Source organism: Lytechinus pictus, unplaced genomic scaffold (genome assembly GCF_037042905.1).
Source record: "Lytechinus pictus isolate F3 Inbred unplaced genomic scaffold, Lp3.0 scaffold_19, whole genome shotgun sequence".
Classification (NCBI taxonomy): Eukaryota; Metazoa; Echinodermata; class Echinoidea; order Temnopleuroida; family Toxopneustidae; genus Lytechinus; species Lytechinus pictus.
Window position 1 is genome coordinate 4631649 of NW_026974140.1, and position 72089 is coordinate 4703737.

The 72089-nt window shown below is 37.7% G+C and overlaps 4 protein-coding genes across 4 annotated transcripts in view; 3 read left to right on the plus strand and 1 right to left on the minus strand.

Moving 5' to 3' along the window:
• Positions 1-760: 760 nt before the first annotated feature.
• On the minus strand, positions 761-15332 carry LOC129260026 (MAM and LDL-receptor class A domain-containing protein 1-like). The gene is made up of 5 exons (XM_054898123.2): positions 14430-15332; positions 8102-8260; positions 7392-7654; positions 6802-6892; positions 761-3676 (listed from the first exon to the last, which is right to left on the minus strand). Exons 1-5 carry the CDS (start codon positions 14521-14523, stop codon positions 3060-3062), a joined length of 1224 nt encoding a protein of 407 aa, XP_054754098.2. The 5' UTR covers positions 14524-15332; the 3' UTR covers positions 761-3059.
• A 3809-nt stretch (positions 15333-19141) lies between these two features.
• On the plus strand, positions 19142-33430 carry LOC129261182 (long-chain fatty acid transport protein 6-like). Its single transcript, XM_064114221.1, has 9 exons — positions 19142-19972; positions 20717-20926; positions 21928-22086; positions 23447-23571; positions 25130-25330; positions 27253-27346; positions 29420-29618; positions 30753-30850; positions 32124-33430. The coding sequence occupies exons 1-9, from the start codon at positions 19474-19476 to the stop codon at positions 32429-32431; spliced, it is 1893 nt and encodes a 630-aa protein (XP_063970291.1). The 5' UTR covers positions 19142-19473; the 3' UTR covers positions 32432-33430.
• A 13138-nt stretch (positions 33431-46568) lies between these two features.
• LOC129260025 (long-chain fatty acid transport protein 2-like) lies at positions 46569-56640 on the plus strand. Its single transcript, XM_054898122.2, has 9 exons — positions 46569-47466; positions 47855-48067; positions 48719-48880; positions 49485-49609; positions 50125-50322; positions 51795-51888; positions 52249-52447; positions 53322-53419; positions 54117-56640. The coding sequence occupies exons 1-9, from the start codon at positions 46974-46976 to the stop codon at positions 54419-54421; spliced, it is 1887 nt and encodes a 628-aa protein (XP_054754097.2). The 5' UTR covers positions 46569-46973; the 3' UTR covers positions 54422-56640.
• A 4313-nt stretch (positions 56641-60953) lies between these two features.
• Positions 60954-72089, plus strand: part of LOC129260024 (long-chain fatty acid transport protein 2-like) — a 14322-nt gene continuing 3186 nt past the window's right edge. Inside the window, exons 1-6 of the mRNA XM_054898121.2 lie at positions 60954-61678; positions 66499-66711; positions 68476-68637; positions 69267-69391; positions 70105-70302; positions 71332-71425. Coding sequence (XP_054754096.2) covers positions 61186-61678; positions 66499-66711; positions 68476-68637; positions 69267-69391; positions 70105-70302; positions 71332-71425 — 1285 coding nt within the window. The 5' untranslated portion in view covers positions 60954-61185. The remainder of the gene's footprint in view (positions 61679-66498; positions 66712-68475; positions 68638-69266; positions 69392-70104; positions 70303-71331; positions 71426-72089) is intronic.

The following is a 72089-nucleotide window of genomic DNA, read 5'->3' on the forward strand; positions in this document are numbered from 1 at the left end:
ATAATCATGACTACTGTCGGATTTTTCTTTGGCGAATAAATAGTCGATTTGATTATTTAGACGCCTTATGTACTATTAAAATAATATTTATTGATATTGTGACTTAGTCGGTTTTCTCGTTTGAATTTTCCTCAAAACGAAAACGTTATTCAGAATATATAAATGTTTGCACTGATGCACTAAAAACTCATCTTTACTTGCTCTTGCTTTGTAATAAAAAAAAAAAATGTAATTACAAAATTCGATTGTGATTTTTTCGGAGAAAGATTAAGTTGCTTTTTGAACAATCGCTCACACTCGCTATTCCTAGATTAAAGGATTTCACAATTATTTTGTGGTAAAGAAAATGATCACCGTGTTTGCATTTCATTTTGTTCATTCCATGTGTTCCTTATTGGGAAATGACAATGTGAAGAACTTTAGTCATCAAGTTAGAAGTCTGTTGAAAGACTAAAAGAAAATCATGAAGAAATAAACTGCATACTTATATGTTCTCACATATTGAACGAAGCTTCAACTTCGTCTTTACGTCTAATCTGCTTGCTTTTTGTAAAACAAATTGTTTTGCAAAATAGGATTTCCAAACTATAAAGATTTGGCATTGCCATTTTCATTCATTGAAACCTGGACATACTTTAAAATGATGTGTTCTATTTGTCCAATGTGCATAATATTATCAAAATATATCTGCGCAGTTTTGAGTCAATATCTGTATTCAAGACACGTAAATACGGCAAATAAATAATAAAACAAACCATTTGCAGTTTTTCTGTAAATCACAATTTTAATAAATCAGTACAATCAAATTTGTATAAAAGGCAATTTCGATCAAAATTGATCAAAACATAAATGCAGTTTATGTCTGGTGCACGCACTTTCCTTTAAGCTGCATTTTGAAAAAGATATTTCCCCTCACATATTAATTGCACATTTATATAACATAATCAGTATTGATAAATGGCTGTAATTGATCAACATGGCAAGGTTCTTAAACTTGATGTCTTAATAAAGAGCAGAACGCTGGGATTTAACTTTTTTGCCCTAAAAAATAGTAATAGTGTTAACATTTTGTTTGAATAATAATTGGATAAAACATCTTCTAACGACGAAGAAAAATCAATAATAACATGACATGATCATAGTTTCACTGCTTGTCTATTGACCACAGATAATGAATGTTCGATGAAAGTATTGGGGGGGGGGGGGGTCAGAAAGGAGAAACTTGATACTAAAACTATCTAAAACAAAGATTTACCAAATATCGGGTTGAAAAGGGAACATGCATGTTTGTTGGGTAAAATAATGGATAATTATGTGCAAATTACATGCAATGTTGTGTGAAAATTACCCATTACACGATTTTTTTTTATTAAATACCCTACAAGCATGCATGTTCCCTTTCAACCCAACATTGGATAATTTTTTAATCATTTTTATTTATTGATAGAACACTATTTTCAACCCAGACGTGGGAACCTTCGTTATTATTTTGGAGGAACCTGGCAAGGTAGTTACATTCATTTATTTTGAGAGAATGAAAGAATATATGACCTTCAATTTGATTTACCTGTTTTCATAAACGAGCATGTTATTCTTTCTTAGCCATTTTCACATCGTCCAAATAAACGACCCTTTGTGTTCTTAAAATCGGGAAATCGAGCGAGAAATAGTTTGTTCTGGAATAAAGCCGATGGGGAAGTCTGTCTTAGAATTTGTTTTTTCGGATTTACCTGTTCTATGTTATTCAACCAAAATAATTTAGACCCCCAAAATATATATATTTCGGAGATAGATACCAGTATGTTTAATATTCGTTTGTACTTCCAAATTATTCCCAACCACCCATAGATAATGGTAGGAGAAAATTGTTTAATCTTTTTTTTTCTTTGATAGGATAAAGGACAACAGCCTCTCAATTTTCTAAAAAGAAGCTTCTCAAGAATGCATACAATTGATGAGAAAAATTCATGTAAGGCATACTAAAGCTATGTTTAACTGATAGACCAGTAAAACATGACTTACAAGAATTCTGATTAAAACCACCTTATCCCTCATTCTGTGCTGCAAAACATAATGTAAACCTCACTAAAATGATTACTCAACATGCCAATATACGCACACGATACTCGAGAAAACTCCTCTCCATTAATTATTCAAGCATTGTCAGATCGGCAATCATGAAAAATATTTGTAGCAATTTTAGATCATTTTCTCGAATAAATCATTTCACTTTCATCATCTTTTCGTCTAATGGTTTTCAAAAAGGATCATGACTTTTGCATTTTTTTAGTGCACACTATTATCATGAGTGGTGTGGTTGACGATGATAAGTGGAGGGAGGGGGGGGGGGGGGCATTCCTACTCCCGTTTCCTTTCGAATCAACAAGCAAAAAGGGGGTTTGGTTGGTTTTCTTGTTTTTGTTGCTCCTTGTTTTAAAAACGTGAAAGAAGGTCCATTCAGCTAAACAATACGTCATGTCCAACACTGAAACAACATAGCCATGGCCGGACGCAGCGGGGGCAGTTTGAAAACTTTAATTTTTTGATGTAAATTTTTGCACAAAATTCATCGAAAGTGTGCACAAATCCTTCAATGTCACTCTTTAGAAAATGCAAAAGTGCCCCCATGAAAAGCTCTGCCGCCTCACTCCCTCGCTTTCGAGTAATAACTTCTGCATACGGCCATGAATGTATCAAATCTAAAAGCATAAACGCAGTATCCACTATCCATCATCATGATCATGTACGTCGTATACACTCTCTGGAACGGTCGTATCAAAATCCTCTTCTTGCATGTCCTGTTAATATAAATGATATACTTAGTTGGTGGGTCACCCTTGTCACGGCGGGAGACACTGCAATCAATACTCTCTGGTGATAAACATGATAACGAAATCCATGTGACGATGAAGTACTTCTATAATCATATCAATAAATATTATGTCAGTTATAAATCTCTGAAAGCATTTCCTTGAATTCAATTCTCAAATCGCGATATTTACATCAACAGTACGATAAACGATTATGAATGTTCTTTCTTGGTGATTTTGTTGCCGTGGTTACGCTGGGACTTCCGTTAAATCGACCGTACTAAGCGGCTGATACTCAGTATTTCCGTTATTATTCAAACTGTCAAGCTGTAAACTCATGTACCCACACGGCGACGGCCCACGGGGCGGTTTGGGCGTGGTGATGAAGGGAACACTGTACCTCTCCGAATCCAATGAACTCTCATCCGAACAAAATGCCTCCGATCTATCTTTTAACTTCACGATATCGCCATCCCCGCCGTCCACCGACTCGACGTGCTCTCGCTCCTGTTCGTCGATCTCCACGTACGTCGCCATGTTCGCGCTCTGCTTTTCGGGATGCGGCGAGTCCATTGTGACGTCATATTGCATCCCGCGCGGCCTCCCGCCATTTTGTCTTTTGTCGCAGTAACAGAAGATGATGAAGATGATGATGAAGACGACACTCCAGAACGTGAGACCGACGGCGAGGATGATGGTGATGAATCGCTCATCGTACTTGTACTCTATGATCTGGTAATCAAGTGTTGAATGCGGGGAGGGGTGCGTGCTAGTTTCCATGGATGGGTGTAAGGTGGAGGTTTCTTTCGACTCTTTGGTAGATGTGCCCGTGGTCGTCATAGAAGGACGGAGGGTTGACGGGTCTTCTGCAAAATCACAAAGAAAATAGGGAATTATAAAGTTATTAAACATGCAGGTCAAAAGGCAGTAAATATAGGTTTGTACGTGTCACCTCTCCAAACAGCTTCCAACACTTTTAAGAAGAAAGGTGCAAATTGGAACCCTTTGTCCCGTATTAGGATACCTGGAGAAAATGGGCTTTCAAGTGCTCAAAAAACTTTAATGGTTTTGTAAGGAATCTAAAAAGGGTTCTAAAGTGGCTTTTTGAAGTAATTTAGAACAATTTAGGGACATTTAAATGTTTGAAATACGGGACAAGCATAGAACCCTAGAGCCATTTCATTCAAGTCTGACAGCGCACGCAAAATATTATAATCATAAGTCAACCTTCCCACTTCAGGCTCTATAGATTAAAAAGAAAAAAATAGCAACAACAGCAACATTATTAAGAAACTCGAAGTTTGCTTTGTAACAAAAATTATAGAAATAATTTATAGGAAGCATCTGAGACGCACACTGTCCGTCCCTCCCATACATGACTATCGCTCATTGCGGAAAAAAGTGTGTCAGGGTTTTTTGCCGCCTTTTTGTCAGGGTCGGGTTTTTTGCCGCCTTTTTAAGGCGGCAAAAAACCCGACCCATTTATCATCCCTATTTCCCCCTCCCCTACCCCCCTCTCTGCCTTCCCCCTCTCACTCCCTCTCCTCTCCCTCTTATTTGGGGGGGGGGGGGGTAATTCAATTCTCTTTAGAAAAGAGCAGTCTGCTCCATGCACCCCCTGATAGGATGGCCAATGTAGCCCTATATACAGATATAGTTAGTAGACGTATACCATTAATTTATTTCGCATGTCCCGTACACTAATTTAAACAGCGAAAGAGAAAGAACTGAAACCCTGCATCCTGTACATGATGACTGATGACACAATGAAAGTGAAAGATTTCTACACGGGAGATCGATTTGTCATTAATAAACATGCCACGTGTTTACGAAGCACTCCATATCTGATCAATCTTTCAAGTGTTAATGGGTCATTAGACAAACCGAGAGACATCTTTACGAGGGATCTCAAACCCTACCATCATTCATGACAGTGACAGATCCAGGTAGGGGCACATTCGGCCCATGCCCCCCCCCCCCTTTGGAGCACTTAAAGTACTTGTTATTGGAAATGTCGAGCATACGCAAGTGAAGACACCTTTTTTGCCTGTTAAAACTTTTCAGGACAAATCTGCCCCGGCCCTTTTGGGAAATCTGGAATCCGCCCCCTGATTCATGTTTTTAGGGCAAATTTCATCACATAAACTGGCAGTATTATCACGAAATAAATATTGTGATCATCATTGAAATGTCTCAAAGAAAAATAAAACATTGAAGATGGCAAGATTGGTAAAGCAGTTTTCAGCCATTCTGGATTAGTTGTCAACATCCATTTTGTTATTAGTATCAAACACAACATACCCATATTAACCACGTTAACTGTATATTATCAGGTTGAATCAAATTCGAAACCGCATAATAATATTGTTTTTGCTTCTCTCTTTCTGTCAATGTACTCATATAATTTTGTTTATTGCGTTTAATCATGTCAATTTTATGAATAGAACTTGAAATGATGAATGATGCAATTCCGTACTTGAAGTTGAAAATATTGCAAACTCGTTATAGATGGTAAAACAGATTGATTTGCTCTATTCTTATTTTTTATCAAAAAGGGAGGGTTCTGGGCTCTTACTCTTATCTTGACGTCATTGATGGAGGGGCGTTGGATAGGGTGTCGTTGCAGTCTTTCAGGAATATAGTAACAAAGATCTTAAAATATATTTGAAAGCTGGAGGTGAAATTGGCATGCGATTTTCCCTCGACCATGCCTCTAACTTGCCATCGGCCACATGCCATGTTTCATATCAAAACAAAAACAAATGGAATTAAATTAGTCTGCCTGCATCTTTTAGGAGTGAGCACGTCATATCAGGCGGACGTATAGGTCACATCGGACGGCATAGATCGGGGTCAAGACTCGACGTGAGACCGACTCTAATTACGAATGGCGTGGTGGGCAGGAGGGCTAACGCCCATTGGAATGAGAGGTGGTGTGGGACCAGAAAAGTGTTCCTCCCAGATGGAAAACTTCACTGGTTCCTTTTAATATAAGCCATCAAATCAAAGTGATCTGATGGAACAGTTTAAATTATATATATATATATATATATATATACATATATATATATATATATATATACATATATATATATATATATATATATATATATATATATATATATATTAATATGTATAGACAGCACTCTTGACGCAAGTTTGCTATTTTGGGGATACATATTGAAGAGAGAGAGAGAGAGAGAGAAGAGGGGGGGGGGGTGCAATGAGCACCCTCTATCTCCTCAGTTTCGTAAGGCGACTCCTTCTCTCAGTGTGGGTCCATCAAGAATTTGGTGACGTCAAATACCAAAAGGGGTTTAATTACGTAGTGTATATTCTCGGCGTGCATGCGGTTAGGTATATCGGTCAATTTTAATAACTTCCAGCAAAAAATAATAATTTATGAAAATAACAAAATGTGTTTAGATATGGTGAACATGTGAAAAACAAAAATGACATCTATCATGATTGCCATGTCATTTTTAATAAAATTATGTTTAGAATATGATCGATTTCTCGGATCGGGACCAGTAACAGTTCCTTTTACAAATTTACTCATGAAATATAACAGTGTTTGATAATCAGTTACGTTTAGTTATAATTCTACAATAACAAGCATATCAGTTTCATTAGTACTCTGAGTGAGAAAGAACGATCTCAGTAAATTAGATGGAAGGAAATAGAATCTTCGTTCCAAAGTTATTATACCAAATATCTGGAGAGAAATTGAAAAGCAGTTGGTAAAGACGCAGATGAAGAACATTCGATATAGAAGAAGAACAAGAAGGAGGAGGGGGGAAGAAGTGACAAGGAAAGAGGTGACGGTGGTGGTGGTGAAGGAGGAGGAGGAAGAGGAGGAGGAGGAAGAGGAGGGGAAGAGGAGGAGGAGAACAAAGAGGAAGAAGAAAAATAATAAGAACACAATTATTACTATCAAGAATAAGAAAAGGAGAAGCATTAAAGAGAAAAATGTGTGAAGACAATTTCATACCTATAGGGAAGCAGCTTCCATTGACGACTGTGATGTCATCTACAGCTGTATCAGACCAATAACCATTACCAGGCTTAGCTTCGAAAGAAAGCTGGAAATGAAACGATATATAAAAATATAAAATCGTTTTCCTCATCCTCGATAATCACATTACGAATGTTTGTGATATTGACAGTGATAATTTTAAGTTGTGGAAAATGGGGAGAAAAATTAGAAAAGAGAAAATGACAGATTAAAAAGAGAGGTCTTGGCGGTGTAACTCTATTATCCATATTATTCAATAGAGAACTTTAAAAAGTCGCCCCGGCCCCCTCCCCCCAAATTTGAAACATCTTAATTGTATTCACATCATAAGTTTAAATAAAGTTGCAGCTATTTATTTTTTCCTTTCCGTGTAAAATTATTAATGTCTTTGGTTGTTTGAAGATACATCATTAAAAAGGAAATAATTTATTTCCAATAAAAGAAATCATCGATTGATTAGAAACCGGTTAAGAATCGGTATTGGTGTGACTTTAGCATTAGGATATACAGAAACTTCGGTTTCGTGAAACCGACCCGATATATTTTCATCCAATCCTATATCATACCTTGCATCCCCGGTCACACGGTACATCAACGCTGACATTGAACCACTGATTTCCTTGCTCCCATAACATGGTCCACAGCTCTTCGGAAAGTTTCTCCGGTTGGGAATCGTCGAGGACCCGGAGGCTCAGCTCCCCCGTATCGTCACCGTACATGTGGTAGAAAAAGGTCACGCAGTAGGTGGGGAGGGGAGCAAGGGAGGGGCTGATGAGGTGGGCCGCATTCCAGGCGTGAACACCTGTTCCTTCTATGAAGGCGTAGTGACCTGTGGGTGAGATGTGGAAAGGGGGTATTTACATCTACCGAAGATAAACGCATTGACTGGCTGACAGAAATACTTCTAAGAGAATGACGAATGTTCTAATTTTGCATTTTACAAATAAACAAACTTTCATAAATAGATGTATTCATTCTCGTAACGACGTTTAAGGCTTGATTAAAAATGCCCCGATATCTACCCGGTCTTTATTGTGATTGTGTCACATATGGTTAGACTTTTACAGGCACAACCGCTCTGGTGAAAGGACAAGGGGTTCTTATATTGATTATTAACAGAATGGGTGTAAATTATACTTATTTCATTCAGTGATAACAAATTAGATTCTTCAGAAATATAACAATACACATGTACATAAAGTGATTTGAAACTAATAACCAGCCATTTTCTATGTTCTTTGTTTTTAAAGGATTTATCTAACTTCTCTAAACATACCAGTGCCATTTTCTCCAAGAGTGTGGTCGTAATCTGGTCCTGTACCCCTTGATGGGGTTGGTCCCGTTCTCCTCTTCCAGTTAAAATCATCCCGATCCCCCTGGACGTACCCACAGAGATCATCCGTCTCGAAGTCACAAGAACCAGCAAACTTCACCTCTGTTGAGAATGAGAAAATAATCAAATGATTGTAACAAGTAGAACAAATATTTGAAATGATATTCATTAAAAAAAAATGTGCGAAGTATTTCATTGTCTAGATAAGAAGTGAAATGAGCCAAAAATTTAGAGGGGCCAGACATGACGTATGGGCAAGATTTCTTCAAAGCTAACTTTTTAGCTCTCGAATGCAATCATCGAATTTTGGAATACGAATTGCCATAATATCCAGAATAAAGACATCACATATCGACCCCTTCCCCTCTCCTTTTCCTTCTTTTTTTCTCCGTTTTCTCTTGGTTGAGCCCCCGTCTGTCGACCTGCGCCAGTGGCCTAGATCATTCATTATATCACACTTCACATGTATCAAACGTAAAAGGAACAATGGAGGTGACGTGGTTCAGTCGCTTGACTCTTAAACCAAGGGTCGAGTGTTCGAATCCCACGTGGCGCTAAAGTCTTTTGGCAAGACACTTATCCACGTTTGCCACTCTCCACTCAGGTGTTAAATTGGTACCCGGTATAGGATGTGAAAGCCAATGTGATTAGATTGGCACGTGTGCACCGATAAACGGTTGTCTGGCCAGGATACTCCCCAGAGAGTGGAGATGGTGCACTTTAAGTGTGGAACAGTGATGGCTCCTGTGACCTGGGTAATAATAATTACAATATGAAGCGCTTAAAAGCACAACGTATGAAGCGCTATATAAATGTTACCACTAATTAACTGGTTATATTTCAATTTTAAATCAATTTTGACATAAAAATTACGTTCTCCACAACTCCGGTCCGGATTAATCTAATAATACATCGTCCAGAGAATAATACGCACAATACAAGGAAAACGGAAATCGGAAATACTGATTTCCGCCATTAACCATATAACGGGCTATTACTTAAGCAAAGATCAACAGAGTATAAGTTTACATCTAAAGCATGAATGACTTAGAAAAGCGAAACAAAAGGTCAGAAATCCCATGGCCGGTAAAAGATCTAGAAAAAAAAATACCCGATTGCATATGTTTTAATCGTTTTCAGAACCGATTATCTTATACCGTATTCGTTTTCATAAAAAATATCATTATGAATTACAAAAGAGATTGTACTCTGAAAAAGTTTGAATACGACACAGGGTTGGTCTAAGGGTATTTTTGAAGGGGTAATCAAAACAATAAAAGATCATAAGATGACGTCAATCTTTTTCTCAATTACACGTTGATCCTCACAATTACATTTTGATTCTTTCTTCTTTATCTTTTCTTTATCTCTTTTCCTCCTCATTTTTTTCTAACTACTTGAAAATTAATTGGCGCGGTCGCCCCCAGTCCCATGCTGCGTCATCCTATATACTAACAGAATATTTTGAAAAAGGGAATAAGTGCAATTTTCTTGACGAAAACAGACTTACAGGCCCTAATTTTTTTTTTTTTTTTGGGGGGGGGAATTGGAACACAACTTTATAAATCATACCAAACAAACATGTTCACTCTTTATCCCATATTGTGCTAAATTTGAGACATTTATCACTTTACACATTTTTTTTATATGAGTTATTCATATTGAAAGAATAAAGCTCCTACCCCAACATGTTTCAATTGCCGATATCAGAAATGATTTTTCATATAGTTTCACTTCTCCGATAATTTTATTGGGGAAACTCGAAAATTGCTGCTCACATCGCAAACTTTACGATTCCTTTAGTGCGGCCCTTGCATTATGAATACAACACGCATTACAAACCCAATGGATTTTCACTGTTATATGTAGAAGGGCACGCACCAGCAATAATTTTAACGACCCCCCCCCCCCTTCGTCTTCAAGCGTTCATTATAGGTGTATGAAGATGAGGGAACCCGTTGTGTTTTTATCCGTATGGAGCCCGATCATGACGTCATCATCAATCACACGCCTGATGGGATATGATATTAACATTCAACCAGGCATGCAATGGAGCATCTAAACCAATAAGCAATATATGCGTTACTAAAATGGTTTAAGGTCCCCTGAAAATGTAAAAAAAAAAAAAAAACGGGGTATACAACAACAAATCTCATTTCACCCCTGTGCTAAATTTGCAACGTTATGTATAGTTCAACAAATGATATTGGAATATTGATTGCGTTATAGAGCACTGCAATAACAGCGGCCGCGGATCGGTTTTCAAAGTGGGGGGGGGGGGGGGCTGAGCCAAAAGTGGGGGGGGGGGCTGACCATGCTAAAAATCACAATCATATGGATATTTGTACGTTTTTGTACACGGTTTTGGAAAAAAGTGGGGGGCTGAAGCCCCCCCAGCCCCCCCCCCCCCCGGTTCCGCGGCCCCTGAATAATACTGATCGATATCATTTCCGTAACCAATGCCAATTATATTATTATGTCAATCACAAGCTGTGAGGGATACCATTGCACTGTATTTGTAAATATCCCATTGTTCTATCTTCCAAACAAAGATATAGATTACATTCCAATAATGAACTAAGCAGACAGCCTTTGTCATTTGAGATACTGCTCGCTGGTCGCGACCGCACTCATAACCACAACTACTACGTTTTAAACATCATATTGCAATTTTGTTAGAAACCACATGGTTTGGTGGTCAGTAAATGCCAATATTAAAAGCTCTCATTTTTGCAATGATTTATAATCATAATACTAATGCTTATGAAAAACCTTTCTCATCTGAGCGAGTTTACAGATGTGCACATAGGGCATGTAGTAATTATTTATTCCTGTACATTGTTTATGGCTGTACTATAAACCGATTTCAGCGATACGCCTGAGTTTGAACTTGAAAATAGAGCAGGTTCGGGTCAACCCTGTCATCACCCGATGATTGTTATACAGCAGAGGTCAAAGGTCAAACCAAACAAACTTGACGCCTTTTCCATGATTGGCAAATTTTTGAACTTCGGAGGAAGATCACTTTTTTTCAATAAAACACGGCATGCAGCCACGATTATAGGTAAGGTTAAAAATAACAAAACCCCATAATATTTGATTTATTTGTTCTTGTCACAAGATAATTTTCCTTCATAAAATCGCCGCATATTTACAGACTTGTGCATATTTGACTACATTCCTATATAGGGGGAAAGTTCATCCAGATAATTTCAAGATAAGAATATTGATAATGCATAAAATCATCCATGGACAGCTATAAATATATTTTCCTCCAAAAATCGAATTGGTCCTACATAGGCAGGTGTATTTGGAAGGTCGCAGATTGTGTTCCTACTTTCACTGTTAAACCTTTCCAATTTTTATGTATTATATGGAGATGAGAATTAAAACTACATCCTTCTGAAAATAAAAGAGGGGAGGCGGGAGGGGCTCCTGTTTTATGAGTGTTGGGTTGGTGGGTAGGAGTATACAGCGCCCTAGACCACAGACGGTTTATTTCCAATCTGTCTAATGCCAATTCGTCCAATTGCCAACTCGTCTACTATCATTAGGTCTACCATCAGTTTGTCCACTCACCACATGGTCTACTTTCATTTAGTCTAATGCCATTCCGTCTAATAACCAGTTGGTCCAATAGCTATTTAGTCCATATACCATGTGGTCTAATTGAATTAAAGTGTTAATTGTGCAAAATGAATGAAAATAAAATGGGTATTAGACCAACTGGTTATTAGACGAAACGGTAATAGACGAACTGGTGATTAGACGAAGTGATGATTAGATTAAATGGTTATTGGACCAAATGGATGTTAGACGAAATGTCGATGGACTAAATGAAGGTAGACCATGTGGTGAGTGGACGAGTTGGCAGTGGACGAATTGGCAATTTACCCCCACAGACTATACAGCCATGATTATACGAAGTCTATTCATTATTAAAGGTTACGTTCAATATGTTGCATGCAGATATGACTTAACTGTCAAAGATGGCTGCCAATGTAGAATTGGCACCATAATTTTGACATTTTACTTGTACAAAATATTGGAAACCAAACCGGTTGGAAGGGTATAGCATGCAGACATTGAATTACAAAGGGTAATAGAGCGTCAAGGGCTTTTGGCAGCATGGTAATCACAGAGGATTGATGGTCCAAATCATGACAATGATGACTGGCAAGAATTCGATGATGATAGAGATGGCAACTTCATTGCTTCCAATCCACTGCGTCCCCAGGGTTCAATAGACAAGCGTTTGGAGACCGTCCAAACATTTCCTTTTCTCCTTCCAATTGGTTTCCTTTTCCTAATTCTACTTTCACCTTTAAGTTGGGCCTACACCCTATCTCATCCAGCATGCCTCTGCCACAACCGAAAACTCCCCCCTTCTTTACCCATCCCTCTCCCGCCCATCTTTCCTTTCCCTCTTTCATTATAACCACTGTCTTCTCTTTACTTCTTTCACCTGATAACCCCACATGAATCATTATTCCTATTAAGCAATCTTCTCAACTAAAAGAAAAACAGCCAATACGACGAAGATAACTGTTTTGACGTTTATAAACACAGGAATTCCCCACTTCGAGTTCATCTTCAAGTAGCTACTTCCGGGAATAACAAAATCTTCCTGATTATTAAAAGCATATAAATAAGGGAAGCATTTATACCTATAAAAAAAAAAACAACAACAACAAACTTAAATTTTCCGATTGAATGTAGTTGGTTTAAATCATTGGGGGGGGGGGGGCATCTTCGCATAAACGGTTATTCTTCGATCATCTTCTAAGAAAACCGAACTGGCTACTTTCAGGCATAATGAGGACTCTTCTGCACTAACATCGCACAAGAATAATGCAAATACCCGCCTAATATAATTTCCATCGGCTCGTTTGATGGTAATCATAATTGGGGTCTAAGTGCTCTCTTTCATTTTCTAATGCGTTTGTAATATAATAAACAAATCATATAATTTACGCAATGTATAAAATGTTATGGATCAAAGGGAGGTATATAGGCCCAAAGAAAAAGGATGTGTTTTAATTTCCAAATAAGATCCTCTGCCAAAATCTGAATATTATTCCTTAAAAATGACACCTATAATTGCACCAAGGATTCTGTTGTCATAATATGCAGCTGCATTTGAGACAGCCTTGGCATCTTGGAAACACCTATATCCTTTCTAATCCCATATTCCCCAATCAGTCAAAATTCAGGTTTTACTTCATTCGTCAGTCCATATTATAATGCCACACCCACACCACGTGTAGCTTCTCATAATCCCAGAAGAGTCGGTTACGTAATCCCGAACAGTTATAGCCCATGATAAGGATGATAATGGATTAAATCGGGAAATGCTAATTGATTATCGTCGATATATCATCGCCATGCATGCAAGCCGTGTGTACTAAATATTTATAGCACTGAATTAGGTTTTATGTCTACATACGATTGATGTCTGACTAACAATAATTCAGAAAACGCACACACACAAAAAAAAACTTTGATTGGGTCGGCAGGTCAGTTTTGATACCATGAAATGATGGCACATTTTAAGCCCAAATGAGACTTTTGACTGAAACTGATGATTATCATAAATTTGGTATAATTCATTGAGAAAACATTTAGATAAAAATGTATACAATGTTAAAACTGAGTTTGAAATTTTGGCAGTCTAGGGCAATTAACATTGTACATGTATATTTTGGAAATGAATATATTTTAAAGAAAAATTGTTGACTGACTGTTGATTGCGTTCGGATAATGATATTTTCATATTTTCACAAAACTTGCAAACGCTATCTCTTAGGCCTATACCCATGTAAATAAATTTTATAGATTCGTATAGGTATAATATATTTTTTCTTGTCTTTTATCATAGAATCATCACCAAGTATTGAACTTAAACTATATGTATACAATTTGCATTAATACCATGTATTTCTCCATGTTTGTTTGTTGAAAAGTGGAATAAACTGAACTGACCTGAACAGAACTGACTTATATATTGATGTATATGGAAAGGTATTCAAAAATAGAATAGTTGTCGGTTCATTTTTTACTCTTTCGTATACATCACTTTGTATAACTTTTGTTTTGTATTGCTAATTCAATAAAATAACCCATTTATTGGATATACCACACAATTAGAGCATGCATTCTTTTTTTTTTAATTACAGCTTATATTGAATACTAGATATTTTACACATATATAAGATTAAGATTGGTTGGATAAAATATATGCAAAGTCGGGTTCAAGAAGCCGATGACTCACCTATATTGGCCAAGCATTCTCCAGTCTGTTTGAGCAGCAGAACAAACACGGACATTAGCAAACAGCTGACTTGTTTGCTCAGCATCTCCGCCATGATTCTCCGATCTTGAAGTCACTTTAATACCTCTTGGTTAAAGAATAACAATTCTTCTAACGCAGCAATAGAATATAAGAATCAATGATGATGGTGATCTGTTTTTTAGTGAGTGAAGATCTGAAATAAACTGAACCAAGCGAATGCCGGGGATGCTTCCACTTTGCGGATGACCGGAGTTGATGGTGGCTTTACATGAACATAAAGATCCTGAAGTTTTGACGAGTAGGCCTCAAGACTGTACTTGGCAGGTTGTTGTAGTCCAATGTAAAGTGAAATATCCAACTAAATCCAAATCGATATGATGGGTTTTTAGCTCATTTCCCCTGATTTTTTTTTCTGGAACTGAGCCGAATAAGGGTTATCGCCCTGTTGATATTCCAGACTACCGACTTCCTCTGAACATCAGTCTTCAAGGTTTGCTAAAGGAACACGTCCGATCTACACAGGGATTCTTCTGCGCGCGCTTCCAATTTTCAGCAGAATCCTGAATCCGCGGGGAAACACAATCGTCTGCAGGAGAATACGACACGGTTTTATTATGACCTGCACGAACCCCCGCAGCGAGCGATATGATATTCATGCTCAGGCTAAAGTCCATCGCAGTGTCAATTTTGTTTAATCGCTTTCGATTCATTTGTCTACCTACCGCCACCCACGCAAATACGTCTACACCTTTTCAATCCCATTAATAATATTTTGAAAGCAGGAAATATATGAAGCTTTTGTCTCCTGACCGATTTTTTCCCACATCCATTGACGTTGTTGCAAGAAAACATCCGGTCCGTCATTACTATACATGTAGAAGTAACTTGATATCGGTTGAAGATCATCAGATCTGCAGCGGTTAATATATTTATTTCATAATTACAAAAATCAATTTATGAAAGGGTGAAACTTAAGATTCGTGGTATTGTCATTGGGTTCTTCCAGTCATGATTTCAATTTTAATCTCTTCTGATATAAGGAAAAATTTGAGATCCATCGGCATTGCCCGAGAACACCCTCACGATATTGTCTTTCTTTCTTTTCGCCTTCAATCGTCATGACTTTTCAAATTGTCGCTCGCTCTGAAAAAAATTGTGAGTTCAATATTATCTGATTAATTTTCCGCTGCAGTTATAAGCATGGGCAGTAGCGCGTAATGACTTGAGGAATTGGGGCAGAATATGGTGTACGGGGAGGGGGGGGGGGTGGTTATATTTCAAAATAGTAAGAGAGCGAAGCGAGTTATATAAAAAAAATTATTAACTAAAAATGGAAGTCTATTAATGACAAATTTTAACACAGATTACCAAAAAATGTACTAATATTTTACAGATTTCGCTTTCACTTCCACCTTTTCCTTATTTTTTTGTTTATAAATTGAACTATTCTTGGAACAAACGAAGATTGTTTGTAAAAGTCTTTTTAACATGTCCAAATAAGTTCTGTCATCGGAAGGGGGAGGTAGTGTGTGTGTAGGGGGAGGGGGGCTCCTTCTCGTTTTAACCGTTCCCCTTTGTTTTAAGAAAGTGTTGATTCTAGCATAACAGCTCTCTGTTTTGTCTTCATTTTGATATACTCAATGATGAATAAATAGAATAGTCCTTATTATTCAGGGGTTTTAAAATTTGCTTTGAATTAGCAGCTCTTTGAATAATCTTATTTTCTTAGCAATTTCGATAAATATGCCTATTGCTTTACGGTTGTTTTAATTATTTCTTTAAATTGCATTAAATTAAATTCAATTCTTTATTCCATTTCCATTCAAAACATAATACAAAGTAAAATAAAGTAATATAAATCAAGTACAATTTTACAGACGAGCATTATTACTTCGTAAAAAAAAAAAAAAGTACAATATTGAGCATAAATGGAAATGAGAGGGGTCCACTAAAAGCAAAGCTTGTACAGTGTGGATCCCCCTTGGAAATGAAGAAAATATTGTCGATTTATTCATATATGCGTATTATACAGGAAAGAAAAAAGAGAAGGAACAAAAAGGTCGAAATCATATTGATGTAAACATAATTACTGACCAAATGCAAAGCTACTCACACAAAGATAATGCGAAAGTGTTTTCCAAGAAATCTATGCGTCTTGTTATATTAGCTGGCTAGTATAAACCTCGATGTGCTCTTTACAGGGGCCGTGGTCATTTCGGATTATTTTCGCATGGTAAGCCCCTCCCCATATACTTTCAAAACCGTTCCGCGCTCCCTTTATAGTGATATCATTCAAACAAAAGTATTGATGATACATACTGGTATTGAGTGTTAGTAGTCAACGAATATAGCAAAAAATTACGATACTGTCCAATCTTGCAATTTATTATCTCGTCAGAAAATAAACACCCGCCACCAAGGATTTTGTCTGATTTAACAAGTGCATAATTTTGGTGTCAGAATGTTTCAGAACTTCCTTTTTACTCTACATTTATCATTTGTTTATGATAAGTTTCAACAGACTTACCTCCATCAGACGATGATTGCCATAGCAACCAACTTATAAGGAAGGCTTGGAGACTGTTAATTTTTTCCTGTTTGTGAATGGTTTTGTAAAAACTTTTTTCCTGTGTGTGACGTTGATAAAAATAGGTCTTATAAGTTAGTATATCGAAGGTCATGGAAGACTGGAAATGCAAAGAAAAGGTGAATTTCTTCCCCTGTCTGAACAGTACAACCTTTTGTCGTTAGAGCTTTGATCAAATTAGCAGGTATAATTTATACGCATCGAAAAATGTCTATACAGGGACGACTCTCATGGAACGTTGATAGGCATCTCCACTGGAATATCTTCATCCATTTTCATGGTAATTGGAAATTAACAAGTGGATTTTAATCATAGTGATCTCCTTTTTATTTCGATGTATAGAAATAATCTTGTTTTGATAACTTAACATATCAATTCATTTATTAAAAAAAAGAAATTATTTTGAAGAAGAATGGTTTATTCATTTCATTTCAGAGTACAATATTACATCGATTTCTTTTCCATAATGTAATGAAAAAAAAAAATCAAACACGGATACAAAATGTGAGCATTCGTGTTGGTTTTAAAAGAGAATGAAACACTTGGAACAGATTAGCAGGTATGAAATGAAAGACAAAAATCAAAGAGACAAATCAGTGAAAGTTTTAGAAAGAGTGAAGAGATCATTATGAAAGTTATGAGTAGTTGAATGTTGACACCATTAACGATGTTTGAGTCCTTTTGGTACGGTGCCCAACATGACTAACATAATTGTGATATATTCACTCCCTCAATTACTTCTCTACAAGTCATAATTTCACTTAAATAGCGAATTTTTAGTATATCAGGGGCCCATCTTTTATACAAAGAGTTACAAATGATCTGATCAATTTTGTTTTTTGAAATTTGCTCAATGCCCTTGGAAAACCAGAGAAGCATACTGAATTGTCAAGAAAACAGTAAATGTACGAATACGTCATTTTTAGATAAATATTTTGAACAAACATGTATTTTAGATGTGGACGTTTTTGGCTTTCCATAGTTGCGATTGATTGGATCTCAATCACAACTCTTTGAAAGACGGGGCCAAGATGGCTTTTTCTCAGGCTCACGAGAGGACAATGTATAGGGGTTCCATAATTATATAAAATATATCATGGGGGTATATTTTCAGTGTACAAAGGGGAGAGTTGTACGTCTGTGACATCACAAATCTTGGTCGCACTGTCAATGGGAGGATCTAAATACCAGTAGTGATTTTTATATTCAAATGCTCATAACTTTCTTATTTTTTGTACAATTGTTCTCAAAAGTTCTGTTTTCACACAAGGTAGGCCTAACTTGATCCATTTAGTAAGGGTAAAAAAAAATGGTAGATGGCGCTATCGATTTTTAGGGAATAAAAATCATAGAGCGACATGGTAAAAATGGTCAGCGGCAAGAAAGTCGAGTTAAAATGGAATCCGTAGAAATACGCATTTAGCGCGGAATTCGTCTGAGGAAACTTGACATTTAAAGTGCATTTATGTATTTAAATAGACTAAACAGTATCATACTAGCTAGTAACAGAGCAAGCAAGTAAACTAAATTGTTTTCGAAGTTGTGAGAATTTCATGAATTATGTGAAGGCGGGATGGTGGGGGCGGGGGATGGATATATCTTTCAAGTTTGACAAAAATTTGTTGAGCAAGCAAAACGAAAAAAGAGAAAGAGTCCACTTTTGATTAAGGAAATATATAGGCCTAACCTAGTAACCTCGGGGGGGGGGGGGGTGCATTTATATTTGCAGTTTCATTAAAAAAAGAATCAGTTTCTAATTGGAGGAGGATTTCGTTTCTTGTCTTCATAGATTTAAACAGAGGAAAAACGATGTATGAAAAATCAGTGCCATATGGTATTTCAAATAAATGCTAGAAGTGTATATTCTAATTAGGCGTCCGACCGAAAGATAAAGACTGGAGTACCATGTGCCAAAGTATTCGCCTGCAGTTTGTATTCCGAAGTTCTAAGAAATTCATGAAATTTCCGAAAAAAACATATAGATTTATTAATCACAATCACGGCAATGTATTTATATCGTGTCATATATTTCAGTAACTTGTTTTTTTTTTTGCATAGATATACGCCGTGCGGTAAAAATAATTGGGAGGCTATTTGGCTTGCCATAACTGTTCGCGCTGTACGTATATCATCACTAGTGCACTGCATGCACTGAACTAGAAATACGTCTAGTTAATTCAGTGCATGCTGTTGATTCACACTCGGGTCACACCATAGTGTCACACCCCCTTACCTCTCCGTCGTGCTTTAAATTTAACTTTTCGAGCTCAAGTCAAGAACTCAAGTTAGTGCAATTTAAGCTTGACTTTGAGGCATCTTTTCATTATCAACACTTTCTAATCATTACAGCAGATCAGACTACACTGATTTGATCTTCAGATCAAGGAATCAATTTACATGCAGCAGCGGTAAAAGTGAAATCGAGAGCGGTACCACATGGCAAAAGCACGGGGGATTGGGCCGCCAGCGGCACTCGCTGCAGCCGTAGGAGCGATTCCTGCTGGCTATCTTTGGCTCCGTTCCAGATACCCAACATTTTGGAAAGATGTCCAATTCCTGAAGACATTTGGGCGTTTAAATTCGGAGCTACAGACATTGATTAGTGCTGGAAATACGATCATAGATATTTTCGAGCAAAGGGCTCTAGAAAATCCTGACCATCCCTGTATTTTGTTCGAGAAGGAAGCGTATACATACGGAGAAGTTCGGGGGAATTCTGCTCGCGTCGCCCGCTGGGTTACCGCGGCTGATCCGACACTGAAGAAAGGCGATACCATTTGTATGCTGCTCCAGAACAGTCCTGTTTTTATCTGGACATGGCTTGGGTTCATCAAGAAAGGAGTTATAACAAGTCTTCTGAACTTTAACTTGAAGCCATCTGCTATCTTGGAATGCATACGAGTCAGTGAGGCCAAGAAACTTGTGTTTGGAATAGGTATACAGTTGAAACTGATTTAAACAGCATCATGTTTATTTTTCTACTCATGATTTAAGAAACATATTTTTAAAATACAAATTGACACCCCCGCCCCTTTAGATCTCAAATGCAAAAGGTGCAGGCCTGATGATTGTTGACAAATTTTACAGTCTTTGGTGTTCAGACTCTTGTAATAACCACTATTTTTTATGTCAGAAAATAAAACAAAACCTTTAGTACTACTACTACTACTAAAGGTTGTGTTTTATTTTCTGACATAAAAAAAATAGTGATTATATATTTCTGCTTTTGTGAAGATTCTCTCAAATTATTTTGATGCCAAATCTATTTGCTAATTTTTAGTGGACAGCATAATTTCCAACATTTTTTCACCATAGAGTGTAGGACTTCAATTAATTATTTTATGGATGTTGCTTTTTTCAAATATTTATGAATAAATGTGTCCAATAAAAAACGATTTTGATCAATATTACTTAAAAAAGTTAGATTGGAATGGTTTAGGATGTGAAGTTAGCTATTGTTTTGTGGCATTAGGAATACTTGTGCTAGAAAGAGTTATGAATCATTACAACAAGACATCTGGAAATATGAATAAATTGTTGGTAGTGTATTGTACATGTACATGTAGGTGCTGATTTAGGTTCGCAGTACGATAACCTTTTGTTTGTATTCAATATCATCCTTGATGGCTAGGTGGCTACATATCTATAACAATCCCATTTTTCAAAATATTTTATGTAGAGTTCTTGGGTATCATTGAACAACTGATGCCAGACCTGCGGGCCCTCAACGTTGAATTATGGATGGTAAACGATTCAGGGATGTCTGGCGTGGAGTATCCAGTAGAGGTCGTACCCATGGATGTTGGCATGATGTCGGGTGACCCTCTCCCAAACGTGCCAATGCGGATGGAAGAGATCTCAGCATATATCTTCACGTCTGGAACCACAGGTACAGTACATTTTATTGAACAAATTAAGATTTTTTTTATTGACAACTGTTATAAGCTAAAAAAAAATTTGCCTCTTATTGGCTCAAAACAGATGAGTCAGTGGAAATCATTTGCTTCATGAAACTCTACTCAATAACTTTATCAAGATCCCAAGTTCACATTCTACATTTTTTTTACATTCTTTACCACATAAAGTACAAGCTACTACTGTTTTTTATAAGCTACTGAAATTTTGCCTCTAATTGACTCAAAATAGATAAGCCAGGAAAAATCATTTGCTTCATGAACTCACTACTCGATGACTTTATCAAGATTCCAAGTTCACATTCTGCAGATTTTTTATTTTTATTTAATGTATTGTCATCAATGGTAAGAATGAGAACTCATATTTTCTTGGTTGGTAAAAGATTGGTGATTTCTGTACATTTGTATTTTATGTAGGAATACATGTAGCCTGAATGCTCCATGTTCTGCCAAGTGAGCGAGTTCGCTAAATTGGTAAAGCATCTGCCTTTTGAGAGGTATAAAGATTGACCAATGTTGTATGCTAATATGTCCCTACCATGTTTTATTGATGTAGGCTATGCTACAGTGGAAAACACTTTGTCTCTCCGATAGGATGTTAAATCAAAGTCCCATGTAGAGAGGAATTAACCTTTGCATGTTAGGAACCCACTTCATGGTGTAGTGGAAGTGAGAGCAGCGACTTTAGATACATATCTTGCCAAAAATATAAGTGCTGTAGCTATACGTAGGAGATTCAAATCCAGGACCTTGCAGTTCAAAATCCTTGGGCTTATCTACTGGTCCACATCACCACTATACCTCTGATCTATCCTCATCAATTAACTATTTTACATTTGCATGTATACTTATATTGCTTCTGTATAGACTAGACCCACATAGTGCACTAGTGTACTAGATCCAATAATCTTACAGCATTCATTGTCTATATTATAGCTTGCTACAAATAAAACATATCTCATTTCATGTTCGACAGGTCTACCGAAGCCAGCAACAATTCCTCACCGGAAGATCCTCCGTGGAATGTTTCTCCATTACTTCTCAAACCTGACACCGGATGATGTGTACTATGTGGTGCTACCTCTCTATCATTCGGCTGCTCTCTTTATAGCTGTTTGTACCACTTTCTTCTATGGTAAATAATCTGGATGTACTTGAAACAAAGTTATCAGTCATCCCTTTTAAGGATGATAATATATTTAATAAAAAATGACACTAACTTTACTTAATGTAGCATGAGCCTCATACACTGTATTAAAACACAAATATCATGCGATATTTTACTTTTTTGGTTGCTCTGAATATCAATTTTGCCATGACTGGTATTAATGGATAAGATTTCTGTTCAGGACAAAAATAAACTCTGACAGTTGGAAAGGTGTTCTTCTTTTTCTGATGGAAGTGCGCTATTCATATTCCCAGGAGGATATGTAGTAACAACCATCACAATAGGTGGTTTCAAACCGTCTCGATCACAAGAATCCCTGTTAAATTACGAGAACTTTTTTAGGCTGAAAAATACCCATTAATTATTCCTGCATTCACACCGCCCTGAAACAGACCCTTCGGGATAAGTTCCTGAAGTTACGAGCATGTGCGCTGTATGGTTTGATAAGCAGGCAAGGCGTGAGATTCAAAATCACTAGCCCAGCAGCCACCCACGGCGCCGCATCCAACGACACGCTGGGCTAAAAGTTCCCGTAATTTGCTTTCACATCGCCAAAATACCTGCGACCTTGGAAAAATCCCCGCGAAAGTTCTCGTAATTTCGCCAAGTACCTACTATTTAGCGGGTATTTTCTTTCGGGGAAATTACGCGTAGTTTGCTTTCACATTACCAAAATACCTGGTATTTTCTGATCGGGGTAAATTTCCCGATCAGAGAATACCTGGAACTGACGAACTTCGAGGTGGTCTGAAACCACCTATTTTCTCAATTGTGAGTTTGGTTGGTAATTCAAAGCAGTGCATTTTAATCTTTATCATAATTGGGTAATGATAAGATAATAATGATGACGCTCCTTGATGGCCATGGATTAATTTTAGCCCTAAAATGATACCAATTATGCTTAGTGATGACATTGATAGTAATGTAGTAATAATATTGGTGTGATGGTAATACAGTAATTCAGGATAATAATACTGATAATGAATTATAATGGCATGTTTAAAATAACTTGAAAAACAAAAAGTTTTTACTTGTACATAGATGTTTACAACATCAACAGAAATACACGGGGTCGGATGTAGGCCTAAATATTGTATGGAATTGCCCAGAATTAACATTTGCCCAAAGTCAGTGTTTTATTTGATGTGCAAGGGTCATGAAGTGTGAGCGTATGTGAGGGTGTGGGTGAATACACAATTTTGAACTTGAAGATGATTCAAATTAAAATGAAGCATTCTACATGTACATCCTACCTTAGAAAATTAAGATTACTTTTAGATTAGAAATGTACTTTCACTTACAACACAAGATGTCTGATCTTATTCAGGAGGGACCGTTGCACTGGCCAAGAAGTTTTCTGCCAGTCACTTTTGGGATGATGTTCGTAGACACAATGTTACTGGGTTTCAGTACATAGGAGAGCTCTGCAGATATCTTATAGCACAGCCAAAGGTAAGATTTTTTTTTTTTTTTAATGAATGCTTGAAACTTCAGGGGATGGGGGCCGGGGTTAAAGTAATTTCAAATAGAGAATCCAGGCAAATTAGACTTTCTAAATGATCATGTATTATTATTTTTGTTGTCGTGGAGTGTTATCAATATTTTGGGAACTGCGCTTGAACAAGGCCTCTTGGCTTTATTTATGCAGTTCCCCATTTCATTTTCATTTTTACTCTTGCTTGATAATAGTTTCTCATATCTTGTATTATGTATATTTTTAATCGAGAATGAAAATGAGTGCAAATTGAATTGAATTGATTTATAACAAGAGGAAATTTTATTCATCATTCCGCACATAAACCTGGGAATGATTATTAGATATTATAAAAGTAGGAACTGTAACTTATTTTATATAAAGCCCATTAAGCATTCAATAATGAAAATCTTTGAGAAACCAATGTTCATTATACCTAGATTTAATGTTTAATGTTCCTGAAATTGTTTTACAAAAAGGAGAGTGTGGTGGCTTTGTCATACTTTAAGTTGATATATACATGTGAGTAAGGAATTCATTCATTTCACGTATATTCTATACAAGACCCTCATCTTACACAGTTCAGTGGGATGAATTTCAATTTTTATGCAATATGTATTGTTTATACAATTCAAGTCAACTGTTTTAACATACATTCTTAGGCTATTTTCTTGAATTAGAGCTTCTATAGTCTGATACTGCGTGTATGCTATTATAAAGCAACAATGGACCTATTGATAATGTTATCTTTGGGCATCAGTGTAGTATAATCAATGCTGTACTTTGGACTTCCAACTTTTGGTCTAATAAGTCCTATTGTTAACAAGGCATTCCATCCCTGTGTTTCTAACTGTAAACCAGTCGTTAAAATTGATTTGATTTGAATGAGTTCATTTAATTCAAATCCATTTAAAGGGGGATTAATTATGATTTATTGAAGAGAAAAAAAAAACATGCTCGTTGAAATGACATGAGAAATTACCTTACAATAGTAACTCTAGCCAGATATATCCAGAATTTGAATAATGTTTACAAGAAGTTTAAATCTTTGTCTGTTTTCTTTGCAAGATTTTTTTAATTTATTTGTTATTGTTAAGTATATACATTTGCCCTTTCTTTCAATTATCTCCTTAATCTGATCACTACCTTGTTTGCTTTTGGTTATTACAGTAGATCAATTGATTTCAATAATTCAAGACAGTGTCGTGTTTGTGGACAGCAGTTGTGAATGCTATATATTAGCAGACTTCAGAGTGCATCAGTTGGTGGGAGTGGGGGGGGGGGGGGGTTGAGTGTTATGGATAAACAAAATTGTTTCCCCCAATACTTGAGTTGTGGAACTTTCTTTGAGGGGTTAGCATGAGTTATTTAAAGTGCTAAAATAATGAATAACAGATGGAATATTTATATAATGTTACCAGATATAACTACAAATACATGAATAAATATTATAAATGGTCTTGGGATTAAAAGGAAAGACAAGTGCACACCTATGTACGGTAGTAGATTTCACTTTTTTCATTTTATGCTATATAGCGAATGGATGATGGCAAGTATCCAAGAAAGATGAAAATTGCATTAGGAAATGGTCTTCGTCCTGAAATCTGGCAGGAGTTCCAAAATCGCTTCAACATCGAGAAAATAGTGGAGATTTACGCTGCAACGGAAGGAAATGCTGGTTTTATCAACTTTGACGGAAAGGTTGGGAGCATTGGACGGTACCCATGGATATTGAAGGTATTCTTATTGTTATTCATTGTTATGGATTGACATTGGAATAATGTAAGCCATTGACACATTGCATACATCAGTTTCTCAAACAGATGGCCTTTATTCATCTATTTATTAATCTTTAAGCCGGGTGGCCCCATCAGTCTTAAAACATATTGGTTTTCTTTTGGACCCTGTATATACTGCAAACCAATTATGTAATTATACAATCAGTAATACGGAATGGTGAATATATTAATAGGCCTTTTAGAAATTTTAATCTACATGCAGTTATTGTAGATGGTATAGTTTCCCTAACACCTTGTTATGTTAGGGTGCGTTTATCCGCCACTTTTTTACCCTAGAATCATGATCTGAATCATGATTCAAATCATGATTCTGCAGAATCACGATTGCGTTTAGTCGAAATTGAATATAATCATGATTAGAATCACAAACATGAAACACGAAAAAAGGGGCGTTTGGAAAGACGTTTCTGCAGAATCACGTACGAAAATGTTCGAATAAACGATATCGTGATTTGAATCATGATTCTATGACCTCACTGTTGTGTCGGGCTACTTTCGGTTTGACTCTTGCCTAGCTCAATGCGCTGTATGTACATGAATATGTACTACGCATGCATTTCTTGTCATGTTCAAGCTCTGTGTTGGTCATTGCATCGTCCACTACTTTTCATTTATTGGTCATGTCTTCAACTTCAAGTTCTATAGTAAATGAATTAACTGGACAGACAATGATCTCAGTTGTTGAGTATACAGTATCAATACTAAATTGGATCTACGCTGAAATTCACTTCCGAACACCATTTTGGATAAACTAACAAGATGAATAGAAGCATATGGACCCTATATGATAGAAGTAAACAAAATGAGGTATAGACTGAATTCTGGAAGCAAAAGATTTTTCGAGAGCCGAAACACGTGCGAAAAACTTCCTCTGTCAAACTGCGCACTAGTGATGCGCACTGGATTGGCCCGAATCTGAGGAGAAACAGCATTGGAATGAAGGTCGTCTAAACGCTGATTCTGTGATATTGTGATTCATGTTTGTGTTTTGAATCATGATTCAAATCATGATTCAAATCATGATTCTGGCTTGAGGTCGCATAAACGCAGCCTTAATCTCTGAACACCAGCTCATTATTTTTAGGGGGGGGGGGGCATTGTTCTCATTTGGTTTAACTGATTGACTTTTAAAAGAGTTATTTAAGTGTTTCAAGTCCTTGAAGCTTTGCAGTGTACGTTCAGTTCTGCTGCTCCAGAACTTTGGAATAAACCTCCCATGAGAGGCTTCATCCTTGTTGGAGACATATACATGTGACCAGGCCAGCCACCCCAAAACCAACAAGAAGTTTCTGGTGAAGGTTCTCTGCAAATAGGAAAAAACAGCCATTTTGCTCTTTTAAAAGTAAAAATGAGAAAATTAGTTTATCTGAAACAATTATTCTTCTTCATAATTTCAATTTTTGAAGATGTATAGTTAAATAAAACACAAGACAGTCTGACTGATTTGAAGTTCATTGAGATTGCATGGTGTGCACATCTCATGCTTGACCAAACTTAGTCTACTCCTTTATCCTTTGTAGTTCTCATTGAATGTCTTCTCCAATCAAGAATTTGTATGGGTTATTGTTGATCAATTTTGGCAGGTTATAGATCATATCAATGCTGAGGATGTGCTTTTTCAATCTAAAAAACCCCCTCAAAATTCATATTTTTGTGTGTGACTTCTTGTTGGATTTGGGGTGGGGATCACATGTGTATTTGATTGTTATCTTATTTGTTTCTTTACTGTAGAACTATGAAATGCATATCAAAGCAACGTTGAGTATTACATACTGTATAGTGACTTCCATGTATGAATTTCTATCATTATAGCAATTAAAAAAAAATCTTATCTCTCTTTGCTTCTAAATATCTTGATAGAAACTGATTGGGGGTGTTGAGCTTGTGGAGTATGACTTTGCAACAGGAGAGCCGAAGAGAGGGAAAGATGGCTTCTGCAAAATGGTTCCTGTTGGTATGTTTAACACATTTTTTTCAATGTAAGGTATTGTTAGCTGGTTTATTTTTCATTTCTTGAGTTGTGAATTTTAATGCATGTGCATTTTTGTGATGTATTCATGGTGCCATAACTAATTGAATTCATGGTGTATGTAACCAAAGTATTGTGAATTCAGATCATGAACCCCCACGATTGAATGTAATAAATTGGTTGTTTTGTATAAATATTGTGTAAATTTACAGTGTACTGGTACCATGTACGTACATGAATAATTAATTGGAACCCTAATAGTAGTACATTGGTTGGCTCGAAATACACATAAAATATGTTACTTAATGCCAGCACAGGGTGGAATTTCATGTATTAACTTAAATAATTTTCCAAGCGTAATAGAGATTGGCATTGCATTCCTTTTAGAAAAAAAAATCATATCTACTAATTCTGCTGAAGGTAAAATTGGCATGCCTTTTGAGACAAGCTGATAATAATAATAATAATAATAATAATAGCCAATTTTTATAGAGCGCTTTTCCCAGAATGGCTCAAAGCGCGTTACAGCATATTATTACCCCGGTCATTGGATTCATTTCAATCCCGCACGAAAAGTGCACAATTTCCACTCCCTGGGGAGCATTCCTTGCATTCATCGCAGCCTCATTATGGCGCTGGCAAAATCAAACATACAATATCTTTCGCATCCTACCGGGTACCCATTTAGCACCTGGGTCGAGAGTGGCAAAGTGTGGATTAACGCCTTGCCAAAGGACGCTAGACCGCGGTAATGATAATGAGTCTTTACTAGTTTAAAAGGTCCCTCAGTGTTATCTATCCATTCATTCATCTGTAATTTCATCAGTCAACTAATTATTCCAATTTACAACCCAATTTCATACTACTAGTACTACTACTACTGCTGCTGCTGCTGCTGCTGCTGCTGCTTCTACTACTACTACTACTACTACTACTTCTACTACTACTACTACTACTACTGCTACTGCTACTGCTACTGCTACTACTATTCTGCTACTCATAATGATGATAGAAATAATAATATTCATGATGATTAATAAGGATATTGGTGATAACAATGGTGGTGATGATCAAGATGATAGAAATAATAATGGCAAAGGTAATGATATTATTAATAATGATGATGATACTGAGGATGATGATGATGATAATGATGAAACATGATAATATACAGATATTGCCTACCTAGAGTTTGAATATAACATTTCCTCTCCCCGACGGGGTTATATTTTTCCCAAGGGATTATATTTTGCCCGAGGGTAACTATTTTCCCCGAGGGAAAAATATAGCTTCGGAGGGGAGTTGAAATGTTATTTATTAAAACAATAGACCAGGCAATATATGTTATATTATATAGTCTATGTCGATTCGCCATCAGAGATTGCATTCATCATCTGGCTCCAACCTGAAATTCTTGCTACAGCTCTGATCCATCAACGTCATAATAGAATTTTTTAAAAAATACATCAAGCACGTTCTTCGTGCAATCGACGCGTTAACACTAGCGCATACATCAAATAAACTACCCTGATTACGCAACTTGTAAGCAGCGAGTGACGTCACCTTAGTGAATATAACGCCGCAATTGACAACACAACGCAGTTATATTCACTGAGGTGACGTCAAAACCTAGAATATATCGAATTTATGCGATCCTTGCAGCTATGGTCACGTGATGACGTATTGACCTATCACTGATTCGAATCTACATAACCTATGTAATATTAATGATTATGACATTAATACTGATAATGATAATGAAAATAATAATGATACCGATACTGAGACTGATACTTATACTGATAACAGTAATAATAATGATGATTATGTTATCCATCCATTCATGCATAAATCCACACCCCAATATGTTTAATTTAATATTCATTCACCCATACACACAGTTTTTTTTTTCTGTTGGATATTGTCTACCTGTTTTTGTAGGAATTGATAATGCATGTTCATGTGTGTATGTGAAGTGCCCTGAAATATCAAATGCGATGTGTTTACTTCATGAATGTAATCAATTGTTATTTCATTGTTACCAATGTCTCTGTACAGGTCAGACTGGTCTTGCCGTGTTCAAGATCGATGACAGGAATCCTTACACCGGGTATAAGGGTCCCAAGGAGAGAAGTGAGAAGAAGATAGTGAGGGATGTCAAGACCAAAGGAGATGCTTACTTCAATACCGGTGACTTACTCAAGATGGATGAAGAAGATTATATCTATTTCATGGACAGGATTGGTGATACGTTCAGGTAAACCATGAAATGATGCAGACACATCATGCAAAATGTGCAGGGGATGTCTCTCCGAGCCCATCAGTCTTGTTATGTTGGCTTAAACACTGGATGTTGATAATAATGATAATAATACTTCTCTTATATAGCGCATAATAAGCCGAAAGTTTCTCTAAGCGCTTTACAGTAAAGGAAACAAAATACATATAATACAAACAAAGAAAATGGACTTGTGAATTACATAATTACTTAATATTTAAACTTACAATTGTTACCAATAAAATAATATCCAATACTACACCTAGTTATGAGTTTTGGAAAAGATTGGTCTTGAGTAAGGACTTGAAAGATGAATAAGTGGATGCCTGTCTGATATGTAGGGGTTATTTGTTCCAAAGGGTTGGTCCAGCTACAGCAAATGATCTCAGCATGTGTTGGTTTTGATAATTTAAAGAAGTACTTGTTTGCTCGATCGAAGTTTACTTGGTGGGTTATAATTATTTAGTAAATTGGACAAGTATGATGGAGATAAACCATGCTGAGCTTTAAGAACTAAACAAAGAATCTTAAATGTGATGTACTTTTCAACAGAAAGCCAATGTAATTTCTTCAGGGTACTGGTAATGCTTTGTTGTCTAGGAGTACGAGTTAGTAGCCTAGCTGCGATATTCTGCAGCATCTGTATACGGTGTGTGTCTTTTTGGGGAAGACCAAGTAACAAGCTATTACAGGAGTCGATTCGACTGGTGATCCAGGGAGGGGGGGGAGGGGAAGATGGGATAGTGTTTTACAAAGAGAAAGAATGTGTTGGGTCATGCTTATGCACTAATGCGCACATGATATTTATTGCGTATTCTCATCGATACATACACGAGTGCGAGTCCCCTGATGAGAGCGGTCTTTCTGATCTGGGGATGTGATATATACTGCACAAAATGTGGGAGTAAAGAATGGTTTGAAGTTAAACTTCAGTTCAATTAGCTTGTAGATTCATTCCTTGTTGGCAATGAGTACTGGAAGTGGTACATGTGCATACAGGAAAATTGAGGGTACTGTAGTATAAAAAAATGATGTTTTCCTGAAAAGACTGTTTGCTGTAAGTGTGTCAATGTGAATATCCTGTTGGATCAATCTCATTGTTTATCAATCCAGGTGGAAGGGTGAGAATGTATCTACGATGGAGGTTTCCCAAGTGTTGAGTTCCCACCCTGATATTATAGAAGCCAATGTCTATGGAGTACATATACCAGGTAAGCTTTATCACTTCTACCGAGATCTTCTGGTGTGTTTGAAATTGAAATTGAATAGGTTTTATTGCAATTATTGCACTTTGCAGCCAAAAGGCAGAATTGCGTACAATTTACAGGCATATATACATAGAGTGTACAGATTTAAAAACATCAAACTTGAAATGATGACGAAAATATAATGCAACTTAATATATTATGTATACTAAAAGGAAAAGATGGAGTAATAGAAAAATACAAACACATGTGGTGGTGGAAGGATGCTTATTGATAAACATCTTAATTCAAACAATAAAAAACTTAGTTTTAAGCAGGAACAAAAACGAAAGACAGGAGGGTGTCTGGGGACGAGCGAGCAGTCAAGTCCAATGCACAGCTCCAGCCAAGGATTGCTAATCCTACAACACCATTCAACCTGAGCAATGGAATTGGTTATTCAAATCCATCGCTCAGGTGTGCAATGATAAACCCAGTTACCGGTTCCATTTGTTTTTGCTGTTTGTGACTTGTTCAATTGATCAAGGATAAATAAGAAGAATAAGGATAAAAAGTGCAATTTTTCAATTTCATCTGCTGAATCCAAGTTTGAATCGGGCCACCCTCATTATACACTAATAGTACACAGAGACAAAACTGGAATCAAAACTTTAGACTACTAAAACACTGACTGAGTGACTAAATAATTGCGGAGAAATTGTTTGGACCACAATTACAAGACATTCACACCTCAAATTCAATATTTTTCTAAGTTGGCACAAGTTTATTTGTACCCAAGTTATTTGACTTTTCTAGAGGTACATATAGATATTTATAAAACTTACACTGTGCCATATTTGTTCAAGGTGCTTGCAGATTTCGCGTGATTATGCAAGACATTTACAGATAACTGTGCTAAAGTCAAATCCCCTTGAACCACAAAAGTCTGTTTGACCTTTGAGACACTTGACTGAGAAGAAAAGATTGTTTGAAATATGGAAGGTGGACTGGGTGTTGTATTTGTGCTGCTACAGATCGTTGTGATAAAGTACTAATCTCACCTACCTTCTTGTGTATTTTATACTGAGCGTGTTTCATCAACATTTTTGTCTGACATGTCAGATCTGACTACTTTCCTTGATTCTGATTGTCTTGAAGGCACTTTTACTATGGAAACTGTCAGATAAAACAGGACTTGTCGGATAACAGGTCCGACAAATCCTTTCATGAAATGCTCCTCTGGTCGCAGCCATGATAAACAAAGAGACCTTTTTATTGTTTGAAAAATCTATGTCTACAGGTCAAGATGGGCGGGCGGGAATGGCAGCCATTGTTCCAAACAAGGGCACCAGACTAGACTTTGGTGATGTCTACTCCCACGTCGCTTCTCTCCTTCCCGACTATGCCTGTCCAAAGTTTCTTCGCGTCATGAAAGAGATCGAAATCACAGGTACTTTCAAGCATAAGAAGACTGATCTTGTCAAGGAAGGGTTTGATATCGGCAGCATTCCTGATGAAATCTACGTCATTGAGCCGTCGCAGAAGGCCTATGTTCCCCTCACAACCAGGCATCTCAGTGTAATCTTGAGCGGACATTCAAAGCTATAGAGGGAGTCCTTCACTCAGAGCTATCAGAGTCACTCGCCAGTTGAGTTTGGTCATTTGGTTAACTTGATGTAGTTGGTTACAACATGTTGGAAGCTGCATTGGCAGGCAAACACAAAAAAATCAAATGATGCATGCCTTATTTGTGACCATTGTAACTGAATAGGCCAAAAACTCTGTGTAATTGTATGTATTTCCACTGAGAACCATATGTTTTACAATAGGATAGATTCCTAATGATCATGCACCCCACTCCCCCCCCCCCCAAAAAAAAGAGTAAGATCTTGTGCCATTTTATTTGTGACTAACTGTGAGCCCCCACCACAAAATCACCAATAAGTCGCAATGGAAATTTTAGTGTAAAGACCAAAATTTTAGCAAAATTCATCAACCCCTTCGTAATAGTCATCAATCCGTTCAAAGTCGGGACACTGATGTGCAGACTTGACAGATAATATTTTAAACTCTTATACCCCCTTATTTTGAAAAGAAATTTTGATTATATTTTTACTGTGTTAGACCCTATAGCAAGATAAATATAATTTTAACATTAAGATTTTGCTCTCTCCAGCATAATTGTAACAAGGAAAGTTAAATATGCGTACTATTGGTCATTTTTTGGTGGAGGGTCATGACATTTAAATTGACTACACTCTATGTATGGTTGGCTCCAAGAGCTGTATAAAGGGTCTTGTCAAAGTTGTGACTATCAAGTTCCTCCTATGCCCTGTAACACAAAGGTATAATAGCGATAATCACTCAATTTGAAAGAATAATTCTGATTGGTTCCAAGTCAGTCTACTGAGCTAAATTTGCATGCAACGATGATCTTGATAGGCCGTTTCATTGAGCAATTGATTGCTAACCTTTGCGTAACAGGGCCTTGGCTTATGATAAAAGATTATCTGTATAGCTTTGTGTTGATTATGACTCCATTCAATGCCGGATCCACTCTTCTGGTATCAAAATAGCAAGCATTTCAATGTAAATTCTAGGTGTGGGTACTGTTTCAAAATAAGTTTTAATAGTATCTGATGACTTGCCTTTTTGTGTGTGCAAAAGGAATGTGTGTGGCAAATGATTCTGGCAGAAAATTGTTAATTTTTGAGACATTAATGAAATAATTATGCTACATGTAATCCTGCCAGTTGGTGGGTTATTCTCCGAGCAATAATACACATTCTCCCATCTGCTTATGTCTGTCGGTGTTGGCAATCTTCAGTGTGCTTGCTTTGATTTCATTCTTTTGCAGGTAAATGTTAACAGCAACTTGCTAGATCCAGATCTACAATGATTTGGCAACGAGTGACCTTCATTTGAAAGACCTTTTCTAATGAAATCGTTGCTTTTTGAAACTTTTAGTAGTAACCCTTTTTTTCCTGTGTATATTATAGTCATAGATCAATGTTATGGACTGTATTCGATCAGGGACCTATACGTCTATGATTCGATAGGGGAGGGTAGAGCTATGAATATGATTGACACTCAAAATGAAATACATGTATTAAAATGACATACATTATTTCTTTCATTACCTCTCCTATGACTCAGAATGAAATTTGGCTTTATACATGAAAACAGTACAAATTCAAATTCTGTAATGTTGCAATACAAATTTTCTTTCAGGATAATGCATGATCACAATTCATAATGTATTCATGCAGTTCATGTGCATTTTGAATGGATGTAACCTATCGTCAGGGGCCCAATGCTAAGGACAGATTCTACATGTATTTTTTTCTTGTCTGAAATTAGTGATGAAAGTTTGACCTCTAATCTTGCAACTAGACCGCCCCACTGGGAAGTCCTGGATATGCTGCTGGCTTAACCTTTCATGTGAAAAACATATGAAATATTATTGTGAACTATTTCTTTACATGTACTTGTTTTACTAAAAAACATTTGACCTTGTTATGATATACAGTATATATCCTGAAACTCTTTGAACAAGGATGTACATGTATAATATGCTTTAAAAATCATGTTGCAATGCACAAAACATTCCTGATATTGTAAATGTATATTTTAATGTGATCCCTTTATTGCTGACCATTCCATAATCATTCTGTAATAGGCTTTAATTGTTATAAACCTCAAATGAGTGACATTGTTGCAGTCCTCATTTTTTGAGAAGCGCACTATTTCTGCATTTTCAATAGTTATATCTTAATTTGACTTATCTTGCTCTCTAACTTTGCCACCATGACTTTATGTGTTGTCATGGAACAAAAACTGCATCATCTGTTTATTATACTCTTAAAGATATACTCTTTAAGCGTCTTTTTACTTGTGTGAATGAACTATTTACATGTACATGTATGAATAAATATATGAGGTCATATACGTGTATGTGACATTTGCTTCTATGGTAAATGAGACATATAAGACCTAACTGCCAAACCAAAAATCTATTGTTATTTAATAATCCTGATATCATTTAAACTGAACTCCTACTACTGCCCCATGCCTACAGGGCACTTGCATAAGTATGAAAATCCTTCTGTTTTTTATGCATGATCATCATCAAATAGGTCCCTGCTTTGTTATATACATAACACTGAAAAATGCTCTCAAATTGCTGTAGCTTGAGTAGTTCTTGGAGTAAAACAGAAATGGGCATTGGATGTGCAAAATGGTTGACTTTTTGTGTACATGCAGGTCAATGATCCAACCTACAGATGGACATAAACTATGGTGGAGCAACAAATATTGTATCTTCATCAGATGATTTCACAATCTGAGTAGTCTTTTTATCATGTGCTTATAATTCCCTTGCTTGAATACTGGCATACAGTATTTACGTTTTCACAATTTTAAGGTCACAGCTTTTATATTTGTTATTGAGGTCAATTCAAGTGAATAGAGAGTACCATTGCCAGGTGGATAATATTTTTCTCTGCCAAATATAAATTTACCTTTCCTATTTTAAGTGTTCAACCAATCAATATAATTGAGTTTTATATATAAAAAAAATTGTATATAGGATATCTCATCAAGATATTATTCTACAAGTTTACTGTTTTGCAATGGACATGTACTTTGTAATGTGTAAATTTTGTATCCAAATTATAATAAAATATGAAAGATTTTGGAATTTTTATTCAATTCAGGAATTTGGTCATTTTCTCTGACATTTTTTTGTTTCATTTTCTACTATGAAAAATATTGAGCATTTCTTCTTGACATGTATGTTAGTGCTGATTTCCCCCCCCCCAAAAAAAAAAAAAAAATTTGAGAGGGAGATTGAAAATTGTCACTCCTCAAGATTGAGATGTTTTGGAACACTTTAGACATGTTGGAATCGATAATCTACCGAATTGATAGATCTGCTGTACTGTCGTTTGAATTGGTTGAAAGGATATTACTCACTCATTCATATTCTATGACAGGAAAATTTGTGCCAGGGGCCAGCCCTAAACTTAGGCCCAGTCTTATTTTTTTTATTTTTTTTTTTTTGGGGGGGTCTTTATCCCCTTCATTTCTCACTTATTGCACCCCCTGAAAGTGGCATCAGGGGCACCCCACCGGATACGCCACTGTTCGTATTATTGGATAATTTCACCTTTTATATAAATACATCCCCCTTGCTCCTCTCTACTCCGCTTTTTTTAATTGTTGTGTGTCCTTGTCACACCCAAACAAAGTCTAACCCAAACACTGAACTATTAGGCTATTCAAGTCTAACCAAACAGAAAGGTATTTTGAATAAGAATAAACAAATCAGACAAGCTTATCACTGAAAATATCATCATATCGGATGCATAATAAGGGAGGGACAAATTTTCGCTTATAATTTGAGTTTTGTTTGCACATACGGTCCATATGCAAATGAGAGAACCAATGACATTTCCCACCCACTATTTCTTTTGTATTTATTCTATGAAATATTTTGATTTTCTCTTTATAACGGAAAGAAATTTGATTTCTCCCTGTCTCCCTGAACATGTGGAATTGCCATTACTTTAAACCGTCTTAATCGATGAAGATTCATGTCAAGTCTGCAAAAATAAACAAATATTGTAAATAGATTCACACAATACAATAAACAAAATTAGTGAGTGACATCATCGACTCTAATTCGCGCGACGTTGTGCTTTTTATTTTAAATTGTCATAACTCTGTTATTTTACATGATCCAATGAAATCTTCAGTGTTTTGCGTGTTTGAATTTTCTCTTCATATTCAAATCAACTTTTTTGGGAGTAGACTTAATCATAGTAGGTCGGGGGTGCTTATTTTGCACCCTTAAAATTCTATTTTTTTATTTATTTATTTTGTTAGTAATCATCGCCTTCCCCAACTGCGTATGGATATTGTGACTGGGAACTTACAATGAAGATAAATTGGAGAAATGTATAATTCTAGTTAAATTCATGCTATCACGACTAAACACTACACATCCTCTTTGGCTCTTCGTTACCTTCTTTATCTGAATGACAACAGTTTTATGACATTGACCTCGATCGAGTCCAAAGTATAAAAAAAAATTGAGCAACAATCGTGATAAAATCTGATATCAATAGATATTCAAATACTCTGTTGGATTTTTATGCATATTTATGACTGTGGGGACGGAGACATATCTAATTTGAAATCGTGGGATTCATGCGAATAAACTGATAATCAGGTCATATGTTAGGGGGAAGGAACACAAGCGTTGCGATTCTTATAAGAACTTGTTACAATAACAAATGCACAATTATTATAACAAATTTATATCAGCCAATCAGATAGGAATATTTCAGTAGCTTTTAACTGTTATGGCAAATGTTTATATAACAAGTTTTATGAAACGTGCCCCTTGCCCCCCCCCCCAAAAAAAAACTAATGCAATTCATCCATCATTGCATCAAATAGAGATTATTTACGAGGGTACCAATAAAGAAAAGCAAATACATAATATTGCGCATCTGAATAATGTCCATTACGATCAAAATATGTGAAATTTAACAATATCTTAAAATTGTAATCTACGGGCCGCGGTAACGGGGGATGGGGGGGGGGGGGGCTGGTTGGGCTTCAGCCCCTACTTTTTTCCCCAAAACCATGTACCAAAACGTAAAAAATGACGACCTGATTGTGATTTATTTTCACTTGATTAGCCCCCCCCCCCCCTTTCAAAACCGTTCCGCGGCCTCTGTATTTTATGTATACGGAGGTCAAAATCCCATCAGAAGTGACCTACACTCTCCAGTGGCTTAGCTAGGATTTTTTTCCTGGGGAGCACTGGGGGTCCTTGCTTTTTCAGGGGGGGACAGGTCCCGGGGGGGGGGGCACTCAGTATATAATGCATAGTGGGTATGTGCCGCGGAGGGGACCCCCATTTTTACACTCAAATTTCCGTTCCAAGGCATAGCATTTCTGTCTTATTGAGAAAAAGAACAAAGAAAGCCGCTCCAAGGCATAGCATTTCCTTCTTATCGAGAAAAAAGAAGAAAGAAATCCGCTCCAAAGCTTCGCATATTTTTCGTTACGCCGTTCTGGTCGCATTGATAAGCGGCCGTAGAGCGCTTTTCGACCATCGCCTAAGCGCGAGCGCACCCGGCAGAGGCCGCGCTAGCTGCGTCATGCACGATTGCCCGTTCCATAGGGATGCATACGCACTCACAGAGATACGGAGATCCGTTCCGAGGACCCCCGTTTTCACAAACATTTGTAGTTCCGAAGCCCGTTCCGAGGACCCTCCTTTTTACAATAAGCCCGCTCCAAGGCCCCCGTTTTTTGCCTCGCCCGCGGCACACCCCTACCACTTTTTTGGTCGAGTGCCCCCCCCCCCGGGGGACAGGTGTTACACCCACAAATGTAATAATCGCCCACAAATGTAATAACGCCCACAAATGTAATAACACTTTACCCACAAATGTAATAACGCCCACAAATGTAATAACACTTTACCCACAAATGTAATAATTTTTGATCGCCCACAAATGTAATAATGACTTTACCCACAAATGTAATAAATTTGAAGGGATTTTTGGCGAATCCGTTCTTAACTGAAATCCCATAGTAATACGCTCATATAGCACAAAAGTGCAAAGTCTTTATTTCCAGACCCGGTTAATAAAGAAAGTATAATATAATCCAATGTCTTTTCTTCCAGACCCGGTTGTTTCAATAATTATAATATAAGTTCAAAGTCTTTTTTCCAGACCTGGTTGTTTAAAAAATTATAATATAAGTTCAGTCTTTTTTTCCAGACCCGGTTGTTTCAAAAATTATAATATAAGTTAAAAGTCTTTTTTTCCAGACCTGGTTGTTAAAAAAATTTTTAATATAAGTTCAGTCTTTTTTTCCAGACCCGGTTGTTTCAAAAATTATAATATAAGTTAAAAGTCTTTTTTTCCAGACCTGGTTGTTAAAAAAAAAATGTAATATAATATAAGTCCAGTCTTTTTTCCAGACCCGGTTGTTTCAATAATTATAATATAAGTTCAAAGTCTTTTTTCCAGACCTGGTTGTTTAAAAAATTATAATATAAGTTCAGTCTTTTTTTCCAGACCCGGTTGTTTCAAAAATTATAATATAAGTTAAAAGTCTTTTTTTCCAGACCTGGTTGTTAAAAAAATTTTTAATATAAGTTCAGTCTTTTTTTCCAGACCCGGTTGTTTCAAAAATTATAATATAAGTTAAAAGTCTTTTTTTCCAGACCTGGTTGTTAAAAAAAAAATGTAATATAATATAAGTCCAGTCTTTGCTCCAGACTCAGTTATTTCAAAATAGGAAATAATAAGAAACAATAAAAAAAAACTATATCAACAAAGACCCCACAATATCATTGATGTAGAATAACGTTGTTATTGTTATCTTGGGTTTTAAGGTGCGTATCATTCAGATATGAACATTTACGCCTATGATTACTTTGTCGTTTTTGTGGTATGCTTTATCACAGGGTTTTAATAGTTAAGAAGATGCTGGGGTTAAGTCTTAAGATTAAAGTTTCGCTTAATTTGTATTTTTTCAGAAAACTGGGTGTGGGGTACAGACAACACTCTAAACCCAAGCATTTTAACTGGGCTTAATTTTGAAATTTGGTCTTAGTTTTTTTTTCTCAATATTTCTTTATTTTTTAAATAACCGGGTCTAGACGAAAGACTATGCATAATACTCGTGTTATTCCACAGGAATAAGAATATGACAAAGTCTTGTGTTTTTAAGACTGTTTGAATTATTTTTTAAATGACTGGGTCTGGAATAAAGAGAATGCTCTAAACATGTGCTTTTCTACATGGTCTTAATTTGGAGGATTGTTGGTTCTTAGATTCGGTGTTGGGGTTGGGTTTTATTGTTTTTTTATTCTTGAAATAACTGTGTCTGGAGGAAAGTCTACAATCGATCTTCATGTTATTCCACAGTAATTAGATTTTTGGGTATTCATTTTAGAATATTTGTAAAAACTATTTTTTTTTCTCAAATAATAACCAAGTCTGGAGAAAGGATGTTTGCTTTACCCATGCATTATTACAATGTTTTGTAAAGGTCTTAGTATTATAAAAAAAAAAACTGGGTGCGGGGTAAATACATAACTTTTGAAGATTGGTCTTAGATTTGAACTGTTGAAGTTTTTTTAATTCATTTTTTTTTAATAACCGGGTCTGGTGAAAAGAGTACGTTTTAAAACTCCTGTTATTCCAAAAGAATAAGAATATGATATAGTCTTACGTTAGAAGATTTTTTTTGGTAATTTTGTTAATGATTAGGTCTGGAATAAAGACAATGCTCTAAACCTCTTTTTAAAACAGGTTCTTAGGTTGAAGGATTGTTTGGTCTTAGATTTGGAATTTTCTTATTATTACTGTTAGCGTTATTTTGAAAAAAAAACTGGGTCTGGCTGAAAGACTATGCTATATGTCCATGTTATCCAGCATTAATAGGATTATGGGGTCTTTATACTGTTTTTGTTGTTGTTGTATTGTTATTTATAATTTTCGAATAACAGGGTTTGGAGAAAAGACTAAGCTCGATTTTTATTTTTATTCCACTGGAATATCATTATGGTATCTTAGTTTGGACTTATATTACAATTTTTGAAATAACTGGGTCTGGAAAAAAGACTTTGGACTTATGTTGTAATGTTTGAAAAAACCGGGTCTGGAAAAAGACTTTGGACTTATATTATACTTTTTGAAACAACCGGGTCTTGAAAAAAGACTTAAAGGGGAATCCAGCCTTGGCTATAAAATGTTGTGTTGGGAAGGAGAAAAATAAATTCAACAGAATGGTGAAAGTTTGAAAGAAATCGTACAAGCAATAAGAAAGTTATAGCTGCTTTAAAATTGAGATCACTAATACTATGTAGATTTCAAATTGGCAACTGAGTAAGTAAATTATGACAAGGGGCAAGGACAACTTTCCCATAGGCCATGTACTTTACTATCAGGGATTTGTGGTTTTCTCTTAAGTACCCATTCCCCTGGGGCAGTAATCTAAATATAACCCAGGTAGTATATTGTTTTATGTCCTCATGAAAGAAAAATATAATTTGAAATGAAACTTTTGGGGAAAATGACATTTTAGCCATAATATGTATTGGAGTACATGGAAGAGTAGTCCTTGCCTTACATCACTATGACTTTCCATATGCGGCCAATTTGAAGTCTCCATGGGTATAGTGATTACCAATATTTATGACTTTTAAAAATTCATAACTTTCTTGTTGTTTGTCCAATATTATTCAAACTTTCACCTTTCAACTTGTCTGATTTTTCTTTTCCTTATAAAAACAAGTTTTTATTTGGGTTGGATTCCCCTTTAATTTAGACTTATGTCATAAATATTTAATTAACCAGGTCTGGAAAAAAGACTTTGCACTTTTGTGCTATATGGACGCATTACTATAAGGATGTAGTTTTTAGTTTTAAGTAACCGGGTGTGGAGAAAGACTACGCTTGATTCTCAATTTACTCTTAGCGCATATATTCACAAAACGCATCGTGTAAGTTCAAACAACAACAAAGATATTAATTCCATCAGTTTTAATTAACTGGGTCTGGAGAAAAGACTAAGCTCGATTCTCATTTTCATTCCACTGGAATATCATTATCGTATCCTAGTTTGGATTTATTTTATATTTTTTTAAATAACCGTGTCTGGAAAAAAAAGACTTTGGACTTATATTATAATTTTTGAAACAACCAGGTCTGGAAAAAAGACTTTAAATCATATTATAATTTTTGAATTAATCGGGTCTGGAAAAAAGACTTTACACTTTTGTGCTATATGAACGCATTACTATAGGATTTCAGTTTAGATTGGATTCGCCAAAAATCCCTTCAAATTTATTACATTTGTGGGTAAAGTCATTATTACATTTGTGGGCGATCAAAAATTATTACATTTGTGGGTAAAGTGTTATTACATTTGTGGGCGTTATTACATTTGTGGGTAAAGTGTTATTACATTTGTGGGTGCAACAGGGGGCACCATTTTTTCCGGTGTGTGTGTGTATGTGTCACGAGGGCGGATCCGACTTTCGCCAATAGGGGACGGTGCCCGAAATTATCTTCGCCTATATTTTCCCTGATCAGTCACTTCTTAGTTTTAATTCTTATAAAACAACATAAACATGAAATAATCTCATAAGCCTTATAAATACTTTCATGTATTTTGTCGTGAAAATTTGATATTCTGGGCAATGTTATGTGTGATCCTGAACAAGATTCGTATGTAACTAGATGGTTACTGCGAACGCCAAGCGCGAGCAGAAATTTTTATTAACTGTTCTAGCATTATCGAAAAGGGACCTGTTAAGGACTGCTTATACAGTTACCCACGAAGACGGTATATATTTCCGCATACATTCGTAATTCCAAAGCTTCGTTATTCCGAAGGTTCGGATATTCCGAAGGTTCGTTATTCCGAAGGTTTGTATTTCCGAAGGTTCGTAATTCCGAAGGTTCGTTAGTCCGAAAAAGAAATGAGGTTCGTAATTCCGAAGGTTCGTTAGTCCGAAAACGAAGTGAGGTTCGTAATTCCGAAGGTTCGTTAATCCGAAAACGAAATGAGGTTCGTAATTCCGAAGGTTCGTTAGTCCGAAAACGAAATGATTAACGAACGTAATTTTGTTTTCGGACTAACGAACCTTCGGAACAACGAACCTTATTTCGTTTTCGGATGAACGAACCTTCGGAACAACGAACCTTATTTCGTTTTCGGATTATCGAACCTTCGGAATAACGAACCTTCGGAATAACGCCACAAATGTTCGGATTAAGGAACCCTTTTACGTTTTTGGATTAACAAACATCGAGGTATAGGCAATTTACGTGTTTCGGAATTACGAACCTTCGGAATAAAGAACCTTCGGAATTGTAAACCTATTGTAACCTATATTTCAATAATGCGAGCGCGAAGCGCGAGCAAATGTTTTTGACATTCCGACCTAAAAATGGTCATTCTAAGCACTTTTTGTATTAATAAATGGATTAGGTATGTAACTAAACAATTGATGCGAGCGCGAAGCGCGAGAGGAAGAAAATTGAGATTTTAGACCCAAAAGCGGGACACTCTATTCATATTTTGTAAATTGATCATAAATATAGGATATAGTTAATTGGGTAACATTAATAATGCGATCGATTGTGAAGCGTGAGCAGACAATTATTGATATTCTGATGTGAAACTGGATAATGTATAAGTACATTTTAAATAAAGAACATGCAGGCTATCGCGCATGTTTTAGATTTAGACCTAGAATCTGGGCATTTTGAATACATTTGTTTAATGGAACATTATGGAATACACGTAGACAATATGAACTTGGCAAATCAAACAATGTGACCACGCAGCGTGAGCTTTAAATGCTGATATGTAGACCATAAAACTGACATTTTACAGAGCACTTAAATTTGTAAATGAAAAAAAAATAATGAAAGCTCGATGTCCGAGCTAAAATATGTTTTGTATATTGACTTCAAAACTTGCATACTTTACAGCTATAGTGACCATGCTCCATTATTTCCTCTAAATTACAGAATTTTCTTGTAGAATTGTCCATGCCAACTCTGTATTTATTCCTGTGACCCACGATTCTGATTCTGATTTTTTTACAGATTGCTGGTACCTATATTGTTCCCCTTACCTAATAATCTCTAAGTTAAAATTCATACTGCCACTGTATTATAATATAGTGATTATTTGTGTGTACATTATTTTTATATGAAGAAAACCTGTTTATCTTTGAACTGTTATCTTTCAATGCATAGTACGATGTAAGAATGTACTGCTTGATTCGTCCGTTTATTATACACATACATGTATGTACTTTTTTTGGAAGGATTTTCTGCATTTATTGGAATAGATACAAAACAAATTTACAATGCTTGAGACATAATCATAATATAGCATAAAGTACATAACCAAGTGACAATCTTATATGTAGTGACTGGAGAAAGACATAAATACAATATATGAAAAATATATATAATAAGTAAAATGCAGAGGCAAACTATATAAGCAAATATATGCTTGAAGCATAGCAGCCAAGGGCGACCTCCGAGACTTAATTTATGCAAACGTATTCTGGAGAGTGTTTGACCCCCTGACATTTTTCTCGAACTTGCAAAGTGTTTCCAAATTTATGAAATTGATGGTCCATATTTGGCAGGATCTTGGATTGGATGGAGCTAGTCTACAAATGTAGACCCACATCTGCAGTGTGTGTACCTCAGCTGATTCAACGAGTCTGCATAGCAGACTAGGTCTACTGAGGCTGAAATGGCTCGCTTCGCTCGCCCTTTCAGGCTGGTTTGCTTCGCAAACCAGCAGATCCCACCTCACGAGTCATTCAGAGTCTGTATAGCAGACTAGGATGGAGCAGGGACGTGAGAGGGTCACGTCCCTGGATGGAGCGATGTGGCCCCGGGGGGGGGGGGCACTCAGTATATAATGCATAGTGGGTATGTGCCGCGGAGGGGACCCCCATTTTCACACTCAAATTTTCGTTCCGAGGCATAGCATTTTTGTCTTATCGAGACAAAAAACAAAGAAAGCCGCTCCAAGGCATAGCACTTTGTTCTTATCGAGAAAAAAAAAAAAAAGAAATCCGCTCCAAAGCTTCGCATATTTTTCGTTACGCCGTTCCGGTCGCATTGATCTGCTGCAATTTTGGTGAAAAGCGGCCGCCGAGCGCTGTCCGACCATCGTCTCTGCGCTAGCGCACCCAGCGGAGGCCGCGTATAGCTGCATCATGCACGCATAGCGCATGCCCGTTCCATAGGGGTACATACGCACGTACTCGCACGCTGGCGATCCGTTCCAAGGACCCCCGTTTTCACAAAATTGTAGTTCCGAAGCCCGTTCCGAGGACCCTCCTTTTTACAATAAGCCCGCTCCAAGGCCCCCGTTTTTTGTCTCGCCCGCGGCACACCCCTACCACTTTTTTGGTCGAGTGCCCCCCCCGGGGATGTGGCTGAGGGTTAGCGTGTGTGTGTGTCGTATGCATGATGGGGGGCAAAGATATTTGTATTTGTACGAGGATAAGGTTCTATTTACGTGTGTACGAGTGAAGGGAAAGTGAGAGGGAGAGTGAGGGGGAGAGGGAGAGAGAGGGGGAGAGAGAGGGAATTGGGGCGGGGGATCCTTCAGCTGCTTGTCCTCATTCTAGTCCGATTTCTTTATTTTGGCTTCTGTTCTACTTTTCTTTAGGGCGGTCTTTTTTGTTTCTATCTCGGCGCTTCCCTCTTGAAAACTTTAAGATAATTATAATCTTATATCTGCCTTTTTTATTGTAATGTTTTATGATTTTATGCTTTTTATCATACTAATCATTTGTAAATATTGTGATTGTTATGATTTATTTTAATAAAAACTTAAATAAAAAAAATAAAAAAAACTTCAAAACTTGCTCCATATCAGCCTATTGAGCAAGATATGAATCTCATCGAACAGGCAATTCTGGCGCGAAGCGCAAGCAAAATTTTTATATGGTAACATGAAAGATTTTTTTTGCAAGTCTTTCCCTCACAGTATTTCATTCAATCGTCTTCCTCCTCTTATTTTCCTCTTCTTTTTTTTCTTCTGTCTTTTTTTTTTTTTCTTCTTTCTCCCTTTTTTGTTGTTGCTCTGCCATTTTTTTTCAGGGGGGGGGGGGCACCTGGGGGGCACACCAAATCTCAGGGGGCACGTGCCCCCCAGGCCCCCCCCGTAGCTACACCACTGCTATACACTCACCAGACGTTTATTCATAATGATATTGAATTGAGCACTGCTTGTCCTTTCAAATAAAATTGACACAATGAAAATACTTTTATACAACAAACAAGTCCTGAGAACGGTTGTAAATCTTGAATGAAGAAGATGAACACGTTTAATACTTATGATTCCAGAAGCAGTCGCCACATAGGGTGCCAACAATTAGCTTGCTAAAAGAAGGGGAACGGGGGTTGGATTTTAATGGACAATCGAGTTAACTGCGTCAATCAGAGGGTATGAAAAAAAAAACGTTTGGAGCAGTGCATGAACCTAGCTAAGTCCATGAGCAGAGCGAAAAAAGTTACCAAGAAAGCGTTTTCCATAGAAATTTTTAGAACCTGTGGCAAATTTAATATGACGGAATAAAAAGAAAACATATTTTAAAAAAGAACATCTTTGGATTGTTTTTTTTTTTTATGGTGGTGGGGATGGGGTATAGGGACCACCCCTCGATCGCCTTTCTGAATGTAAGAACGATTTTTATTTTTAAATTATCTTGTAGACATCATTCACACTGGACCATGCAGTCAGTGAATAAGCAAAAAAAAACAAAAAACAGAGTGACAACGCGATTCAGCGCCCGGGGGGGGGGGCACTCAGTATATAATGCATAGTGGGTATGTGCCGCGGAGGGGACCCCCATTTTTACACCCAAATTTCCGTTCCAAGGCATAGCATTTTTGTCTTATTGAGACAAAAAACAAAGAAAGCCGCTCCAAGGCATAGCACTTTGTTCTTATCGAAAAAAAAAAAAAGAAATCCGCTCCAAATTAAAGCTTCGCATATTTTTCGTTACGCCGTTCCGGTCGCATTGATCTGCTGCAATTTTGGTGAAAAGCGGCCGCCGAGCGCTGTCCGACCATCGTCTCTGCGCTCTGCGCTAGCGCACCCGGCGGAGGCCGCGCTAGCTGCATCATGCACGCATGCCCGTTCCATAGGGGTGCATACGCACGTACTCGCACGCTGGCGATCCGTTCCAAGGACCCCCGTTTTCACAAAATTGTAGTTCCGAAGCCCGTTCCGAGGACCCTCCTTTTAACAATAAGCCCGCTCCAAGGCCCCCGTTTTTTGTCTCGTCCGCGGCACACCCCTCCCACTTTTTTGGTCGAGTGCCCCCCCCCCCCGGGATTCAGCGTAGGCCCTTTGAACGGGTCAGATTGATCGAAGTCCATATTTGTTTACCACTTTAGGTGAGTTGAATGTTCATATATCGTTGTCTGACAATCGTACACTGGAGAGAATTATATGTATCTTCAAAACAGTAGCTTTATTATATGACGATCACTTTTGCGTTTCAGCAGTGATATGCGATTTCAATTTTATTTCATTTCACAAAAGACGGAATTTGATATCTAAAATGCCGTCGTGGAATACTATTCAGAAAGCCGCTCTAGTTGCAGGTGTTTCCATACCTCCAGGTTACGCGTGGCTTCGGTGGAAATACCCTCAGCTATGGACCGACATAGATTTTTACCGAAAGTTAAAAGTCTACTTCAAAATGATGGAGCACTGCCAGAACTCGAAGCTCTCTATTCTCCACTTCTTCGAAGAACATGCCAGGAAACAACCCAACCATCCCTGTATTTTATTTGAGAATGAGACGTACACCTATGGAGAGGTGGCTGCTAATGTGAACCGCACAGCTCGGTGGGTCCTAGGTTCGGATCCCAGCTTGAAGAAAGGAGACGCGGTGTGTGTTCTATTACACAATGGACCTACTATCGTTTGGACTTGGTTAGGGTTGCAAAAGAAGGGTATCATATCAAGTATGATCAACAACAATCTAAAAGGACAGGCTCTCCTACACTGTATTAAATCAAGCTACGCAAAATACATCATCTTCGGTTCAGGTATGATATATTTTGGATTATAAAACACTCGGATGTAATTGTTTTATCCACATTCCAATGGTTTTTTTTAATTGAAAGCTTCAGCAAATCTAAACGTCTCAATTTCAATAAATTGACATGAGAGAGAATAATAGGCCTATTGCTCAACGTGAAAAACGATTCTACACTATAGAGCGGGTCCAAGCGACCACCCTTTCAATGTGTATACCATCTCAGTAAATAATTTTTGCAGGTAGTATCTATTCTTAGAAATAGTTTAATCACCAGTAAATTCGAGTCATGTTGGGCGGCCGTAGGTCTTCTGCAATCGTAGAACAGAAAAATAACACACACAAAAAATCCTTATGTGATTTCCCACATTAAATCCAGCTTCCATTTTGATCCATAGAGTTTCTAGATGCGATCATCGACATCAAAGATGCCCTACGAGATCTGAATATGGGTTTGTGGATGATCAATGATACTCGCATACCTGGTCTCCTACCACCCGATGATGTGGTTACCATGGAGATATCAACCATGTCTGGAGAACACCTCCCCACTGTACCAATCACTGGTCTCTCAGATGTCGTTTCTTATATATTTACATCTGGAACAACAGGTGAATGTCTTTTTAAGTTATTTTGAATTTTTATGGTCTCTTTATTTTAGTCAATGAAATATGGGGGGGGGGGGGGCAAGGGGGTGTTTATGTATGGGTTGTCATAATATTGCACCATTATATTACTCTACTTATCAAACACTTTTTGGAAACAATAACCGCACTTTAGACGAAGATCGTTTTCTAGAACTGGTATCTTCATTGCTAATACTGCACACTTCTAAAATGTAATTATCATATTGGCAAGATGATCTTATCCGGGGTGTATCTTACCAGGTTACCATGGAGAAATATATGTTTTTAGAAGTTTATGTAGTGAGATACCTTACATTGCCCTTTCGACTTACAAAGTCGCCATCTCTTTGTGTAAAAAAATATTTCATATCTTCTGAATTATGTTCAACGCAGCAATACAACATGACAGGCCTGTTGCAGAAGAAACTCATTAAGATATCTGACTTTGAATACAAACAAAAATGACGCGCAGTTAAGGGTATTTAGAGAGTAAAATATGGCAAAACACTATCAATAAGAAATTATTAACGATGGGTCCTCCATCAACTGCGCATGATTAGTGAACTTGAAACGCGATATAATTGTGTTTATATTAACTATGGAATATTCCTATTCTTTTATTCCCCTTAAATTCAGGAATGCCTAAGCCTGCCGTCATCGGTCATAACAAGCCCCTAGCTGCTGCCCTCTTCTATCATGTCAACACCGGTCTAACACCGGATGATGTTCATTATATAGCCTTACCAATCTACCATTCAGCAGCTCTACTCATGGCAGTGTCAGGGAGTCTTTACCACGGTAAAAAAAATATAGGCGAAGTGGTGCCCGCCAAAATACGCCATATGGACTTTTATGATGTTATTCATAATGTTATTGATATCACATTTTGTTAGTAGTCATGTTGATAAATAACAAACCTTGAGCCACGGACAAGATAAGCGCCCCCGGGGTGGGGGGGGGGGGGGGGCTGAGTAAGGATGGGCAAATATATGCTATTGTGTCCTCATCTCTTTTCTCGTGTACAATGGTGTTTTAACACCATGTATAATTTCCTGGAAATGTTACTTTTGAAAAATATGTGAAATAAAATTACTTATATTGACCGATTTAAAATGATTTTAGAGGTTGACTCTCTAGATAGTCATTAATGAAAAAATGTAAGCATCGCTTCTTGTGGGTAGCCTGAGCCATACTCTAACAATCGACTTAAATAAGCCGCCCCATCCCTAGCAGATTCAGACATTGCATGTTATGAAAAATCACCTTGGTATATCCTGCACATGCGCAATTACAGAGCGACATCCATTGGCTGGCTTCCACGTCTTTTCGATCAGGAATGTTAGTATACACAAAACATTAATCTCTATCACCTGATCACACTGTCATTGTCTTAATTTACCAGGTGCCACCCTTGCAATAGCACGGAAGTTTTCGGCATCACACTTTTGGGATGACGTCAGGAGGTTTCGAGTAACCATCTTCCAATACATCGGGGAGATATGCAGATATCTCCTTGCCCAACCTCAGGTAAGACAATGATAAAATTAAGAGAGGAATGGGGCCCGGTGAGTGGGAGGCAGGCAGGCTTTGACGGGGGCAGATCCAGGATTTATCAGAAGGGGGGGGCATGCACTTGAAAATAATTCACCCAAAGAAAAAATGTCGTGAGGGGCTCTCAGTTACCCCCTTCCGTAATCAACGCTTGGGCTTTGGGAGGCGAGAAGAGTTAGTTCGATGAATTAAATGTAAGATAAAATCGATACAGAAACAATGATTATGCTATTTACGAGGTATTTATCGCCGGATTATATATGTAGTTATAGGCGACGTCCGTTTACAACGTTAACCAAGCAATAAACCTGCTATATAATTATAATGAAAATTTATCATGATCACAAATACTCTTATACAGTACTTTATCATTATAAAACCAAGAATGCTGATTCACATCACTTTATCCAGTTTATATTTAATCATGTATTTTTAATGCATATTATTGTTTTGGTAATTTGTGTGATTTTGTTCTTTGTTTGTACGTGAAGAAAGAGAACGATGGTGTCTACCCTCGACCGGTGAGGGCGATAGGTAACGGTCTAAGACCCGATATCTGGAGGGAGTTCAAAGCAAGGTTCAACATCCAACAGATTTTCGAGTTCTACGGCGCCACCGAAGCCAACTTCGCTTTCCTCAATACAGATGACCACGTTGGGAGTATGGGAAGATACTCCTGGCTTTTAAAGGTATAACTATCATGATACGGTATGTACTTAGCATTTGTTGAACTAGGTCTACGTCATAATAGAATGTACACTTAAATTTGTTTTATAGTGTTCTCTGATGTCTTTTGGCCAAATATACTTTAATTGCCCAAGTTTAAAAAAATATCAAGTTTTTTATTTCGATTTTCTCGAAATGACCTCCTACGGACTTGTGCCTTTTTGATATTCATATATTCAATTGAAAATAGGATGCGGCGCCACAAGTGTAGGCCTAAAGGGAGCATGGGGAGAAAGAGAAGGGCCGGGAGGGGTTAAGAGCACCCGAAGAGACTTTTAAAAATATCTTTGAATGAAAATAAACGGATATGGTAACACAACCTAAAAGCAACCTCTTTTCCTGATTATTTCTTTGATCTTTCTCCTCCAAAGTTTTGCTAAAAAATACTGATTACTTCATATCTTCTTCTCGTGTTCCTCTAAGTCATGTCATTTTTTATCAATTTTTAAAGAAAAAATTGATATTCTACAGACCTTTATATTGTTGCCGTATGTTCTATCTAAGGCCCCCATTCCACAGAACGGAGACCGTTGAAAGACCACTGAAAGACTTAAAATTGATGAGGTCTTACAGCGGTCTTCAAGATCACTGAAATTTGTCATTTCTGTGGAATGGCTCAGAAAGACCCCTCAAAGAACTCTGAAAGACTGATGGATATTTCTTGTCTTACTGGTCTTAGAGTAGTCTTACAGAGATCTTTCAATGGTCTTTCAGAGATCTTTTATGCAACAAGTGATCTTTCAGAATTCTTTCCATGGACTTTGCCTGGTCTTTCAATGGTCTTTCAATGATCTTTCAATGATCTCTCAAGAGTCTTACAGTGATCTCTGCGAAAATCTTGAGAGACTGCCAAAAGATCATTGAAAGACTATGAAGACCTTTGAAAGTTCATCGAAAGACTGCTGAAAGACCGCTGAAAGACTGCTGAAAGACCGCTGAAAGACCATTTTCTTGCAAGACCGTTGTAAGACTGTTTTGAACCGTTTCAAAAAGTTTTGGAGCCCATGAAGACCACGAAGACCGCTGAAAGATTGGTCAGGACTCGTGTAAGACCTCAAAGACCATTGTAGGTTCATTGAGAGACCTCTGTAAGATCGACCAAAATTCATGGTCTTTGAAAGGTCTTTCAACGGTCTTGCTCTCTGTGGAATGGTCCCTTAAACAGTGTAAGTTTTTTAATTCCTTAGGTCAGAAATTGATCAAAGTGACTGTCGTCAGCTTGTCATGAGCAACCCTTAATACGTCGGAACATAGAATATATTGTAAACAAGCCAAGAAATGTATGCATGAAAGCAAGTTTAACAAAAAAAAACCGAATTATTAGACATTTTATTAGATTTTTTTTTCATTTTGGTCACGTGACAGAGGTAGTGTCCATATAAACAAGTTTAACAAAAAATAAACGATTTTTTTTCTTCTTTTGGTCACGTGACAGAGGAATGTGGGCAACGTAGAAATCGTTGATTGTGACACCGAGACTGGAGAACCAAAACGTGGTCGAGACGGTCTATGCATTCAGCTGCCTCGTGGTAAGACTATATATACCACCTCCGGTCACACCCGCTCAATATTGAAATAAGAATATTATCTTGGCAGTAACCAGGCACTACTTTATGACCGATATTGTTTTTAAATAATGTTTGAATGAGATAGGACTAGAGAAAGTTTGCATATATGCCACAAAATACACATGGAGCGTTTTAATTTGATTGTGACGAACTATGCCGTTACCAAAGATACATTTGCTTAAAAACTGTATAATTCTGGATTTACCGTTCCTCTATTAATTTCTTCAGATTAATTTCGCGATGTTATATTTTATTTCTTTTATTTTTTTTATTTTATTTAATTTTAAAATGATGACATGCATACTTCATTATCCACCACAGGCTCGATAGGCTTGATGCTCTTTCAGATCACAGAGCAAGCAGCATTCGCTGGATATCGTGGACCGGAAGACATGACCCGGAAGAAGATTGTGAGTGACGTGAAGACGAAAGGAGATTCATATTTCAATACTGGAGATCTCGTCAAGATAGATGTCGATGATTACATTTACTTTATTGATCGTCTTGGAGATACATTCAGGTAAGAATGGTGTAATCGCGTTGTCGTCATCATCATCATCGCCATCCATCGTCATTGTCGTCGTCACCATCATCACTGTCGTCACCTCCATGCTTTATCACCACTACCATTATTACCATCAGAATCCCCACGACTATTCACAACACCATTACAACCAACCCAACCCAATCACCACCACCACCGAAACAACCCTCACCATGCACCACCACCACCACCACCAGTGTCTAAGTATACACAACTACCACTACCACCAACGCAATCACCATTACCGCCACCATCACAACCATCATCTCTACCACCACTGCCGTCACCACCACTACAGCAACACTGTTGCCACCACCCCCAACAGTTCAATCCCAATCATCATAATGTATATATGTGAATGCACCTTGTAATAGTTTACGAGATAGATGGCGCATAATAAATGGTGTGTTTATTCTTAATGCATTTTCATTCATTGAACATTAAAATCACAGAGCATGATCATTGATATTATTGCCATCAACCAGCCCATTATCACATTTGATGTTATGATTAATGTTGATCAGGCGTATTTACATCATTCTTATGCTCACTGGCGGATCCAGGGGGGGGGGGGCACAGCCGGCCCGTGCCCCCCCCCTTGAGAACCATTTTTTTAATGGCATTAAAACAAAAGTGTGCCCCCCCCCCCCTTTGAAAGCGAAGACTTTTTTTTATTGTCAAAATTTTTCGGGGACGAAATATCATTAATTTTTGGTTTGAAACCTTTTTTTTTTTGCTTGTCAAATTTTTCCTCGGAAAAATGTGCCCCACTCCTTTTGGGAAATCCTGGATCCGCCCCTGCTTATATGCTGACTCATCACGGAACGTTAAACTTATTTTCATACTGCAGATGGAAGGGAGAGAATGTGTCTACCCTGGAAGTTTCTCATGCTCTTGGTTTGTTTTCAGCAATAGTCGAAGCCAATGTGTATGGTGTTTATGTACCAGGTAAAACCGTGCTCTTCTATACAGTCATATTGTATACCACACTGTCCGATTCTGAATGGTCTCATTTCTGTTTTAGCCCCAGAGTTCGTCGTATAACTATATATTTTGGTATACATGTATTTGCCAGTCTGTCCATTTACTATGTCACTATTTCCAGTTATACCCATTTCGTCTGATACCCCGACTCTGGGCTAGTCTGCTGGGCAAACCCTTCACTCATAGAGCTATAATAGCTCTATGCTTCACTCGAGCAAAGGGTCTGAATTGCAGCCTACTTATGCCTTGTGTACTGAAGGCCCTCTCGCTCAGGAACAGCAAGTTTTGTATGTGCTAGTTTGCGTGTAAATCGCTGCGACCTCTCAGAAACGTCTCTGCGACGTCAATAGAAAAGTTGACAAGCACTTTCCCCGAAAGGCGCGCGCGGCGCGTTGCTGCCAAGTCTGCAAATAGTCGTTGTGACGTCTCGAAAACATGTCGCTGAAAATAATAGTCTCCGAGATGTCGGGAACAAAGTAATGCCTCGAGTCACTGTATTAATTACTGAGTGCACTTATTCACTGACCATCATGTCAGTCAGATCCTTCAATAAAATAATCAATAGAGATCAGTAAATAAAAGACGATGCTGATCACTCTGGCGATGTAAGCACAATTAATTTTAATCGAATATAATTTTATTAAAAATTCTCACTTTGAAGGTCACGATGGACGGGCAGGGATGGCATCCATTGTTCTACATAAAGGAGCCACCTTAGATTTCTCAGCTCTCTATCAGCACATCAGCTCATCTCTCCCAGACTACGCGCGGCCGAAGTTTCTCCGACTGCTCGATGAGATGGACCTAACTGGTACATTCAAACACAAGAAGACTGAATTGATGAAGAGGGGGTTCGCTCCCGATGGATACGGAGAAGTTTACATCATTGACCCGCTAAAGATGACATATGAACCAATTAATCATGATCACATTAAGGTGTTAACAGCAGGTCATTCAAAGTTATAATTCATCATGTTTATTATATCAATATTGAATTCAATCTTGAACATGGAGACTAGTATCTTGAATATAATACTTATCGGTGGTGACGAGCACTACAATCCTTTAAAAACATGAATCATATTCACCAATGAAGATGTGAATATATAATTTTGACATGTTAATGGTAACCATGGTAACAGATTAGCACGGTGTTTGTATCAATAATAAAGCAAGTGTTAATCTCCATCGGGTTTTAAAACTAAACCATTATCATGAAAATGTGTTCATCTGTTCTCGACAAGTTCGAAGACATCCAATGACGAATCAATATCTTGCTAACAAGGAGTTATATTAATTTTACATTTCTTCGACTGATATCTTGCCTAAATGAAACTGTTGAATGTAGATGCACGAAAATCCTGGTTCTCCTTTTTGTAGTTTTTTTTTCTTATCGTAAATATATATAGAAGCTGTCTAAATATCTCTGTCTTCTTTATAAGCAGATCTTCTCTTCCAAATATAATTTCTTTCATGAAACATTTTGTTGGATCTAAAGGCATCTAATCCTAGACGGTTGGTTTATATATAAATGATCAAGAAATTCCTGGTTCCCCATTAAATGTATTCTTAAGCACAATTTTAAAAAGTACGCTCGACCCATTATATAATGGGCCTTCCTAAAAATATTTGTCTCCGTTTTCTTGTTCTAATGAAAATATGTTATGGTCTAAATTTAAAGTGATAGTCACTATAGAACAGCCCATGATTTTATTCGAAGGCGATCAATCAAAACAAGTAAGAATTATGCAGGTGTTTCCAAATTGGTAAATTATCGAAATACATGTGCTTATACACACAAGATTCAAAGACCATTTGAAACATTGATCATATTCAAGGATAATGTTAAAGTCAGGGGCGGATCCAGCTTTCACCAATAGGGGTGGGGGGGGGGGGCCGAAAAATATTTTCATCAACATTTTTCTCTATTGGCCGCTATAATCTGTTTTTTTTTAAGGGGGGGGGGGTGGTTTTTCATGGGGTAGTCCTAACTAAAGACTGATGTTTTAAGTATTTGTTAGTTTTTACTGTTATGAACAAGATATAAGGTATTTCATGTGGTCTTGATATATAATGCGAGCGCAAAGCGTGAGCTCAAATTCTTTGATATTTCGTGTCCTTAGACCTGAAGATTCTGAGCAGTTTTTATAATCATGAACAAAGATAAGTATCTAACTAAACAATGCGAGCGCGAAGCGTGAGCCAAAATTTTTAGTATAGTAGGCTTAGCGTGAAAAGGAACTTATAGGACTGTTTTAGTGACTAATGAAGAGGATAAACATATCGCCAAACAAATAATGCGAGCGCGAAGCGCGAGCTGAAAATTGTTGACAATCCGAACTGAAAACTGGACATTCTAAGCATTTTTTAAAATCATGAACAGGACAGTCATCTAACTGAATAACTGGTCCGAGTGCGAAGCGCGAGCTCATTTTTTTAAATATTTTATGTATTTAGACCTGAAAGACCTGAAGATTCTGAGCAGTTTCTATAATCGTGAATAAGATATGTATCCAACAGAACAATGCGAGTGCGAAGCGTGAGCCGAAATTTTAATATAGTAACGTGAAAAGGGCCTAAAATGGTACTGTTTTTAGTGATTAATGAAGAGGATACAAGTATCACCAATTAAATAATGAGAGTGCGAAGCGCAAGCCCGATTTTTTTTTTATATATTCCGACCTGAAAACTGGACAGTCTAAGCGCGTTTTTATTTAAATAAAAAACAAGCTGTGTGTCTCAAACAATTAAACGCGGGCGCGAAGCGCGATCTTAAATTTTTGATATACTGACATGATAAAGGGACTTTTTGAGAAATTTTGGTAAGAATTCCTAAAGAGGATAGGTATCTCACAAATCAAACACTGCGAGCGCGCAGCGCGAGCTGAAATTTTTGATATAGAGTCTAGGTCTATATTAACAATTTGTGTAAATCAAACAAAATAATGAAAGCTTGATGTGCGAGCTGAAATATTGTGTGCAAATTTATGTCAGAACTGGATATATTAAGTGCCATTTAATTTTCTTGAGTGAGATTCATTACGCAGGTAATGCGAGCGCGAAGCGCGAGCGAAACAAATTATATAAAGTCTGTTTTCCAATTCTTCCCCTCACCTTTTTCTCGTTTCCTTTCGGGGTCGGGCCGGCCGTTACGAGGCTGTAAATTACACATCATGGGTAAAAGACCTCTTTCTTTCTTTTGTTTTCATTGTTTCTATCAAGTTAAAGAGTACACTTTTTTCTGCAGATTGCCAAAAATAGGGGGCGGGGCCGGCTCGGCCCACTCCTGGATCTGCGCCTGTAAAGAGTAAACTTCTCTGCAGGTTGCCAAAAAATAGGGGGGGGGGGGCGGGGCCGGCTCGGCCCACTCCTGGATCCGTGCCTGAAAGTCTATCAAGATCGAAACGCGGCTGTGTCATGATGTTGCAAGCTAGAAGATTCGCAACCGGTATGGGAAGGAGTTGTCAATCCGGTCGCATTTCCGATGAGGAAACTCTCTACAACGCACCAATTCCTTTGAAAATTCAAGTCAAATCACAATGGAGAGCTGAGAGGCTTTTGTCGAAAGTTGATGGACCGGGACAGCATCGGAATCTCGAGACTCTGGACAACGATATATCTGCAATTGTTCTTCCGCGGCAAATGTTCGGATGATCTGCCGTCCCAGTCCACCAACCTTCGACAAAACCCTCTTTGTGATTTTAATTGCATTTTTAAAGGAATCAATGCGTTGTAGAGAGTTTCCGCGAAGTAAAAGCGAAATCTCACGGCATCTCCAATTGAGGACGTGCCGAGGCCGAATGCGCCTGAATAGACACATGAGAGACCGGCCGGGTTCGATCTCCAGCACTCATGCAGATGAGCAAGGAATTCAACCAACCGTGCTCTTTCATCTTATATTCAAATAAATGAAAAAGCTATACTCAATGCTGAACCATTGAGCTTGTGTTGAATTTCTGGTAATTCCGAAATTGTGACGTGCCCTTGGCTGATAGTGATACCTCATAATCCAACTAATACGTTTCCATAGGTCACCATGGTCACCAACACAATATTTCAAAGTGATTTAGAAAACTACAACCCCCAACAAAGTACGAGAATTTCAATTTTTCAAACAACCTCATTGAACATCTTGAAGTATCTTTTTATATTTATGTAAAACATCTTGAAGTCTTATTCTAGAAAAGAATCAATACCAATACGATTGGTAATATTTACTTAGTTGCTCATCAAAGCGCCGATTTCTTTTGCTTCCAAGTCAATAGACTGACATGACATATGTACACATTATACAGTTGTATAAATCCTATGCGATTATAACGTATAACATGTGAAAATAATCGAAAAGTATAAAAATATCATGAACGCTTTAAACTTGTTGTATGATTGGTTAAACGTAAATGGAACGTATTTCGGTCCACGATTCATATCTGGGTTGAAAGAAAGCTATCATTGAGATATTTTCACTGTTTCACTGGTGATAGAGAAAGAGAGGTAATCAGATATAGATGAAGAATAGAGAGGGCCGGGGAAAAAGAGAGAAATAGAGGGGGAGAGTGGGTGGGGGGACTGAGAGGGGAGACGGAGGGGAGATGATATCAGAAATGAAAATCGCTAATATATAGACAAATCAAAGTGGGAGGAAAATGAAACCAGGATTTAAAAAGTGGTGAAAGAATGAGTGAGATATTATCAATTAATGATTAGCATACAGGACAGCGATAGCAAGAAGAAGAAAAAACTGATATAGACAATTACAATAATAATGAAAATAAATATAAAGGAAAAAAAAAGGAATTACTAGGAAGAAGGAATTGTACGTAATTGAAAAAAATGAATGAAAACAAAGGACCATTTGCAATAGCGCCCTCATGTGATAAAGACTCGTCAGTTGGTAGCCAAAATGGGAATACACAAGGAAATAAGCAACTAATAAATTTGACAACAACATTTTTCTCTTCTTTCATTTACTTTATCGACTAGAATTCTTCCTCTCGATGTCTTGGTCTTCTACTCCTTCTTTGTACACCCCCTTTTATATTCACATACGTTCTCTCAATCATGCCAATGTCTTCATTTTCATCTGACTTCGTTGACTTGTTTTCCGTCCATTCACATTCTTCCATAAAATATTGTCTCCATATCTCCAAATACAGCCTCCTACTAAAACCCTTTCTTTACACAATTTTTTCAGATACATTCTCGTCACCTCTTTTTCGCTCCCTTTATCATGTTTATTTAAAAAAAATATCGACAGTAAAACGTTTTGCCGATTCTTTCTCTCAATATATTCGGTTGTCTTCGACTTTCCTAAATAAATCTAAATATTTCTCTATTTCTTCCTCTCAATATTTTTACATGAATATGCCAACTATTTCTTAATTGCTTTCTCGTCAAATTCTCAACTATCTTCAAACGGCTTCCTCGGAAATTTTTCACCAATTATGTTTCTTAAATTCCTTTTCCCCCTACATACTGTATCAACTTCTAGTGTCACAATTCCTTCTTTATTATAACCCTTTTCTCTCAATATATTGTTTTCGTCCTTCTTTTCTCAATTCATGTATATTCGCATATTTTCGATATCTTTTGTGGTTCATATATCTATAATGCTTGTGTTGGTACCATAGTGTTGGCATAAAACCATTGACTGTTTCAAGCAGTGAACATTATATTGATTATTCCCAGCAGTAAACATTATAGTACCCAAAAAAGAAGTGATTCAATTGAGGTATTCTTGTATGCCGAGCTTCTTTTGCTGTGAACATTAATGGCAATGACGTTTTCGATCGTAGGGCAAAGTCCAACCATCGAGGTTAAAACACTAAGTAATTTAAAATTCAATAGTCTAATGTAGGTGTGTTTGAAATAAACATCGATTTATATGCTTATTACAAGCACACTAATCAATTTGGGTCATCTTGATAGGGGCAATTTTCGATAGTCGAAAATATCGAAACAGGGGTCGTATAAGTGTGTGTGTGTGTGGGGGGGGGGGGGGTTAAGTCTCTCTCTTTTTTGTTCAACGTTTACAAAATTTAAAAATTGCTATCTGTGGGAGCTTTTCATGTTGATGAAAATAATGCTACCCTGACTGTGTTTTCTGCTTAGTCATCCCCCTACACACACACCCATACACACACCAACGCCACCACCACTTTCAAAATCGTTCCACGGCCCCCTGCCACAGGATTCCCTTTCCACCCTTTCATTTTTTAATGCGAGTGAGCGAAGCGAGCTAGCAAAAAAATTGAACATTTTAATGCAAAATAATATCTCGTTTTGGGATAGAGTGTTAACATTTTGTTATCCAGAACATAATGTCACATTTCAACCCTTTTCCTCTCCCTTTTTTTCTTGGTCGTGAACAATTTTGGGGTCCATAGTCCAAAAAAGCTCCCTCCCCCCCAAAAAATCTGTACGTCAGTGCTTCAAAGGGTACATTGGGATTGAAAGTATAGGACTTGTGTGCGTTCTATGAAAGATTTACCGACAATGATATCGGATGAAGATCGAGTAATATCTTTGAGAACTCGAAGTACGTGTATAGCTGCCCCATAATTTTGTATCCAGACAGGCGGTATCTACACGTAGACTACTTATCTACGTCGATACTTCATAAGCTAACTCGAAACATCGCTTGCCATGTCACGTTCTTTCTTCCTTTTTCCTCCTTCTTTTATTCCTTTTTCTGTTTCATTCTTTCATAATTTGTTTAATGAAAGAAATTGTAACCCAAACCCCGATATGCAGTCTCATGTTAATTTTACATATACCATTTTGTTCAAATACACTTCGATCCAAACATCGTTTTTTTTTTTTTTTATAGTACCTATATTTTTGTCGTAATTCGTTACAATTTATTATGTATCATTTTTTTATTTATAATTCAGTTTGCTTCATAAATACATGAAACACAATTTTTTATGTATTCTCATACTTTTATGTAAATTGTACCACTTTTTTAATTTCTATCTCTTATCAGTGTTCAACTTCTGAATATTTTTTATTATCCTGATTTTTATCGATTTTTATATAGTTCTGTAACCATTAATTCATACACTTTGTCTCTGAATTGTGTACTTTAATTCGTTGTTAAATACTTAAAGTTAATTACATTTACTTTTTTCTTTGTATAACATACTGTAAATTTTCTTGTATTGCTTTGTATCACTTTAAGCACAATTTTTTAGATATTGCTTTGATTTTTATCTCATCTTAAATTTATTATTGATTTACATGTATTTATGTTTTAATGTCAGGACCATGATGTAAAACAGTTTTTTAACTGATCTTGTCATCCTGAATGAATATATTTGAATAAATAATAAATAAATAATTTATCTTCTTTATCCTGTCCTTTCCTTTTCTTTCCTTTCCCCTTTCCTACATTTTGTCTGCAAAGCCCGTCCCCGCCCCCGGTTCCGCCCGCCGACTTTGAACTTGCCAATAGATTCCAACAGGTCACAGCTTATTTTAATTTATAAAACTTTGATCCACTCTTCATTGAACATGATTGAGGCTGCGTATAAAATCGTTGTTTTGGTATTCCTGCCTTCCGGGAATGCGTTGGAACTGGATCATCATTGCCAATGATCATTCAGTGTCGTATTGTAAAATACATCCATGAGTGATACATGATAATCGTCCAAAGTGATTGCAGAATCGTATACCAGTTTCTCTTTTTCAACAGTGAATTGAATATATAGTGGTAGCGTTTGCCGCCAATAATGTCGACCTCTTTCAGCATCGGTCAGAGAGCTGCCCTGGTTGCGGTAGCTTCCCTTTCAGGGTATGCCCTTTTTCGCCGGAAATATCCCAACCTCACGACGGATGTCCGGTATTTCCTAAGTTTGGCCAAAGGCGGGAAATTACTGGAAAAGTATAACAAAGCCAACCTTTTTATTCTTGATTTCTTCGAAGAACATGCCAGGAAACAACCCAACCATCCCTGTATTTTATTTGAAAATGAGACGTACACCTATGGAGAGGTGGCTGCTAATGTGAACCGCACAGCTCGGTGGGTCCTAGGTTCGGATCCCAGCTTGATGAAAGGAGACGCTGTGTGTGTTCTATTACACAATGGACCTACTATCGTGTGGACTTGGTTGGGTTTGCAAAAGAAGGGTATCATATCAAGTATGATCAACTTCAATCTAAAAGGACAGGCCCTTCTTCATTGTATTAAAGCCAGTTACTCAAAACACATCATTTTCGGCTCAGGTAATTGTTTTTTCCGAAATCGTAATGACTGAAGAACGTTATCTGTCATTTTGTACCAGTAAGCAGACCTAATGATAACAAAGGCCAGGGGCGGATCCAGCTTTCACCAATAGGGGGGGCCGAAAAATATTTTCATCAACATTTTTCTCGATTGGCCGCTATAATCTGATTTTTTTTTTTTGGGGGGGGGGGGGGGTTCAGGGGGTAGTCCTAACTAGAGACTGAAGTTTTAAGTATATGTTATTTTTATTGTTATAAACAAGATAAGGTATCTCATGTGGTCTTAATATATAATGCGAGCGCGAAGCGCGAGCTCAAATTCTTTGATATCTTATGTCCTTAGACCTGAAGATTCTGAGGAGATTTTATAATCATGAAAAAGATAAGTATCCAACTAAACAATGCGAGCGCGAAGCGCGAGCTGAAATTTTATCATAGTAACGTGAAAAGGGACTCAATTAGGACTGTTTTAGTGATTAATGAAGAGGATACAAGAATCACCAATTAAATAATGAGAGTGCGAAGCGCGAGCTCAAAATTTTTGATATTCCGACCTGAAAACTGGACAGTCTAAGCGCGTTTTTATTTAAATACAGAAAAAGCTGTGTGTCTCAAACAATTAAATGCGAGCGCGAAGCACAAGCTCAATTTTTTAATATATACTGACATGATAAAGGAGCATTTTGACAAATTTTGGTAAGAATTTCCAAAGAGGATAGGTAACTCACAAATCAAACAAAACTGAATTAAAGCTTGATGTGCGAGCTAAAATATTGTGTGCAAATTGATTTCAGATCTGGATATATAAGTGTCATTTAATCCTCTTGAATGGGAGTCATTGGCACAGGCAATGCGAGCGCGAAGCGCGAGCGAATTTTTTATATAAAGTTCTTTTTCCAATTCTTCCCCTCACCCTTTCCTGTTTCCTTTCGGGGTCGGGCCGGCCGTTACGAGGTTGTAAATTACACATCCTGGGTATGATACCTCTTTCCTACTTTTCTTTAGTGTTTTTCCTATAGTACACTTTTTCTGCAGGTTGTCAAAAAATAGGGGGGGCCGGGGCCGGCTCGGCCCCCTCCTGGATCCGCCCCTGAAGGCAGAACCGGCTTACTTCTTTTGTCGGCCTTTACAAGCCTAGGTCTTCACCATGTTCACTATCTTTGTAACCTTTCAAGAACCCATCACAAGATAAGCAAGTTTTTGGAATACAAAGTAGCGGTCTATATTCACGATAATTATACTGTGTACAGTGCCGGATTCAGGACCAGATCAAGATGAGGGTCATTTTTTCAATAAACAGCCCCCCCCCTCCCTCAAAAAAGAAGCTTATCACCACTCACAGATAGTAGTTTCCTGTGCAAATTATTTGAAAGCAAGCAAGCAAGCAATAAATAAATGGATAAATATAAAGTTGAGAGTTGGGGAGGGGGAGGGGGGCTGCTTGTTCCCTTCCTGTTTCCTTGCCTGACTTGGGTAAATATTTGTAGTTTGCCAGGGAATTGGAGTATAGGGTGAAGTTCAACTTATAATTATTGTCATAAAACGATGAGTGCAATCGATGAACCACTTTTCAAACTATGTTGAGTAAGCCTAATCTTGATATAGAGTAAGGGTGCACATTGTTTGCCACAATTGCACAACCGTGTGGTATATTTTGAACAAATGATGTTAGTGCAAGCGTCTGATACAGATTATTCTGGATATCAGAATTTTACATATATTTTTTGTGTAGGCCTAGTATATGAATACCATATATAAATTGAATGAATCATCAGTTATTCAAACAGGTTTGATAAAATAGGAAACGTGAAACACGATTTATCTATTTTGTTCATTGATGCAGCATGCTCTAAACTCCATTCGTCAAGCTGACTAGTTTCCCGGTGTGTCTCAAGACAGCAAGATGGGTGTTGCCATGATAGTTTCAGGGGGGGGGGGGGGGTAGCGAGGGGAGAACCAAGATGAACTAAAGATTTATCATTTATTTTCAATCAAGTAACAAAGGTTATACTCTCTCTCTCTCTTCTACTTAAAAAAAAAATATATAAACTGCGGGGGGGGGGGGGGTGGGTGCTGTCGCGCTGTATAGCAGCCCACGATGTCACGGTTTATCATTTATATAGTACAACTGGGCCCCGTCTTACAAAGAGTTACGACTGATCCGATCAACCTCAAGTATATGGAAATCCATCATTGTCATAATTTTTTCTTCAGGAAATGCTCAAAACAAAAAAGAACAATCTGAATTGTCAAGAAAACAGTGAATGTATAAATAAACATCATTTTTCCAAAATATTTTGAACAAACAAGTATTTTAGATGTTGACGTTGCTGGCTCTCCATTGTTGCGATTGATCGGATCAATCGTAACTCTTTGTAAAGCCCCTTTCACAATTGACGTACGACCTGTTTACGACCACCTGCAACAGTTTTTTCTTGTTGTTGCACGATCGATCCCTTGGTGTCTTGCGAGCACTCGGAGTCGTTGTAGACGATCGCACAAACTCGAGGTGGTCGGAGGTGATCGTGACTGGTCGCATCTGAACTTTGAACATGTTCAAAACCCAAACGCGATCAAATACGATTGATTCACTCGCAACAGGTCGTACCATCGGTCGGGCGATCATCGTGTGAGTGTTGTTCAACGTTGTACGACTTGGTGCGAGAGGTGGCACAACTAAGTATAGTCACATTTAGTCGACTGAAGGTCGTACAACACTTACACATGTGCTGGAGACCTACAGAGACCAGTCTTGCGACTGGGTGCGATAATATGAGACTGTTGCAAGACCGATCGAAATTACGGCTTACTACATTCCACTACCGTTGCATTCGCATGTATGCGACCGTTCAGCCCCTTTCACAATTGACTTCCGACCAGTTTACGACCGCCTGCAACAGTTTTTTCTTGTTGTTGCACGATCGATCTCTTGGTGTCTTGCGAGCACTCGCAGTCGTTGTAGACGGTCGCACGAACTCGAGGTGGTCGTGACTGGTCACATCTGAACTTTGAACATGTTCAAAATCCGAACGCGATCAAATACGATCGATTCACTCGCATCAGGCCGTACCCGGGGTCGTACCATCGGTCGGGCGATCATCGCGCGAGTGTTGTTCAACGTTGTACGACTTGGTGCGAGAGGTGGCACAAGTAGTCGCATTTACTTGACTGGAGGTCGTGCAACACTTGCACATGTGCAAGCGACCTACATGTACAGAGACCTGTCTTGCGACTGGTTGCGATACTAATATGGGCCATAAGACTGTTGCAAGACCGATCGCAACGGCTTCCAACATTGCACTACCGTTTCATTCGCATGTATGCGACCGTTCCACTCGCAATCCCTCGTGCAACACTCGCATGTGATCGCACGAGCACAATAAGAGCATATGCGACTTACTCGTGCAACGGGGTTTACTGGTTGTTTTTGTTGTACGACAGCTGTTGCAACTGTGAAAGCCTCTGTGCGATCTTATGAGATGACTAGCGATTGATGCCTGTTGCAGCCTGTCGCACGACCAAAAGGTCGCAAATGGTCGTACGTCAATTGTGAAAGGGGCTTTAAGCCCCTTTCACAATTGACGTACGACCTGTTTACGACCGCCTGCAACAGTTTTTTCTTGTTGTTGCACGATCGATCTCTTGGTGTCTTGCGAGCACTCGCAGTGGTTGTAGACGAACGCACGAATTTGAGGTGGTCGGAGGTGGTCGTGACTGGTCGCATCTGAATTTGAACATGTTCAAAATCCAAACGCGATCAAATACGATTGATTTACTCGCATCAGGTCGTACCATCGGTCGGGCGATCATCGTGTGAGTGTTGTTCAACGTTGTACGACTTGGTGCGAGAGGTGACACAACTACGTATAGTCGCATTTAGTCGACTGGAGGTCGTACAACACTTGCACATGCGCTAGATACCTACAGAGACCAGTCTTGCGACTGGTTGCGATAATATAAGACTGTTGCAAGACCGATCGAAATTACGGCTTACAACATTCCACTACCGTTGCATTCGCATGTATGCGACCGTACAGCCCCTTTCACAATTGACATCCGACCAGTTTACGACCGCCTGCAACAGTTTTTTCCTGCTGTTGCACGATCGATCTCTTGGTGACTTGCGAGCACTCGCAGTCGTTGTAGACGGTCGCACGAACTCGAGGTGGTCGTGACTGGTCACATCTGAACTTTGAACATGTTCAAAATCCGAACGCGATCAAATACGACCGATTCACTCGCATCAGCTCGTATCCGGGGTCGTACCATCGGTCGGGCGATCATCGTGGGAGTGTTGTTCAACGTTGCACGACTTGGTGCGAGAGGTGGCACAACTAAGTAGTCGCATTTACTCGACTGGAGGTCGTACAACACTTGCACATGTGCTAGCGACCTACATGCACAGAGACCTGTCTTGCGACTGGGTGCGATAATATGATAGGCCATAAGACTGTTGCAAGACCGGTCGCAACGGCTTACAACATTGCACTACCGTTGTGTGCGACCGTTCCCCTCGCAATCCCTCGTGCAACACTCGCATGTGATCGCACGAGCACAATAGGATCATAAGCGACTTACTCGTGCAACGGGTTTTACTGGATGTTTTTGTTGTACGACAGCTGTTGCAACTGTGAAAGCCTCTGTGCGATATTATGAGATGACTGGCGATTGATGCCTGTTGCAGCCTGTCGCACGACCAAAAGGTCGCAAGTGGTCGTACGTCAATTGTGAAAGGGGCTTTAGACAGCTAGGCCCTGGTCTACATTTGGGAAAAGCATAATCAATGGCTATCGAATTCCTTTTCTATAATATCCCCACAGAGTTCCTCGATTCGATCCTCGACATCGTAGATGCCCTGCGAGATCTCAACATTGGTTTATGGATGGTCAACGATGCTTGCATTCCTGATCTAGTAACACCTGAGGATGTGGTTACTATGGAGATATCGACCATGTCTGGAGAACACCTCCCTACTGTTCCGATCACAAGTCCTGAAGATGTAGCGACATTTATCTTTACTTCTGGAACTACAGGTACTATATATCGAACAACCGCATAGCCAGGATTTAAATTTGGAGGGGGCGGTAAGTGCACGCGAAGCGTGACATCACTTACAGAGTGCGCGAAGCGCGCTCCCCAGGGTGCAGGGAGGGGGGAGTTTAAGTTTTTGATATCTCATCAAATTCAAATCAAAAGAAGGCGTCTCTGGCATCTCTAGTACCCTTATCAACTCCAATTTAATTGACCTGCTGTGATTTAAAAAAAATTATGAGCGCCCCAAACTTAAGATTTAAGAATTTGAAATAATTCCTCTAACCGCGCGAAGCGCGGAAGCTCAAAACGTTTTATAAAAATATAGAACAGAAATGTTACAATTATGCCTACCTTGGTCACATCAGATTTGATTGTAAAAACTTGATTTACATTAAATTTCGTTAACTCAAGTCGCAAAACAGAGAACGGGTATATGCAGGAAGGAAATAGGCTCTATTTCTTCCGCGAATGACGTTGAAGCTCTGAATTATAGAAATTTCTCTGAAACTGTTATAATTTTGATATTTCTTAGATTATATGCAACTCGATTAAGAAGAAAAACGTGCCCATAATTTGAAAGGGATGATGCCAGCTAGAAACGGGACTTTTCCTTTCCCATGCTCGCGAAGCACGGAAACGTCTGTGATTTATTTTGGAAGAAAAAAACATTGTGTAATTTCGCTCATATTAAGCGCTTCCTTTTGTTTGATCAAGAAACTTCAGTGATATTCAAAATTTCAAATCAATGGCGCAAAACAAGACAGGAAATGGATGTACAGCGATACAGAATAAAGTTTAATATTGTACATATTTTTTGGGAGCGTTTTTTTTTTGGGGGGGCGACCGCCCCCACCGCCCCTGGCAACGCGCCTGATATCGAATCACATTGTTAAATCATGGTAGGGCCCATGGTTAAATGCTCACCTTGCAAGTCAAATATTTGATTTGCAACGTGGAAAAAATTGTGCCGATATTTGACTCCTCTCTGGACATATTTTATACCTTTTTTGGGGGGAAAAGGGTTTGTTTTCTATGAATTTCCAAATACTAATAGGACATATCATTTCATTGGATTCTGCGGATATGTTTGACCTAGAAAACCAAAAAAAAAAACGTGTTGTTTTCTCAACGAATGAGTCGAATACTCGAATCATGCCTTTTTAACTTATTAACGTTTCTTTTGAATGTTTTAGATTGAATTACAAAAAGTGATCCAATTCATTTTTAAAGATCACCCCTGGCCCTGACCGTTGTGATTTATTTCCCTGATTTATGAATGCAAACGAATGCACAACTTATTTGAAATAAACCGAATCAGTTATGCTAGAGTCCGGAGTCTACTCTCTAATAGCCTACAATTAAGAGAAAGAATATCAGACTTTGACTGAATTTTTTTTATTATTATTTACCCGATGGCAATGGAAACGTGTTCCTCCCACATTATGAAACCCTGACAATAACCTTTGTGACTGGGGAGGGGGCCGGGGGTGGGTGACCCTCAACGCGTTTTCGTAGAAATAGCGATCTCGTCCAGCATTTTCTATCCCCATGCAGTCTTTTCAAAGATTAAAACTTTTGTTTAATTTTTTTTTACAGAAGATTAAGGTTAGGCCTGCATTATTTTAAATAATTATTTGTCAGTATGGTTGTTGCTATTCATTTGTTATAATAATTATTACTGGTATTTTCATCACCATCATCATCTTTCTCATCAAAATAATCATGTCACGACCAAACAATTCAAGCATGTTCTTTACCCCCAGGAATGCCCAAACCAGTGAACATACCTCACTATAAAATAACAGGGGCATGTGTATTCAGTTATATCCACGTTGGATTAACACCATCAGACGTCTACTACGTAGCACTGCCGATGTACCATTCATCAGCACTTCTTATCGCAGTTACTGGAAGTCTTTTCTCGGGTATGCTTGATAATTTTGTAAGGGATTAAAAAATATATATTAAGTATTCATTAAAAAGGTAAGAACATAATCAGCAAAATACTTGCAAATAAACGAAGAGAATTTGATGTTATCGAGGTGGTCCAATTAGGATCTATGGTCAGAATTTATCAAGCGAGTTCAAAATGTTACAAACGGACAATACCACATACGATTTCTCAACTTGACCAATGACGACGTACTATTCTAGTCACATGATTTTTCTTTCATAGAATTTAAATACCACGAGGTGGTAGGTCAGGAATACGTAAGCATCATCTCCATTTGAAAGTGTTAGTGTTCATCGTAATGAAAATGGTAACAGTAATTTGAGAAAAGTTGAGCATGGACTAACTGTGAATTGAGTTATAACGTTACAACTGTGGTCGCTCTGTAGCGTACGAAAAGGATCTGACAAGGATCGGGCTCTAGGGTTTATATGGCATAATTATGGCCGATAATGTATTACTTTTTTATGTTCATATGGAAATTGTTTGAATAAAATTGGAATGTTCTACTTTGATAAGTTGGGAAAATTTAGTTTGTATCAACCTGGTTGTGTTGTATGCTAATAATAACAACGGAAATTATATCCAATTCACCTCGACTAGGAGCCACCATAGCTATTGCCAAGAAGTTTTCGGCGTCGCGTTTCTGGGATGACGTCAGAAGGTTTCGAGTGTCTGTTTTCCAATACATCGGCGAGGTGTGCAGATACCTCCTGGCGCAACCGAGGGTAAGAAGGTGATACTGATGGTAATGGATCTCAGCCCAGGGTAGTGTCACGGCTTCCCTGGCGGTGTATACAGGAGTACGGTAGGCACATCTTATCTAGGGTCAGGTGATGTTGCAGGCAGTATATAAGGAAGGAGTTGGTACCGCCATGACCGTAGGTGGTAGGTAAGGATCGAAGGCATCGGGGAGAGAAGACCCCAATTCGACGTACCATGATGTCGCAGGCGGTATACTATTAAGAATGACAGGTACATCATGACCTGGCCGTGGTAAAATGGTGTTACAAATCACACATACTTAAATGATACCAACTCAAGGTAAGAGGGTGTCATGGATGATGGTTAGGTGTATAGTTACACCATTACCTGCCCCGACCATGGTGCGACGGTGTACCTGGTAGTGAGTGGTAGATAATAGCCAAGGAGGGTATCGAGGGTGGCAGAGAAATGAAGAGAGTAAGTGTAGGTTTCTCCTGGCCCAACAAAAGATATATATAGGTGAAATACAGGTCGGGTTAAGGAGTAACAAATTGTACCATAATTAGCATGAGAGGTGGGGATATCTCCTGATGCTAGCCAAGTTAGCTGGTACCGTCCAAGTTTGTTAGGATAAGTATAGATGCTGTTCATGACCAACCGCGTTGCCAAGAACTTATTCCTAAATCCTAATGGTTTTGTGTTTTGGAAACATTTTCTCTCATTTTTTTCCATATAGAAAGAAAACGACGGCCAGTATCCTCGACCGGTAAAAGCGGTCGGTAACGGCTTGAGACCCGATGTTTGGAGAGAGTTCAAAGAGAGGTTCAAGATTGCTCCAATACTGGAGTTCTATGCTTCCACTGAGGGCAACTTCAGTTTCTTCAACTCTGATGACCATGTTGGAAGTGTTGGCAGATATTCATGGATTTTAAGGGTGAGTATCATTCAGTACTTCTGAGAGGTAACAGCGCCAGGGTACTTTGATAATATAGGTCCATGTTTTGATGGGGGTATAAGACGCCTTGCAGGTGATGTTCTTTTTCTCTCAATTGAATAATATGGGTAGTAAGCGTAAGGTTACATTCACCTTTAATTTGACTGCTTCCTTTCCTCCTCTATTCCATTTTCTTCCTCTGCTTTCCACTGCTTTATGGAAGATCATGGGATGGTGACCCCTGACGCCTATGATGTCACCCTGCATGATGTCACCCTGCAACCAAGGAAATTCCATTCCCCTCTCGCTCCCAATGATATTTCACTGGGTTTCATTTTCATAAAATCGGAACTAGATTGAATGCAACTTGCTTTTACAATATTATGGCATTGTCCCTAATAATAAAGGTTGTTAAAGTTATACATCTCCCTTAAAAAAGTTCACATGACGAATAGGACAACTATCGTCCCATCTCCATGTCGACTACTTTCTCCAAAATTTTAGAAAAAACCCCAGTATATTCTCGTGCCATGAAATTTCTCACAATTTGTAATAATTTTACAAACTAACAAGTTGGCTCGTAAAAAAAAAATCAACTATTGATGAATTAATTGATGAAGTGACCAAGGCGATTGATAAAAAATATATCATGGTAGTTACCATTAGATGGCAAAGTTACCATAATAGTAACTTATATGCAGCGGGGCCCTGGAGTGGCTCAGAAGTTACCTTATAAACGGAACTCAATTTGTATTCATTACCAACTCAAATTCTATAATAGAACACATTGCCTGTGGTGTGCCTCAAGGTTATCTTTGGGTCCATTGCTCTTTATTTTTATACATCAACTATTTTCAAAACTCTCCCTCTTTTTTCTCCTCTTTTTTCCAATATAATCATTCAATCAAATAGAAATCAATAATTGTGCAATTTTTTTTGGAACCCGATTGGACGAGGTTTTCACTTTTATCTTACATAAGTTACATTACTGACATTTTTCTCATTTGATTTTTTTTTATCAAAACGCAGAAAATGTTGGATAGAGTGGAGATAGTTGACTGTGATTACGAAACTGGAAAACCAAAACGGAATTCTAATGGCATGTGTGTTCGTCTTCCACCCGGTAAGATAAAATCATCCAGTAGTCAAGTAAGCATTTGATTCAACTGAAAAGTTGAAAGAGAATGGTAAACTTTAAAATTGTTAATTCAATTTGATCTTATTGTTTCTTATTTAATTCATTTCATTCATATAATATATAATTTCATAATATAAATAAATATGGTTACTTTTTTTTACTCGAGTCGTAGATAAAGCGTACAAAAATATAATTCAAACAAAAATAATCGTCTGCCATTTACGTAACTCCTGAAGTTGATTAATACATCTATAAAGCAGAATGGAAATTTTTCATTATTACAAAAATCATTTCATGATTTGGTTGATGAAGATGACAGAAATTTTACTTCAAATATTCTGATAATAGCATGCATCCAATACTTCTCATCAAATGACCTCTCCTCGTCCAGGCAGGTTTCAAATAAAGTTGTGGGTGTCAGCTACTTTTTGTCAAATTCGTTAATTGTATGGTTGTCCTGGGCTCCAATGCATAAAAGTTACTTTTATGGTAACTTTGCCATCCAATGGTGACTACCATGGTAACCATGGTAACAATGCACAACAGCTAATCAAACTCAAGGATTCCATGAAAGATACCATTGGATAGCAAAGTTACTATAATGGTAACTTTTACATGTTTTATGCAACGGGGCCCAGGTCTAGTGGAT

Bases quoted from the DNA above. Each gene is read 5' to 3' on its own strand.
- LOC129260025 (XM_054898122.2), top strand. From the start codon at position 46,974: ATGCCGTCGTGGAATACTATTCAGAAAGCCGCTCTAGTTGCAGGTGTT. The intron at 48,881-49,484 runs GTAAAAAAAATA...TTAATTTACCAG, and splicing joins GTCAGGGAGTCTTTACCACG to GTGCCACCCTTGCAATAGCA. The intron at 53,420-54,116 runs GTAAAACCGTGC...CTCACTTTGAAG, and splicing joins GTATGGTGTTTATGTACCAG to GTCACGATGGACGGGCAGGG.
- LOC129261182 (XM_064114221.1), top strand. From the start codon at position 19,474: ATGGCAAAAGCACGGGGGATTGGGCCGCCAGCGGCACTCGCTGCAGCC. The intron at 22,087-23,446 runs GTAAATAATCTG...GATCTTATTCAG, and splicing joins TTGTACCACTTTCTTCTATG to GAGGGACCGTTGCACTGGCC. The intron at 27,347-29,419 runs GTATGTTTAACA...GTCTCTGTACAG, and splicing joins CTGCAAAATGGTTCCTGTTG to GTCAGACTGGTCTTGCCGTG.
- LOC129260026 (XM_054898123.2), bottom strand. From the start codon at position 14,523: ATGGCGGAGATGCTGAGCAAACAAGTCAGCTGTTTGCTAATGTCCGTG. The intron at 6,893-7,391 runs GTATGATATAGG...TTTCATTTCCAG, and splicing joins CGTGTGACCGGGGATGCAAG to CTTTCTTTCGAAGCTAAGCC. The intron at 3,677-6,801 runs GTATGAAATTGT...GTGATTTTGCAG, and splicing joins TGGAAGCTGCTTCCCTATAG to AAGACCCGTCAACCCTCCGT.